At 43.7% G+C, this 72,089-nt stretch overlaps 1 protein-coding gene, 1 long non-coding RNA gene and 1 other non-coding gene across 11 annotated transcripts; 2 read left to right on the top strand and 1 right to left on the bottom strand.

Moving 5' to 3' along the window:
- Nucleotides 1-8,138: 8,138 nt before the first annotated feature.
- Nucleotides 8,139-12,585, top strand: LOC123051482 (uncharacterized). Of its 4 annotated transcripts, none has more exons than XR_006424182.1 (9): nucleotides 8,139-8,545; nucleotides 8,630-8,695; nucleotides 8,774-9,593; nucleotides 9,698-9,850; nucleotides 9,960-10,115; nucleotides 10,215-10,976; nucleotides 11,071-11,166; nucleotides 11,254-11,603; nucleotides 11,930-12,584. It is a non-coding gene; the product is annotated as an uncharacterized lncRNA (long non-coding RNA). The 4 variants fall into 4 exon arrangements; XR_006424180.1 differs by having other exon boundaries at nucleotides 8,139-8,695; nucleotides 8,774-8,942; nucleotides 9,302-9,593; nucleotides 11,930-12,582; XR_006424181.1 differs by having other exon boundaries at nucleotides 8,139-8,695; nucleotides 11,254-11,581; nucleotides 11,930-12,585.
- A 12,094-nt stretch (nucleotides 12,586-24,679) lies between these two features.
- On the bottom strand, nucleotides 24,680-24,752 carry TRNAE-CUC (transfer RNA glutamic acid (anticodon CUC)). Its single transcript has one exon. It is a non-coding gene; the product is annotated as a tRNA-Glu (tRNA).
- A 16,276-nt stretch (nucleotides 24,753-41,028) lies between these two features.
- Nucleotides 41,029-49,594, top strand: LOC123051481 (transcription factor MYB3R-2). 6 transcript variants are annotated; one of them, XR_006424176.1, is made up of 12 exons: nucleotides 41,029-43,829; nucleotides 44,087-44,190; nucleotides 44,269-44,331; nucleotides 44,402-44,493; nucleotides 44,578-44,678; nucleotides 44,989-45,062; nucleotides 45,780-45,859; nucleotides 45,997-46,079; nucleotides 46,238-46,363; nucleotides 46,510-46,580; nucleotides 46,678-46,746; nucleotides 46,930-47,395. XR_006424176.1 is itself a non-coding variant. In XM_044474363.1 (6 exons), exons 1-5 carry the CDS (start codon nucleotides 45,854-45,856, stop codon nucleotides 46,694-46,696), a joined length of 330 nt encoding a protein of 109 aa, XP_044330298.1. In that variant the 5' UTR covers nucleotides 45,069-45,853; the 3' UTR covers nucleotides 46,697-46,746; nucleotides 46,930-47,395. The 6 variants fall into 6 exon arrangements, 1 of the variants encoding a protein (XP_044330298.1); XR_006424177.1 differs by having other exon boundaries at nucleotides 41,030-43,829; nucleotides 44,273-44,331; nucleotides 46,510-46,561; XR_006424174.1 differs by having other exon boundaries at nucleotides 41,031-43,829; nucleotides 44,273-44,331.
- Nucleotides 49,595-72,089: the final 22,495 nt, after the last annotated feature.

The raw sequence follows: 72,089 nt of genomic DNA, 5'->3' as shown, positions 1-72,089 counted from the left end.
TACTTTGTTGCTAAACGCGTTAGCCATAGAAGTAGAAGTAATCGTTGGCGTGACGACTTCATGAAGACACAATGATGGAGATCATGATGATGGAGATCATGGTGTCATGCCGGTGACGAAGATGATCATGGTGCCCCGCAGATGGAGATCAAAGGAGCATAATGATATTGGCCATATCATGTCACTATTTGATTGCATGTGATGTTTATCATGTTTTTGCATCTTATTTGCTTAGAACGATGGTAGTAAGTAAGATGATCCCTTATGATAATTTCAAGAAAAGTGTTCCCCCTAACTGTGCACCGTTGCGAAGGTTCATTGTCTCGAAGCACCACGTGATGATTGGGTGTGATAGATTCTAACGTTCGAATACAACGGGTGTTGACGAGCCTAGCATGTACAGACATGGCCTCGGAACACACGCAATACACTTAGGTTGACTTGACGAGCCTAGCATGTACAGACATGGCCTCGGAACACGGAGGACTGAAAGGTCGAGCATGAGTCGTATAGAAGATACGATCAACATGGAGATGTTCACCGATCTTGACTAGTCCGTCTCACGTGATGATCGGACACGGCCTAGTTAAACTCGGATCATGTTTCACTTAGATGACTAGAGGGATGTCTATCTGAGTGGGAGTTCATTAAATAATTTGATTAGATGAACTTAATTATCATGAACTTAGTCTAAAATCTTTACACTATATATTGTAGATCATATGGCCAACGTTGTCCTCAATTTCAACGCGTTCCTAGAGAAAACCAAGCTGAAAGATGATGGCAGCAACTATACGGACTGGGTCCGGAACCTGAGGCTCATCCTCATAGTAGCCAAGAAAGATTATGTCTTAGAAGCACCGCTAGGTGATGCACCAATCCCTGAGAACCAAGACGTTATGAACGCTTGGCAATCACGTGCTGATGATTACTCCCTCGTTCAGTGCGGCATGCTTTACAGCTTAGAACCGGGTCTCCAAAAGCGTTTTGAGAAACATGGAGCATATGAGATGTTCGAGGAGCTGAAATTGGTTTTCCAAGCTCATGCCCGGGTCGAGAGATATGATGTCTCCGACAAGTTCTTCAGCTGTAAAATGGAGGAGAATAGTTCTGTTAGTGAGCACATACTCAGAATGTCTGGGTTGCACAACCGCTTGACTCAGCTGGGAGTTAATCTCCCGGATGACGCGGTCATTGACAGAATCCTTCAGTCGCTTCCACCAAGCTTCAAGAGCTTTGTGATGAACTACAATATGCAGGGGATGGAAAAGACCATTCCTGAGGTATATTCGATGCTGAAATTAGCGGAGGTGGAAATCAGAAAAGAACATCAAGTGTTGATGGTGAATAAAACCACTAAGTTCAAGAAGGGCAAGGGTAAGAAGAACTTCAAGAAGGACGGCAAGGGAGTTGCCGCATCCGGTAAACCAGTTACTGGGAAGAAGTCAAAGAATGGACCCAAGCCTGAGACAGAGTGCTTTTATTGCAAGGGAAGTGGTCACTGGAAGCGGAACTGCCCCAAATACTTAGTGGACAAGAAGAAGGCCGGCAACACCAAAGGTATATGTGATATACATGTAATTGATGTGTACCTTACCAGTACTCGTAGTAGCTCCTGGGTATTTGATACCGGTGCGGTTGCTCATATTTGTAACTCAAAACAGGAACTACGGAATAAACGGAGACTGGCGAAGGACGAGGTGACGATGCGCGTCGGGAATGGTTCCAAGGTCGATGTGATCGCCGTCGGCACGCTACCTCTGCATCTCCCTACGGGATTAGTTTTAAACCTCAATAATTGTTATTTAGTGCCAGCTTTGAGCATGAACATTGTATCTGGATCTCGTTTAATTCGAGATGGCTACTCATTTAAATCCGAGAATAATGGTTGTTCTATTTATTTGAGAGATATATGTTTTATGGTCATGCCCCGCTGGTCAATGGTTTATTTTTGATGAATCTCGAACGTGATGTTACACATGTTCATAGTGTGAATACCAAAAGATGTAAAGTTGATAACGATAGTCCCACATACTTGTGGCACTGCCGCCTTGGTCACATTGGTGTCAAGCGCATGAAGAAGCTCCATGCAGATGGACTTTTGGAGTCTCTTGATTACGAATCATTTGACACGTGCGAACCATGCCTCATGGGTAAGATGACCAAGACTCCGTTCTCCGGAACAATGGAGCGAGCAACCAACTTATTGGAAATCATACATACCGATGTGTGTGGTCCAATGAGTGTTGAGGCTCGCGGAGGATATCGTTATGTTCTCACTCTCACTGATGATTTAAGTAGATATGGGTATGTCTACCTAATGAAACACAAGTCTGAAACCTTTGAAAAGTTCAAGGAATTTCAGAGTGAAGTTGAGAATCAACGTGACAGAAAAATAAAATTCTTACGATCAGATCGTGGTGGAGAATATTTAAGTCACGAATTTGGTACACACTTAAGGAAATGTGGAATAGTTTCACAACTCGCGCCGCCTGGAACACCTCAGAGAAATGGTGTGTCCGAACGTCATAATCGCACTCTATTGGATATGGTGCGATCTATGATGTCTCTTACCGATTTACCGCTCTCATTTTGGGGCTATGCTTTAGAGACTGCCGCATTCACTTTAAATAGGGCTCCGTCGAAATCCGTTGAGACAACACCGTATGAATTATGGTTTGGGAAGAAACCTAAGCTGTCGTTTCTAAAAGTTTGGGGATGCGATGCTTATGTCAAGAAACTTCAACCTGAAAAGCTCGAACCCAAATCGGAAAAATGCGTCTTCATAGGATACCCTAAGGAAACCATTGGGTATACCTTCTACCTCAGATCCGAAGGCAAGATCTTCGTTGCCAAGAACGAGTCCTTTCTGGAGAAGGAGTTTCTCTCGAAAGAATTGAGTGGGAGGAAAGTGGAACTTGATGAGGTGATAGTCACCCCTTCCGAACCGGAAAGTAGCGCAGCGCGGGAAAATGTTCCTGTGGTGCCTACACCGACCGGGGAGCTAGTTAATTATGATGATCATGAAGCTTCAGATCAAGTTACTGAACTTCGTAGGTCCACAAGGACACGTTCCGCACCAGAGTGGTACGGCAACCCTGTCCTAGAAATCATGTTGTTAGACAACGGTGAACCTTCGAACTATGAAAAAGCGATGGCGGGCCCGGATTCCGACAAATGGCTAGAAGCCATGAAATCCGAGATAGAATCCATGTATGAAAACAAAGTATGGACTTTGACTGACTGGCCCGATGAGCGGCGAGCCATAGAAAACAAATGGATCTTTAAGAAGAAGACAGACGCAGATGGTAATGTGACCATCTACAAAGCTCGACTTGTCGCTAAGGGTTATCGACAAGTTCAAGGGGTTGACTACGATGAGACTTTCTCACCCGTAGCGAAGCTGAAGTCCGTCCGAATCATGTTAGCAATTGCCGCATACTATGATTATGAGACATGGCAGATGGACGTCAAAACGGCATTCCTTAATGGCTTCCTTAAGGAAGAGTTGTATATGATGCAGCCGGAAGGTTTTGTCGATCCGAAGAATGCTAACAAAGTATGCAAGCTCCAGCGCTCAATCTATGGGCTGGTGCAAGCATCTCGGAGTTGGAACATTCGCTTTGATGAGATGATCAAAGCGTTTGGGTTTACACAGACTTATGGAGAAGCCTGTGTTTACAACAAAGTGAGTGGGAGCTCTGTAGCATTTCTCATATAATATGTGGATGACATATTATTGATGGGAAATGATATAGAATTCTTGGAAAGTATAAAGGCCTATTTGAATAAGTGTTTTTCAATGAAGGACCTTGGAGAAGCTGCTTATATATTAGGCATCAAGATCTATAGAGATAGATCAAGACGCCTCATTAGTCTTTCACAGAGTACATACCTTGACAAGATATTGAAGAAGTTCAATATGGATCAGTCCAAGAAGGGGTTCTTGCCTGTATTGCAAGGTGTGCAATTGAGCACGGCTCAATGCCCGACCACGGCAGAAGATAGAGAAAAGATGAGTGTCATCCCCTATGCCTCGGCCATAGGGTCTATTATGTATGTCATGCTATGTACCAGACCTGATGTAAACCTTGCCGTAAGTTTGGTAGGAAGGTACCAAAGTAATCCCGGCACGGAACACTGGACAGCGGTCAAGAATATCCTGAAGTACCTGAAGAGGACTAAGGATGTGTTTCTCGTTTATGGAGGTGACGAAGAGCTCGTCGTAAAGGGTTACGTCGACGCTAGCTTCGACACAGATCTGGATGACTCGAAGTCACAGACCGGATACGTGTATATTTTGAATGGAGGAGCAGTAAGCTGGTGCAGTTGCAAGCAAAGCGTCGTGGCGGGATCTACATGTGAAGCGGAATACATGGCAGCCTCGGAGGCAGCACAGGAAGCAGTCTGGATGAAGGAGTTCATTACCGACCTAGGGGTGATTCCCAATGCGTCGGGCCCGATGACTCTCTTCTGTGACAACACTGGAGCCATTGCCCTTGCGAAGGAGCCCAGGTTTCACAGGAAGACCAGGCATATCAAGCGTCGCTTCAACTCCATTCGTGAAAGTGTTCAAAATGGAGACATAGATATTTGTAAAGTACATACGGACCTGAATGTAGCAGATCCGTTGACTAAACCTCTCCCTAGGGCAAAACATGATCAACACCAGGACGCAATGGGTGTTCGATTCATCACAATGTAACTAGATTATTGACTCTAGTGCAAGTGGGAGACTGTTGGAAATATGCCCTAGAGGCAATAATAAATGGTTATTATTATATTTCTTTGTTCATGGTAATTGTCTATTGTTCATGTTATAATTGTATTGTCCGGAAATCGTAATACATGTGTGAATGCATAGACCACAACGTGTCCCTAGTAAGCCTCTAGTTGACTAGCTCGTTGATCAACAGATAGTCAAGGTTTCCTGACTATGGACATTGGATGTCATTGATAATGGGATCACATCATTAGGAGAATGATGTGATGGACATGACCCAATCCTAAGCATAGCATAAAAGATCGTGTAGTTTCGTTTGCTAGAGCTTTTCCAATGTCAAGTATCTTTTCCTTAGACCATGAGATCGTGCAACTCCCGGTTACCGTAGGAGTGCTTTGGGTGTGCCAAACGTCACAACGTAACTGGGTGACTATAAAGGTGCACTACGGGTATCTCCGAAAGTGTCTGTTGGGTTGGCACGGATCGAGACTGGGATTTGTCACTCCGTGTGACGGAGAGGTATCTCTGGGCCCACTCGGTAATGCATCATCACAATGAGCTCTATGTGACTAAGGCGTTAGTCACGGGATCATGCATTGCGGTACGAGTAAAGAGACTTGCCGGTAACGAGATTGAACAAGGTATTGGGATACCGACGATCGAATCTCGGGCAAGTAACATACCGATTGACAAAGGGAATTGCATACGGGATTGATTGAATCCTCGACACCGTGGTTCATCCGATGAGATCATCGTGGAACATGTGGGAGCCAACATGGTATCCAGATCCCGCTGTTGGTTATTGACCGGAGAGGCGTCTCGGTCATGTCTGCATGTCTCCCGAACCCGTAGGGTCTACACACTTAAGGTTCGGTGACGCTAGGGTTGTACAGATATGTGTATGCGGAAACCCGAAAGTTGTTCGGAGTCCCGGATGAGATCCCGGACGTCACGAGAGGTTCCGGAATGGTCCGGAGGTGAAGAATTATATATAGGAAGTCAAGTTTCGGCCACCGGGAAAGTTTCGGGGATTACCGGTATTGTACCGGGACCACCGGAAGGGTCCCGGGGGTCCACCGGGTGGGGCCACCTATCCCGGAGGTCCCCATAGGCTGAAAGTGGAAGGGAACCAGCCCCTAGTGGGCTGGGCGCCCCCCATGGGCCTTTCCCCATGCGCCTAGGGTTGGGAACCCTAGGGTGGGGGGGGGCTTTCCCCTTGCCTTGGGGGGCAAGGCACCCCTTCCCCCCTTTGGCCGCCCCCCATGAGATCCCATCTCTAGGGCCGGCGCCCCCAGGGGGCCTATATAAAGGGGGGGAGGGCAGCAACCTACAGCCTTGGGCGCCTCCCTCCTCCCCTGCTACACCTCTCCGTCTCGCAGAAGCTCGGCGAAGCCCTGCCGAGACCCGCTACATCCACCACCACGCCGTCGTGCTGCTGGATCTCCATCAGCCTCTCCTTCCCCCTTGCTGGATCAAGAAGGAGGAGACGTCGCTGCACCGTACGTGTGTTGAACGCGGAGGTGCCGTCCGTTCGGCACTCGGTCATCGGTGATTTGGATCACGGCGAGTACGACTCCGTCATCCATGTTCATTGGAACGCTTCCGCTCGCGATCTACAAGGGTATGTAGATGCACTCCTTTCCCCTCGTTGCTAGTAGACTCCATAGATGCATCTTGGTGAGCGTAGGAAAATTTTAAATTATGCTACGATTCCCAACACCAAGCCAGTCAACCGGAACATTCAAAGGGAGATACCATGCTAATATCCCACATTACGATTCATTTTGAATGCCCATTGATATTTTAGATGACGCAATATAACTCTCTAATTAATAAAGACTTAGCATGGGAAAGCATAAATCGCCAAACTTTTATTGAGCCGGAGACAGGCTACTGCGAGGAGAGAGAGGCACTACTACGAGACTTGGCGGTGATGCGGTTGTGTGCCCACATGGTTTACCGACTGTGCTCCCGGGCAAGTCGGCGCTTTGCGAGGGATTTTTGTTGCATTGATTGGAGACAAGGAAGATGTTATCTGACTTCACTCCAATTGGCTAAGTGCTCAGGTCTCGCCTTAACTTTATATTAGTGTCCAACCAAGTACAAGAAGCTCATTTGGTCGAAAAGGTGAAGGTACAAACTCAAGCAAACATCTATAGCTGTTAAATAAAAAGTACAACAGTCCAATTACTGGTCTCCGTCCACCCGGTCAATGAGTTGTTATGGTATTTATTTATTTTCCAACCTCCCATCAAGTGTTCATGCATATATATTGTTCCCATCAATTGTGGTTCATAGTGATCACATAGTCATAAGCAGAGAAAGAAAAATACCCATCCGGTGTGCCTTCATCTCTGAGTGAGCTAGTCCTGATGGATAGTACCCAAGACAATTCCCTCATTTTACTTTGTTAAAGTCAGCTTTTTAGGCAATACAAAACACACGTTAGGCCACATGCACACACTACCACAAAAATGTTAATTAGATTTAGGAGACATTAGGAAATGATTAGCTTGAAGCTCTTGATTGTCCAGCAGGGCATGTACTATGCACCATTACTCCAAATCTATTGAAAAGGGCAGTGCCTAGAAGGCGCTTAGGCACGCTTAGGCGCTAGGCAATAGCCAAATGCCTAGGCCGCCTAGGCCAAATGCATCGTCTAAGGCATAAGCGGAAGTCTAGGCGGGGCAAGTAAGAAGTTATCTACCCAAGCGAGAAATCATGTCATATTGTACTGATATGTCAAAAAGACCCTATTCCAATGGTAGTAGCTGGTAGTTAACTTATTTATATGTCCTGAATTAATATAATACATATATAATAACCATAAATACACCCTGACAGTAAAAACTATACAACCGTCTGGGCCGCAATTAGGGGGCTTAAGCACCGCCTCACTTACTCCTAGTGTTTTTTCCAACCTATACATCATTACTCCACATTGCTACAAACAGTGGCAGAGGGCGATTTTTTTAGGTGGGGCGTAACCTAAAGCATAAAAAAATCAATGCCAAACTAGAGTAGTCGATACATACTAAAATGCACCCAAATAGTTTTTCCATGTAGAAGAGTTATACATATGCACGTAGAAATGTGTTCAATCAATAATAAATACTTAAATAGTTGGAAAGTCGCATGACACAATGTAAAATCGCCGTTAATTTTATGATATTAAGCCCAAAAACATTTTGGACAGATCTATTCTTTGCATACAAGAAAAAGCAAAACACTTTGCAAAGGTAAGAAAGAATGCACGCCGTTCCATACTAGCCCATGTTAGCACATCTCTACTCCTAATATCTCAGTTGATAGTTTCCGTTCCATAGTTAATTTTTGTTTGGTTTTTTCGTCCCACCTCCCACCATCCCTTCTGTACTGGTTTTCTTATCTCAATCGTTTCCGATTCGTTTTTTAGACTATACGAGTACCCCCGATTTTCCGGAGTTCTCGCAGCCAACCAGATCCGCGCCGCCGCCTCTGCTCCCGCTCCCGTCACCTCCTCGGCCTCTTCGTCCTGGCCGGCTGCGCCCCCTCTGCACGACGCCTCGCCGGACACCGATCTCGCCCCGCAGGACTCAACTCCGCCGGTCTCGTCATCCTCTCCATCACCGCAGTCGTCCACGTCGAAGGCACGGACATCGGAGGCGGTGAGGCGAGGGCTCGCGGCGAGGGAAGCACCTCGGATCCACTCGATCCCGCGCCTCCACCGACCGCAGCCACCTCCGTTCAATCCACCCCTCCACGGTCCCCGCAAGATCCCACGTCTTCACCGTCCGCCACTGCCCGACCCCTTACTCCCTCCGGCAATGCACAGAGCTACATGTCCTCCTTACTGCTTCCGGCTACCTCACAATTTTAATCTGGTCCATGGGACATGAAAAACTTATTTCCGTTCAATGGTGGCAGAGAGATATTCTTGTCCCGAACTCAGGAGCTGCTGGACATTTCCACCGTAATGGAGCGTATCAGCAGGTTAGTTAATCTTTGTTGCTATTATCCTTAGTGTGATTTCTACTAACTATTTCTCTGCTCTATTCTCTGGGCTTGAAGAGGTGGACGACAGTAATAGGAGAACTGGAACAAGCGCCGGAAGCAGCCGTGAACATAGATGCACAGTTCTGCGAGGAAGAAACCAGGGTGTACAAAGGAAGGGAGATCTCACCCCAGGTCTCCAAGCTATTGACTGGGAAGATGAACCCCAGGCAACCGGGTTGGATTGGTTTGCACATAACCCGTAAAACTTACCGATTTTAATTCGCTTGGTATAGGTCCTTAATGATTCAGTACGTTATATCGGTATTGAGTGTACTAGCAGTCTACAGATAGATTTGCGTCTGTATGCTGAGCTTGTTCTGAGGATAATAATTTTTTGATTGAATCCAATGCAAGGTAACTAATAGAAATACAGTTGTACTACTAATGACAGTCTCGCTTTTGGGAAGTTTTTTGATGGATATTTAGTCGTGGCAGCTATTTCTACCGTGGAATAACTGTAATTTAGCTATGTGACACCGATGAATTATATAAAGTTTAGAAATGCATGTATGTCGATTTAATTTAATGGACATGATCTTTTAGGTTGATTTCAGCTGAGCAATAGGAAACATGGGTGCAGAGTAAGGATTGCATCGGCGGCACCATGCCCTTCTCGGGCGACATCTCTTGAGAAAGCGATAAGGGCATTCGCTAACGATCCAATACATAATGTGATTGTACCAGTGCTGGGGACAAGTTCTGACTCTTTATGAGAGAGGCGTGTGGTTTTTACAATCTAATCATTTGGGAGAAAGGTTTTGGGATCAGATATTGGAAATGCAGGTCAAATGTTGAGAGGACAAAATGTAATTAGGAAATAGTGTGTCCATATGTGGTGAGTTTTATTTCATTGCGACATATTTCAGTTTTTGGACAGTGCGTGGATGTGTGTGAGTTGAGTTCTAAGAAGCATTTTTTTCTCATGTTGACAACATGCAGGGTAAAGCAGGTGTGTAGAACACACGATCTTGCCGATGTTAGTACCCTGCTCTAATAAATTGCTTAGATCAGAGCACAGGGGTTAAGAAGTACATGAGGCTGCAATTTGACAGTGAGTCTGAGGAGAACTATGTCGAGGAGATGACAAGAAATGTACGTTGATTTTTTATGAAAGAAATACATAGTTGCTGCTGTGAGCACATTCATTTTTATTAGTAGAACTATTGAGTTTTACTATGTGATTTGCATCTGATTGTTATAGGGGAGTCCGCTAATGAGAGCTAACCTGGCCACTGAATGGCATGCGATCAAAACATACACAAGCGCTATGTTTGATGAAAATTAGATCTTGTATGAGTGTGGACTGTGGAGCATACCAAAGTTGAAGAGATTGAGAAACACAAGTCATGTCCTGGAGGTATGATCTTGTGCGCTTTGCTCGCTGTTTATTTGTATGCAGCAGAATATATCAGGTTGTGTGAGAGAGTGAACTTACTTCAGTGATAAATAATGGCAGGTGCTGGACTTCATGCGTGTGAAGCGATGCTCACAACATAGGAACCATTGGCATATAATCTGTTCTCCTACATGCACTTCAGAATGTGCATAGAGCTTGTTCGGCTTGGGGACATAAATTTTGATGCGTACGATTGTCTGGTTTATTTGTTGAAGGCAAATTTGGTGGACATGAAACCTTTTGCCGAGGTGAGAGATGGGCTTGGTTTGGAAGACCGGCTTGCTGAAAATGGAGTAGTTGTCAAGCTGTTGAAAATACATACTATGTGTAGATCGCAAAACTCAAGAGCATCCAGCAAATGCTGGTAGTGGTGACAATGTTTCAGTAATATACCAGGAAGCAGGTTAGCATAACTATCAGTGCCAGGCTACCAGCTACAAGGAAAGAGATTGACTGGCCAATGACCAGCAGGGAGAAAGCCCCTTAGGAAGGATTGAGTAAGAGGACCAATTTCTGCAGCATTTTCTGCCGCCATGGTCACAAAAGGACTACATGGACAGACAGAGGTGATGCTCCGAAACATCTTGCAAACTGGGCAGGTGCAATAGCTATGGCGTCGAGGGACAGAAAAGGAACAATTTTACCAAGCCCATAGAATTTAGATTGCCAACGGAAACTAAAATGAGTGCAAATTATGAGACCCTTTTTTGGTTAGTAGTTAGTGTTACTTTCTCAATACTCGAGTCAAGATTCTTCCTAATGGTCACCATGGGATCGACAGAACTCTTTAGGTGGCGGAGAAGTTTGATATGAGCCTCTAAGGTACTCTTCGACCTAGCTGAAAATGATGTTCTTTTAGAGGGTATCCTGGCGGATCATAGGAATATTTACTTTGCTTTCTTTTCTATTTATGCAGGTTGAAGATTCTGAAGTTATTGGGTTTTTGCTTCCAACTGAAATGATTCCTTTATATCTGAGTACTATGGAGATGGGCTGTGAACTTACCAGAACAGTATGAACTCAACTCCTTCTCTGAATTTAATTCTTCTATGATGCTTTCCAAAGCCGACGATGACCACACTGTGGACCCACATGGCAGAGGAAGGGGATGCCCGAGACTGAGACGATGACGGTGGTCGCGACACACAGCTGCAGGAGTGGACAACAGAGACAAACACTCCCTTGGATTCGTCGTGATTCTGGAATGGGAGGCAGGTCACTGCCGCTACCGCCCATGAAGCTGACGATGATCACGTGGCCGTCATGCAGCGGCGAGGTGGCGGTTGTGGAGGGGAAGGGGGAGGTGAGGGGAGACGCGCGGGCGAAAACCCACACGGCGGAGGAAGGGGATGCCTCAGGTGGCGACGGTCATGACGGTCACTATATTGTGATATGTTATTTGCATATAAATGATTCAGGGGACCCCGGTTTGTCGTTTAGATTTCTCCAGTAAGTTGTTTAGATTTCTCCCCGCTCATGTCTGACTGGTCGGTTTAGTTCCTGAATTGTAGCTTCCCCGGTATGTTGGGTAATTCACAGTCCTACCCGTTTGATAGTGTATTGATGCCTGACAACTACGTAATGAGTGCATGTTGTTCAAGTGCTTATCTTTTTCTGTTAAACCATTTGTCACCTAGGAATTCTTCATTTTGTAATATAGAGTAGTAAACGAATTTGCTAGGGAATCATATGCACAATCTTTGTAGCTTGAATAATTCGCTATGTTCTAATTTGAAATTATGTTGGCAAATCGTTTGATGTGCTGTCTGTTGCAGATTGTTCGAAGATGGGGCCCATCTCTTTCTAAACTGCAAAGAAGTGAAGGAGCAATGGTATGCCTTGCTGCTGGAGGAAATCCGGATTAGAGTGTAATTCAGCGCATGACGTCATGAGAAAAATTCTGAGGTTGCGGAGAAGGATAAGTTGCTCACTATTTGAGTGTGGGCCGAGCAATTTTTGGAACGGACTGTCTGATACTCAAGCAGGCTGTGAGCTTTGAAGCGTATGGTCAAGTGCCGCTGGGTATTTTCTTATGTGATATCAAGTACCCACTACTATAAGCTACGTACTTTATTCATTGATTGAGGCTAGAGTGATTCATGCTCCAAGGGGATGTAACCAGCCATCTAATGTGCTGGCAGCTTTGGGTGCAGGGTTAGACAATGGTGATCATGTTGAATGGTTCTCAGACTACTTTGAGGTTGTAGCCCATGTTGTAACCGGCGATTTAGCCGTGTACTCCCTCCATTTCTAAATATAAGTCTTTTTAAAGGTTTCAAATGGACTACAACATACGGATGTATATAGACATATTTTAGAGTGTAGATTCACTCATTTTGCTCCGTATGTAGTCCCTTGTTGAAATCTCTAAAAAGACTTATATTTGGGAACAGAGGGAGTATTAAATTTCAACCATGAGGACAGTGATACGGGAGCTGGCCATCTAACCATGCCTGCATACATTTCAAAATGCATTTGAACAAAATGGATAAATTTCATGCAAACAAGCTGGAATTCACTAAGTTTAGATATAATAATTTACATAAATTTGATGATATTTCGTCCGTTCTACTAAAAACTGAAAAAGTTATAAAACCTTAGACTAACTTGTAGCGGCCGGTGTCCGGTGGCCTCGTAGGCGTGGCCAGGGCTGGATTTATGTTTAAGCACACTGGTGTCAGTTCACACCGACTACCTGCAGAAATACACTAGGGATAGTCATTGTACTCACTTAATAACACCGTCACATATCGTACTAAAGGTGCAAACATATTAATGACCCCAAACGACTCATTTTTCTAGCTCCGTCCCTAAGCGTGGCCACCCCGGCCGCACCTCCATCGTCGTCTGTGCCGTCGTCGTTGTCTTGGAAAGGCGCGGCAGGCCTGCCCGGCAACCGCTTGGCGCTTGGGGAGGATCCGCTGCCTGGCTGCGGCCTTGCCCCTTCCTTTTTTCATAGTTTAATCCTCTTTTGTGAATTACTTAAGTTCAATCACAAGCGAAAAATTTCAGTCTATTAGTTAACATGTCTATCCATGTTTCTTCTAAGTTATAGAAATTGACCTACTCTTATATCGTTCGTTAGACAATGCCTTAAGCAAAGGGAACGAGCCTCAATTAATGTATCTAGGTAGGCCAGGATCCTTTGTTTGGATAACTATTTGTGCAAGAGCAAGAAGCTTGGGTTTACAAATAAAAGCGACACTTGGGTTTCTAGGCTGTCTACACCTTTTGCTAGGGCCTTCATTATGGATGATGGTGTAAACTTGTTTCAAGGAGATACACAAAAGTGGATCAAAAGAGTATCATATTACAAAAGAGTGAATTGTTTTTTTAAGATAAGAAGAAAATGAGTGGATGTTTGCATTTTTCGCCTTTATGAGAGAAATGTCATATGCTTTTTTATATAGTGAAAAATATCACATACCATAACAAGTCATTTCTATAGAGCAACTACCAACAAGTGATTTACAGGTGAGCCTACAATTTATTAAACTGGGATGCGACTCACTCTACTAAAAAGCATGATGCCACTCACTCTGACTAAAAATGGTCACCTGCTCGCATTTAGCAACTGAACAATTAAGTATACGTGTTTATATGTTCACTTTAGATCTTTGGATGATGCTTTGAAAATGTTTATTGACAAAGCTTTATAATATACTGGACTGAAAACTCGTCGATTTTACAAAATGAGAAGAGATGCATACAAATAATTATTTTTCTGTATATATTTCTTGCACATGATAATACAAATGGTGTGTTTATATTATTATTTTGTAGAGTATGAGAGGGGTTGAGATGGACAAAGGAATCCATTAACAAGAATGTCAAGGCGACGTCGTTGCAAAGGACAAAAAAATCATCGAATTTTATACAACAATACATGTGCACACACATAATCAGAACAAAATTAAAGGCCATCAAGTAGATTTTAATAATTTGTAATATATTTTTAGTTGGATCATCGATTTATGTGTATACATCGTCAATTTGCTTTTTTGTTATCAGTTTACATTACAAGTGAAGTAGACTTCAATTATTATGCAATTGTGTCCATGCTATATTATCTCTTCCTGTGATATTTTACATGGATTATTTTATATACCTTCAGCAAAATATTTCAGAAGCCCATGGCAACGCACGAGCATACTACTAGTATACAGTAGTGAAAATGTTCTATACAGTGTTAAAAAAAGTACTAAATGTTGGCATACAACAAAAGGCAACTACAGAATTGTGCACTCAGTATCGCCGGGTCACAAACGAAGGAACTAGCACTGATCTAGCACATGGTTTCCTCAAAACTTTATATTAGTTCTTGTTTCACACGTGGCTCGATGCGTGACTTAAATAAGGCCCAATAAGGTGGGTCAGTGCTCACGGCCCAATAGAACGCTGGTTTTCTTCTCCCATGGTTTTTGGCGATCGATCTGTATACATAAAACCCAAATCGCTGAAATCAAGGTAGGGCGAGCGCCTCATCTCGCCCTACCGAGAGCTCTGCCTGTGGCTATGAAGCACGGTGTCAATCCCATGAACAACAAAATGTAGAATCAAGAGTAACAAGAGTCGCCTTGGCATTATGAACGCTCTTGGCATCAGGCGCCCTAATGCGAGATAGCAATGAGGGACTCTGTACGCATGAAGAAAATCTCGAGCTCCTCGTAGCAGACCTCAAATCAGTGAACCGCTCCTCACTTTTGTGAAACAAGAACTAATATAAAGTTTTGAGGAAACCATGTGTGAGAACAACTTGGAACTAAGTCAGGTGAACTAGATGATTGCATATCGTTATATGCATCGTGTTAAGACTTAATTAACACATGTCAATTAACCAAATCATTCTGAGCGGTCGCTCCGTTGCTTGCGATGACCCAATGCCATCGCCGATGCCGGCTCCGTAAAAAAAGAAAGAATTGATTGTGAAAGATAAGTGTTTCATTCCTCTCCCTAATCGTTGAAATTCGAACTATCCACTAGCTCCTCATTTCTTTGGATTCTAGCCCTTCCTTCCGGATTTAATATCCAAAGTAAATCTTTCATGGGCAGGAAGTCCTAAATTTTTTTGTTGCGTACTCCTTACCCTTTTCTCCCATGGTCCTACTTTCACTTCTACAGACCTTCTATCCATACGAGTTCGAGGATTGGTGAATCGATGTGGGAATAGATAAAACAATTGTTAACTACACATAACCGTGTAGCTCATCAAGAAGACCATCAATGACCGGTATCGGTTATTTATCTTTTATGTTTGCGCATTGAGTTACCTATAATCCATAGGCGCCGCCAGGCATGGGAGACTATGGTCACATGACACACTTGAAGAACACGACGACCCGAAAAAAGAAGGCTCGATGGATATTGTGATGGTGGTCAACCCGAGCCACCAATATGTGTTCGGTGGAATGCCAAGTAGGTAAGAAATTTGTTCGCTTGTTCCTTTTGATTTTCTTGGTTCAATTTAGAGAATGTGATTGTACATGTGGCCAAATTCAATCTCATGTAGTGATGTGACTTTCAATGTTGTGAGTTCGCATACGCCATCGGCCGCTGAGCATGATGATTGAGTTGGTTGGGTTTGCCGACTCAACGGATCTTGAGTGATCCAAAGATATGTGGAAATAGAGAATTGACGCCTCTTGCGTTTTTTGAGAGATACGAGCAAATAGAGAAAAATGCCTCTTGAGTATTTTTTTTACTTCCTAGAATTAGGTTGTTTTTGCATGGTACCTAGAATTAGGTTGGGGGCTGCCCTCTCGTCCATACTCTCGTATTATCTAGACACCATAGCTTGATCTCTTTCGCCTTCAGGTGTTTTCTCCGTGGGCAATGCATACCATGTGTTGTGCCGAACGCCCACCATTCCATGGACTGGTCCACTTTGGAAGGCCCCATTGCCCCTGAAGATCAAGATTTTCACGTGGCAATTGTTGAGGGGCCAGCTTCCCTCTAGGACGGATGTGCTTAAGAGGCATGGGCCGGGTGATGGCCTGTGCCCCCTCTATGAGGTCCCTGAGACCGGGTCTCACATCTTGTTCTCCTACACGACACCTCGAGTTCTCTGGGTTTTCGTCTGCGAGGCCTTGGGGCCTAATTGGGAGGCCTTGGATCTTGCGGGTTTTCTCGAAACCAAAGCCAACCAAACCAGCCGGCAGTGCCGCCTATTCTGGCTTGTGCTTGCAGCGATGTCTTGGACGCTATGGATGATGCGTAATAAAATGGTGATTGATTGGGTCTTCCCTCAACATGCCTCTGACTCGTTCTTCAAATTCCTTACTTTCTTGCAGCACTGGCATCCGTTATGTAGATAGCGGGACCGCGACTGTCTGGGACTCATTCTGGATGCGCTCCTGGCTAACGCCTGCCGTCTCGCCTCTTTGCAGGACCACTGAGCCGGCTGCCACTAGGTGGATTTTTTTCCCTATTTCTTTTGTGCTTTCTTGGGTGTGATTGTGTTGTCTCCCTAGCCATCTTTGTTGCTTCTGTGCTCGTGATGAACTGGTTGTATGGATGTTGGCTCTATTTATAAAGCAAATCGAAAGTCTATTTGAGGTAATTTTATACATTAATATCGTGTACAACTAGCAAAGCTAGTAAGGTTGACACCTTGCTAATGGGAACACAAGTGAAGTTACCCATATTGTAATACAATTTAACATTGGTGGTGAAACTCGTACCTTCAGGGATGGATATATTGGTTCTCATTCAGAAAAGTTTGATGCTTGCTACAATCTCTTACACTTGCAGTCCAACACTGTGCTACCTTTGTCCCAGGGGTCAATCAACAAACAACACCAACGATCACACACGAAGAATCACACTAGAAAGGAGCAAAGTCATACAAGATCGAAGCTGTGCATGGGTTATTGCTACCATGGAACTGAGTTTGTGCGATGTCAAGCCCAACAATAACACAAAGGTGACACCGGCAACCACTACACCAGCTCTAACGAATTAGTTTCAAGGAAATACTAAAATTGGGGCTAGGTCATTGAAATGGTACCACACTTCATTTTATTTGCAAGTCAGTACTAGGTTTGGGTCTAGCGGTCACAAAACGCCCTAATTCTCGTTTCAACCATTTTTAACAGCGGAACTGACCGGTGGGGCCCGCTCTTCATGATGAGAGACCACTGGGCGGAGCCGATGCAGGATGCCAGGGACAGCCGACATGGTGCTGGGCCTCTCTCTTCTCTAGATCCTTGCTGGGCTGCCCTAGAACCAGTACCAACTTATAAAAAAACATAAAGAGTGATACCAATTCGTTGGTCTAGCCTTAGTTGTGGTACTTTCTTGCAATTAACTCAGCTATAGCTGATCACTTGTTCCTTGTAACTGCCTGATGCAGCTTCATCAGCCCCCATATGTGCCACCAACAAGGGTCCTAGTCCACGCCTTCCTCTGCATTTGCATCCTAACATATACAAACTGCAAGCACGCATCCATCCATGAGGCGCTTGCAGTGGTTCTTTGCTAACGCCGACATGGTTGCTTTATCTATAAAGCCGGGCGAGAGCCTGTTTCTAGAGAACGCCAACGTGGTTGTGATGTTGTGTGGATTGATTCTTTTGCAGAACGTGGTTGCTTTTATGCTATTGCCAGTTTGCTACTGTACTATACTGGTATTTCTCGAGAGTTCCGGAAGGAAGTTTCTCGACTGGCTTTGGTATGAAAAAAAATGCATAGCTGGAAAAAGGGAAATGGACGCCCTTCATAAAATAGTTCAGGTAAAGTGCATTCTTATTCAGATAATGCATTGAATGTTCTGCGATCTGATTCAGCAAGCATACTGTAAATGCAGGCAGTGATTAAACTGCATTCAACTTGTAACAGTACGGTAGTAAGTTCATAGCACAGCTGATCGCAACGTATTATTACAAGAAACTGGAATCGAATAATCAGGTATCTATCGTAGCATCTAACAAGTGAAGTGAATCTAGTTCGCAACTCATCTGAAGAACCCGGAAACGAGCAAAAGGTTTTTTAGTTGAGCTGAAGAATGCATTTGATGCTGATGCTGTGACATTCTGAACTTCGACAGTAGTTAATGCACACCTACGGTAGATATGTTAAAATTAAAAGAATTACAGGCTGGGATTCCGGAGCAGGCAGGTCCACCGCGCGGAATCAAAGCAACTGCGGCGGCATGATGACTGGACGCTAACTTGGAGTTCTTGGCCACCGCAAATATAATTTCGGCATGAACAATTTATCTTTGTCTTGAGAGCCGACTACAGAATAACTAGTTGAATGCCCGTGCGTTGCCACGGGTCAACAAATGAATCTATGGCTAGCCCTGGGCTACAGCTCTTGGGTCATCACACTATCCTTTGGTATGTTGTCACCCTGCTCCGAATCTGCCATATTTTCTCCCAGTCCTGCAAACTACCGTTGCTATTCCCAGCCCCGCTAGAAAATTGCACGAGTTTTCTCCAAGTATGCCAGATTGCCAAAGTCATTCCCAATGTCACTAACTTCATATAGTTTGCAACAGCACACCACAACATTCGAGTAATTCAACTGATACCCAATTTTGTTTTTTGCAATGTTATACGTCAGAAATCCCAAAGGAGCCTATTTTTTTGGAAACGTTTGCCTCCGGACGACCGGCCGAGCGCTTGGCCGGTCTCCCCTCGCCCGCTGGCTCTTTTCACGCGGGAACATGCCTCATATGCTAGGTGGGCCTCAAGCGAGACGTCGCTTTCCTTATCTCTTTCTTATATTATCACATTTTTTTCCTATGCTTCTTCTTCCCCTCGCCTTGTCGCTTCTTTCTCTCACCTTATGCACAGTGAGCTCGCCAGCGCCCATGGCGCGACCTCCGGCTCCTTTTGCGAGTGCCTCCTTCCCCGCTGCAAGCATCTCCTCCCCCACACACCTCAAACTGCTGCCTCACCAATGCTACAACCGTAGAGATTTTTGGCTGGAACCGATGATAATTTTTGCTTGAATCAGCGTTGCTTTTTGCTTCGTGGGTGCTACAACCAGTTCTGTGCAACCACAAAGCTGCAAGCGGCATCCGAGAAAGCTACAACCGGCCATGAAAAAGCTTCAACCCGAGATGGCGCGGAAGCTGGGGCTGGCCGGTGCTACAACCGTTGACAGAAAAGCTTCTACTCTTAGATGAAAAAGCTTCAACCGGGCACTATGAAATAAAGAAATCGCAACATTGGACAGAAAAAGCTTCAACGTAGATGCAAAAAGCTTCATATCAAACATTGTGCAATGAATTTTTTGCTGGAAGTGGTTTCAGTTTTTGCTCGAACCGGCGGAATTTTTTTGCTTCAAACGGTGACGCTCACGGAATTTTTGCTGGAAACGGTCATTGGATTTGCTGGAAAGCAGTGCAAAATTTGTTGCAACCGGTGAGTACTGGTGAGGCTACAATCACAACACTGCGGCGACGGCGAGCGACAGCAATCTGCGGCGATGGCGAGTGACAGCGATCTGCTATGGAAGGCGAGGATGGTGGCCGGGGCAAGGTGCACGCGCTGTGCGTGGGGGTCAGAGACGTGTGCGTGCGATCTGAATCAGACGAGGGGGCAAGGCTACGGCGAGCGGCGGCGATCTGTCCGACGGTAAGCGGCGGAGATCTGCTACGGTAGGCCAGGATGGTGGCCGGGGGACAGTGCCCATGCTGCGCGTGGGGGCGGAGAAGGTGTGCGCAAGATCTGATTTCGGGGAGATGACAGGGAGAGACGGTTGACTTTCGAGCTGCAGATCCAACGGCCGCGCGGCGACCGACCCAACTTTCGGCCGGTCGACCGGCGCCTATCAGTCACCATTTTTTTTTTCTAAACATTGCATGAGAGCTCATAGTTCCACTTGTACAAACACTCCTACCTCGGGATTAAAATCACCCATATAAAAGAATAACCTAACACACAATTTATTATCCTAACAAAATAATTTATTGCTCTATCACTAAGTCTCTAACAAGGTCAAAGAACGCTCTAGTTACACCAAGGACATCTACACAGCTCATCTTGGCCCTCCCTTCTCCCTAGCACTTAATCCATTCTTTGGATGTCAGTGTGTTTGTGCCACAACAAAGGGTTGGATTTCGATTATGCATATAAAATGTTTATAAGAAGAAAGCTTTATCAAATATTATATGTGGTTGTTTGATCTATTAAGCAGGCCCCATTAGACCTAACAGAAGAACATACATGCACAGACCAAAATGATCACCTCCGGTTCATCCAGTGCACCTCCATTGCAGTCTGAAGTTCAACAATTCACCTATTTTTGTCAGGCTGTAAAAATGATAGCATGCTAATAAGATAATCTCGAGGAAATTACTGCAACACAACAGAGGTCAAGATTTTTAGTAAATTTTACGGTAATCAAGCCATATGGCGAGAATTGTCGACTTTGATCACTTCATTCCCATTTGGAGTATCACTACATCCGGCAATGGCGATAAACAATAGTTGATGAAATGCATATCACTGAACAAGACAAAAAATCACTTGCGTTAATCTGGCTAATCTTTAACTGGCTGTTGGTTTTCTTATGTTCTGGTTTACAAAGAGCAGTCAAAAATGCACGTGTGCTGAGAAGTTAAAGTTACTCTTTTGATATTCCCAAAAGAATGATATGATATTGTATCATAATTTTAACTGTCTATTCGAATTAAGGAATCATGCGCAGAACAACACCAACAAAACTATAAGCAAAGATGAAGTTTCTATTACAAAAAAGACATCAAGTATTACATAAGTCTTCCAATGAAGAAAATAAAACAGTCTAGCAGAAGGTACGACCTATGAATCAAGGAGATGTTGTTAACAATAATGGAAAAGAAAAAATAAATGGTATCAACTCAAACTAAACCAGTTCTCAGGAATAACACATGTCACTTCCATGGTGGAAAGTGTATTTTGTAAAATAGAAAAAAGGGAATATATTGAAATAGACACTTGTGATCTGGGAAGGAGGAGAATGTAATGTAAAACTAAACCTACAACAATTTGCATCACATTTATAAGACATGGTGTACCAAAGGGAGTAGAAAATTAATGCAAATAGTATTTTTCAGTATTCTTTTGATTAAATTAAAGTTCCAGAAGTTGCCCTTAGTGATGCTTGCAATGAATAAGAGTATACCCCGAAATTTGCATTCACTTCAAAGCAAGGGGGAAATATCACTTCTAAATTAACTGATTGCTACAGAATAAAGTTACTATAGCTCTTAACAAATTTTAGTAAATCAGAAGCCACTTCTTCTATTCAGTAGAACGAATGTAAGTTTCAATTGTAACCCATATCAACTGTTCGCGCACTTAAAATCCCAGGTAAAAAGTTACAGTGTGAACATAGTACGCAAAATATAAAATCATGGAACCACTTCGAAATATATAAATGAAGCCAAATTCTAGGATTAGATTACCACTATGCAGATTGTATTTTTGCTACTGATTTCCATTTAATTGTGCTCCAAGATGAGTGCCAACATGCATGAAAACGTGCAAGCAGTTTAGTGTACAATTTCTAAGGAACACTTCTTACAACTCCTTTTGGTCTCAAGTTTAGCATTGTTAAGTGCTGTCAGAGCACTAAAACCAGGCTAGAGATACCAAATAGCAGAAAGGGCCAACAAAAGTTAGCTGACCCAGGTTGCCACCCCACATGTGGTGAACCCGATTCAACCCCTTGAGCCCAGCAGTCCTCACGGTCATCTCAAACCAGTAGACTGCTCGGCGCATGGAAGCAGGGCAGTCGGCCAGCACGACTCCGTCATCATGGCCGTGGTTGTTGACGCCAAGGTACTGTACGGACAACTTGTCAATGAACACGCAAAAGGACTGAGCTATTGGCATTGTCGAGCTCGGATAGCATGGGCTCCAAGTACAACAATGTTGCGGCAGCCGCTGTCGCCAAGCTCATCGTGTCCACCGTCGTCGTCACTGGCACCGATTTTAACGTCGCCTCTTTCTGGTACCCCACCTCTCGCCAATCTAACATATGGCAAATAAACCATCAGAATAAAGTAACGAGGAAACGGAGATTTTTATGTTCCTCCAGCACAAAACACGGTACAAGCCGCCGAGCGAGTTCATCACCTTCATGCTCTTCCCCAAGTTGAACTTATTCTGGTGTTTTCCTGCTTGGTACTGCCATCAACATAACCAAAATATGATAGACTCAGTAGTAAAGATAATTGATGTTCACAGCAGCAACAGGTGAAAACATAATCAAATGAAATGCTTACAGCAGCAGCAGGAACATTCGGCGTCTTGTAGGCTCCGTGCGCCGGGACCAAGAGTATAAATAATTTTACACATACAACGAGCTTCCACAATAAAAAGCAGACTTGAGTGATTTCTACACAACCTATACATGAGATTACGACAATAAGTAAACATCAAAAACACAATACTATAAATCTACATTCATAAATTCAGTGCTATATATAAGTATTCATCTAGGTAAAAATAAACATCAAACCATAATACCTTTATGCCGCCATAGCCCTACCTGCTCCTCCCATAGCACTACCACCACCCGTCGTCCTTTACGCCTACATTCATAAATTCAGTGCTATAAGTATTCATCTAGGTAAAAAGCAAACATCAAACCATAATACCTTTATGCCGCCACATGCCAGATTTCCACAGGCAACCTCCTCCGTCTACCGGCTCCGCCCATAGCCCTACCACCACCCGTCGTCCTTTACGCCACCAGACGTATGTTGCCACTTGCTAGTCCCTGCCATAGTTACCGGATTCGTAGTCCACTGATTCGGGTTTGGGATTTGCGATTCGGTAGTGCCTACGAATCGAGTTCGGTGGGGTGAATTCGATGAGCAGTTCGTGAATTCGATGATTCTGATTCGTGAATAGTTTTTTCACAAAGAAAAGAAGTTAGTTCTCCAAAAAAAGAGAGAAGAAAGTTGAATAGTTAAAAGCAGGGAATGGACTTGGAGAATGCCAATGCATTGTTGACTCTTCGTCCATAGAAAGCTCTTCATCAGCACTCAAATCAATGGCACAAATATCAAAATCTGATTAGAAGATGAATGGAAGGAAAGTTCCCACCACAAATTTCGATTGGAGGCCCACATGACGTACTGATTAGTCTCATCCAAATCAAATTAATTCTTCTAAAAAAAATCCAAACAAGACCTATCGTCTTCTGAAGGAAGCCCGAGCTATTCCCCAACTCCAGCTCGTGCATTCTCCAAATCCCAGAGCTCCTAAATCCAGACTGCCAAAAGAGTACAGAGATACAGCGGTTTACCAGTGACCGAGGTGCTGTGCGCGCGGAAAAGAAGGTGATGCTTGACGGAGGCGATGCGGAAAAGCAGGGCGCTGTTGAACGGAGGCGAGTCGTCGGAGTCGATATCTTCATGGCCGTCACGCCAGGTCTTGTCAGCCGTTGCCGTTCTCCCGCCACCGCGTCCTGGTCGCGGTCGCTGTGCCGTGCATCAGCTACCACGCATGCGCCGCGTCGAGGTCGCTGCTGCTCAGCCACCAAGTCTGGGCCGCAGTTGCATATCCACTGATTGGCGTGAGAAGATGCGGTGGAGCGAGGGTAAGGAGATGGCATTACCTGGGCCATCGTTCATCGCTGCTATTGATGCGGCACTCCTGTTCGTCGCCCCTGCCACATCGAGCACCTCATGGACTCGGTGATGAAGAGAAGAGATGCGGATCCACCGCTCCAATCTAGGAGGAGGCCGGCGGCGGTGATTCCTCTCTGCAAGACACGGGATCGATAGCGAGGGGTCTGGTGGAAGGGGGTGGGAGGTGGGAGTTGGGACGTGCGTACGTGTGGGTTGTTTTATTTTCTTTTCTTTTTTTCTATCATGCACGGAGGGGTTGTGAGGAGGTCCGATTTTTCCTTCACGGGCACAAGTTACGTACGAGGCTGGAGAGGTCGAACCATCACGACGTTCGATCCCCTTTAATAATAGAGATTCTACACTTCTGCACCAAATCCTCACTCTACTCTACACTTACAAGTGCCCACCGGCAGAATAATTTTTGTATCAGTATGCAGTACTACTAGCATTTACTCTGTTCTGGATACATCTTCTATATCTAAAACAGTTCTTTCCATTGTCTAAATATCATACAGACAAATAGTAATATCTGAAACATTTCAGGTAGTACGGTAATGGAAGCCATGAAATCTCTCTCTCGGGTTAGGAAGGAAGGAGTAATCAGTCGGGTAGAAACTCACCAGAGGAGAGTTGGACAAAAGAAGCCACTCCCCACCCCGCCTTGCGCGCAATTCAAACAAAGCACGACGAACTAAATCGCAGCTTTGCTCGATTCAAACATGGCTTACAACAGCATGTTTGCTGGCCGTGGATCGGCAGCATCACATCTCTGGATCGGCATCATCACAAGGCTGACCCCCAGTTCAACTATTGGAATCGTCAACCATCTACAGTAAGCTAAGATAATTATCCCGAGCTGTTCAGGGCGATAGTCTCTGTCTCTACTATACAATGAGCATTGCCCGATGGATTTATCCTTCACCGAGAACAAAAAAGAAAATCCCAAAAAGGGAATTTCCGTCGCCGGGACTTGAACCCGGGTCTCTCGGGTGAGAGCCGAGTATCCTAACCACCTAGACTACAACGGAATTGTGAAACTTTAAAAACGGTAATAAATGTCTAGCATACTACGCAAAAGTAGTACTACATAGGGCCACAGGCAAGCGATGCTCTTGGCGTCAAAAAAAAAAAACACACACCAACGATAGAGCTGAATCGCAGATTTGGTTGATTCAGAAATGGCTAGAAAACATCGACAAATCGAAGCTTTGGTTGATCAATCACATATTTAAATTCCGCCATGCATGCAAACACATGGATTGTTCCAAATTCAGACACAGCGGATACTGAAATCCCAAGCCAACATATGATGTGTTGGTCTTGGGCAAAATTCCAGCAATCTGCTTGCCTCACTGAGATGAGCAACCATACCGCATATGCAGGTACACTAGTAGAAAAAGAGGCTTTCATATGCCACCATTAGTCCCCAAAATAATCGAACCGCGACCAAAGGGGTCTTTAGTCGCGGTTCGGAAGGAGACCCGCGACCAACTATTTGGGCCCAGCGCGCTCGGTCGACAACTGGCGGACGGGAGGGGCTTTAGTCCCGGTTGGCCTGGCCAACCGGGACTAAAGGTCCTCAGGCTGGCCCGAAGGCCTTTAGTCGCGGTTGGCCAGACCAACCGGGACTAAAGGTTAGTCCTTTAGTCGCGGTTGGCCAGACCAACCGGTACTAAAGGGCCCATCAAACTCTACCCCCCGGACCGCCTTTTCAGTTTTAGAAAAACCAAAAGAAAATGATGGAAATGTCAAAAAAATAAAATAAGTTTCTCATGTGATATGTGGTCTAGTTGTTGGGAAAATTAACAAATATGAATTTCGACTTTATTTGCAAAATCTCTCTGGAATTTCTTAAAATGGACATAACTTTTGCATACGAACTCGGATGAAAAAGTTTTTTATATGAAAAATCATCTACTCGAATTTACAAAAACATTTTCAAAATCCTCAAAAACCTAACAGAAAAAAGATACGGGGCTTTTAAGATCTGGAGAGGCAAAAAAATTCAAAAAATTTCAAATTGTGGTCAAACTGTGGCCTATTCTCTACCAGTGGTACGAAACTGATCAAATATTCAAATACCACCACGAACAAGTCATCAGCTCATCATTTGTCAAGTTTTGCTTGCATGGCTTTTGCTTTCACTGCAGAAAGATATCTCAAATTGTCTGTTGCTAACACATCATCCCACGGCCTTAAAACTACTGAAGATATCCAAATAAATGACCACAAAACTAATTATGTGACAAGCACTTTGTTGCTAACTACAGAAAGATATCGAAAATAACCCACACAACTTTTGTAGTACGAACTCTCACACAAGACACAAATTATGTGACAACTTATATATCCAAACAAATGACCAGAAAACTAATTAGATTGTCAGTCTAGACCTATAGCCCCTGGAGAAATTAATCAAGCATCTTTTGATTTATCTCAAAAGAACTCAACTTGAATGTTGAACAGTTGAAGTGCACATTATGTAAACTTGATGAATTTTATTTCTTACTTTTCTTCATAACAATGTTGATCGAATGATGGAAGGATTGAAAACCTTAAATTTTTAATTATATACTAAATAAGTTGTCTTCCATCTCAAGTTCAAGCGAAAGATCATTGAAAATTCAGATTAGAAAATGAAAAGGAATAAATTTAACATGATAAAGTACCTCAATACAATTTGAATATTATAATCATGTATGTCTCGATTCTCAGTTTCTCACATGAAATTCTTATGCAACACTAAGACCATTATGATTTTTCCCATTTTGAAAAATGATCTCTCTAAATGGTGATGCTTTCTAGCACGATTTCGTTAAAAAAGGGGGGTTGAGTTAGGAGGGAAACTCCATACCGGAGTAACAATCGGCTTAGAAACTGAGAATGATCTCTACAAATTTGTCATATTGTTTTTTTATTTGCAGCCATAGGCGGCAATGGTATCTCGCAAGTCTAAGATATGATTAAATATACAAATCCGGAGTTGAAAGCATCACAGTTGTACATTACTCAATGTTACATATTAACAAAATGCATATAAACTAAGAATGATAATCACACTCTTAATAGTTGTGCTTTAAAAGAAAGATGGAATTACTCAACATAAAAGGTAAAAGAATATGCTCTTCACAGAGGGAAGCAGAAATTGTCATGCGCTTATTAGTAGTATTGAAAAGGTGGTTCAACTCTTACTGCCAATGTGTTGGCTTCATGCTCAAGATTTGACCATAGGAAATACATACATTTTCCATTGCTGCTGGTAATGGTGCCAGGTATCACACACTCTATTTTAGATATCTTTAGTTTTAGAAGGATTTGTCATCCTTCCACTTTAGGAATTGAAAACCTTTTGTTAATTTAGTCAGACTTTTCCTGCATCTTTTATCCATCCAAAACCACCATTACGAGATCGTGGAAAATAAAATATGTTTAGGATCATCAATAGCTCAAACAATATGAAGCTTTTCTTTTGCGGGGAAACAATATGAAGCATTTAATAGTGTATTTAATTTTTGTTAATGCACCAATGGAAATTTACTTTTAATGATCTTTCTAAATCATACAAATAAGTAGGTACGGTGGAGTCTTATGGCAAAACCTTGCTCAAGGATTTGGCACAAGCAGAATTCATGGCTAGCATACATGAAGACTAGCAAAAGAGTGTGAAACGACCAACTAGTGAAACAGACATCATAATCATGCATTTTGAAAATGAAATCGTTAAGTGGCAATATGAACATGATACTACTCCAAAGTTGTAATACCACTGAGGCCGATTTAAACTACAGAAACTTTTCATAACAAGTATAACCATGTGCCAAGTCAATCAGCTGTAACATTCAAAGGGAGATACCATGCTAATATTCCAAATTATGATTCTTTTGAATTCCCATTGATATTTAAGAAGACATATTATAATTATTTAATTAATAAATACTTAGCATGGAAAAACAAAAAATCACTAAACTTTTATTATGCCGGAGAAGAGCTGCTTCGAGGAGAGAGAGGCACTACTGCAAGGCTTGGCGGCGATGCGGCTATGAACCCACATGGTCTCCCGGCTGTGCTGCCGAGCAAGTCAGCGTGCCATGAGGGATTTTTGCTGCATTGATTGGCGACAAGGAGGATGTGTTGTCTGGCTTCATTCCAATGGCTAAGCGCTCGGGTCAGATGGCTCACGAGCCAACTGTTTTGTTTCCCCTAAAATAGCTAACTGGCACCTAGCGCTCGCTTTAACTTTATCTTCATATCCAAGCAAGTATAAAACGCTCATTTGGTTGAAAAGGTAGAGGTACAAACCCAAGAAAACCTCTATAGTTGTTAAAGAAAAGTACAAGAAACCAATTACATGTCGCCATACACCCAGTCAATGAGTTGTTATGACATTTATTTATTTTCCAACCTCCCAGCAAGTCTTCATGCATATATATAGTTCCCATCAATCGTGGTCCACACTCCACAGTGATCACATAGCCATTAGTAGATAAAGAAAGATACACATCCGTTGTGCCAGCATATCCATCTCCGAGTGAGGTAGTCATGGTGGATAGTACCCAACACAATTCCCCTCATTTTACTTTGTTAAAGTCATGTTTTAAGGAAAATGCAAAACACACATTAGGTTGCGTGCGCACACCACAAACATGTTAATTAGATTTGGGAGACATTAGAAAATGATTAGCTTGAAGCTCACTTTGCTCCAGCGGCGCATGTACTATGCATCATTACTCCACCAGATGTATCTGGCCTTGTACCGCATTATACGTAATAAGAATAATACTCTTGCACATGTGCTCAGCTCTTCCCCGCCAGATGCATCATTAGGAGGGATTTGATTGGCCCCCGGCTTGTGTCATGGAAAAATCTTCTATCATATTTGGGATTCGATTAACTTGACATAAGGGTGGGGTGTGTTTCGCTGGAATCTCACTACATCTGAGTTTGTCATAGTTGACTCTATGTATCGTGCACTCTGCACTGAGAGATTTCGATGGATAATGAGAAGCTAATCCAAAAATAAAAAATGCTACTAAATGTTAAGATTTTCATGTGGTACCTTGGAGAGGATTTGTGTTAACTAAAAACAACTTTGCTCGCCATAACTAGCAAGGAAGCAAGAAATGTAGCTTTTGGACTCTTAATGAGACAATCAAATATCTATTCTTTCAATGCAAATTTGTGCGTTCCACATGGTCAGTCATCCAAATAGCATTCAATTTATGTCCGCCAAAAAAAATATTGCCAATATATATGGTCACTGACTTGACGGAATACCAAACATGTTTAGTACGCTAATACGAGTGGGCTCATATGCCTTACTGTGGTCGCTTTGGCTATGTATAAATGATTGTGTTTTTATGGCAAAATCTTTTCTTCTTTACAGGTTATTTATCGCTGTACGCTCTAGCTTCGTATGTGGTCTACGCGAACGTGGTCTACGCAAACGGAGTACCAATCGTTGTTCAAGATGGTGTGCGTGCGGTTGGAGCAGGTCTCGAGAAAGGTTTTTACCCAACATGAGTGGCATCATAATCTCCAGATTGGTTCACCTTCTCTGTCGGCATACGCATAGTTTCAGTCTCATATGGCTTTACTATTGCCACTTTGTCGTTTTTATATTATGAGTCGGATGATTCTTTTGTTGGTTGTGTGCATCTTAGTTATGCAAAGATGGGTGTTGTTCTTTATGCTTTGTATCCACTCGATGGTACATTTGGAGTTAATAAAAGCACCCTTTATCAGAAAAAATGCATCATTACTCCACATTGTTACAATGTACAATGCATCATTACTCTGTATTGTTATGAAGCACGCCGTCAATCTCATCAACAAGGGAATGTAGAATCAAGAGTATCAAGAGTAGCCTTGACTACATGGACCGTATTGGCATCATGAGCCCTAGTGTGGTAAAGCAAAGAGGGACTCCGTACGCATGAAGAAAATCTCGAGCTCCTCTTTGCGGACCTCAAATCAGTGAACATGAACGAATCTAAAGTTTGAGAAAACCATGTGTGAGAACAACTTGGAACCAAATCATACGAACTAGATGATTGCATGTCGTTGTATGCATCGTGTTAAGACTTAACACATGAAAAATAACCAAATCGTGCTGCGTGGTCACCCCAACGCTCGCGACGACCAACACCATCGACAATGTCAGCTCCATAAAAAGAAAAAGACTTGACAAGTGTTTCATTCCCCTCCCTAATAGCTGAAATCCGAACTATCTAGTAGGTTCTCATTTGTTTGGATTATTGCCCTTCCTTGTAGATTTAATATCCAAATTAAATATTTCCTGTTTCAAATGCGATACTATTTCTTCGTGGGAAGAAAGTCATAAATCTTTTTTTCTGGTACTCCTTTTTTCCTCCCATCATCCTACTTTCACTTCTACAGACCTTCTATCCATAACGAGTTCCAGGATTAGTGAATAGATGTGGGAATAGATAAACGATTGTTGAGTACACAATACACCCGTGTAGCTCACCCAAAAGACCATCAATGACCGGTATCGGGTATTTCTTTTTTACAATTTGCACATTGAGTTGCCTATAACCCATAGGCTCCGCTAGGCAGGGGAGGCTCTGGTCATGCGGCACACCTGAAGAAGAGGACAAGCCGAAAAAAGAAGAAGGCTTGATGGCCTTTGTGGTGGTGGTCAACCTAAGCCACCCACATGTGTTCGGTGCAATGCCAAGTAGTTAAGAAATTTGTTCGCTTGTTTCTTTTGATTTGTTTGGTTCAATTTAGAGAATGTGAATGTACATGTCACCGAATTCAATCTCATGTAGTGATGTGACTTTCAATGTTGTGACTTCACGGATGCTATTGGCCACGTATGTGACCATGATGATTGAGTCGGTTGGGCTTGAGGAATCAATATCGCTCCAGATGCCGCTTGAGTATTTTGAGAGATATGAGGAGATGAAGAAAGATGCCTTCTGAGTATTTTGCATTTATTCTGAAAATATAAAAATACTTCCTAGAACTTTATACATTAGTATCTTGTACAACCAACAAAGCTAGTAAAGTTGGCACCCTTGCTAGTCAGGACACAAGTAAAGTTATATACGTGATGTACAATTTATCACTGGCGGTGAAAGATCATCGTACCTCCACGGACGGATGGATACCTTCGCTCTCATTGAGGAATATTTGCTACTTGGTACAAACCCTTGCGCTTGTGGTCCAATACATTGTGTCCTAGGGGCAATCAACAACTAACACCAACAATCACACCCGAAGGATCACACCAGCAAATAGTAAAGTCATACAAGATCATAGCTACACATAGGCAGAGGAATAGGAAGAATAAAATTGAAGAATCAACACAATAATCACTGAAATACAACAGCAATCAGCGGCACCAACCATCTATTGACAAAAAATACTACGAGCTCGAGAAAGGTTCTTCAAATGCAACTTTCGACACCGCGAGTGCAGGACGCTGTGGCCAGAGGCAGGTTGTTGCGACGATGCTATGAACTCGCAAGTTTCCCGATGGTGTTGCCGGGTGGGTCGGTCTTTTGCGGGGGATTTCTGCATTTGTCGAAGACTAGGAGGATATTTTTCGCCTTCAATCTAATGGCCACCCGCTTGAGGCCGGGCGGTTGGTGAACCAACTGTTTTTTTTAAATCAATTGCTTTAACTTTATAGAAGTATCCAACCAAGTACAAGAAACTTACTTGGTTGTAAAAGTGGTTGTACAAACTCAAGCAAACCTTTATAGCTTTTGTTATGACATTTATTTTTTTCCCGGGCTCCTCAAATATAGTTCCGATCAACCGTGGTTCACGGTGATCACATAGCTAGAAGAAGAAAGAAGGATATCTATCTGGTGTGCCAACATATTTTATCTCCCAGTGAGATAGTCATGGTGGATAGTACTCAAGACAATTCACCTCATTTTACTTTGTTAAAGTCGGGGTTTTAGGCAACACGACACATATATTGGGCCATAGGTGCACACTACCACAAACATGTTAATTAGATTTGGGAGGCATTAGGAAAACAAGCAGTTGATTATCTGTCAAAGCTGGGTTTCACTCAAAAGATTGTTCATAAAGATATTTTTCTTGATCACCTCCACTCCCCAACTATCAAAGAGAATTCATTCAAAGAAGAGCCCCCACCACCGGTCCAAACACCAGTTCCTGCAGAAGTTGAGGTCCCATCAATAATTGATTTGGTACAAGAAGAGCGAGTTGTTACGCCCGAGTGGACTTTGCCCTACCTTGTCTATCTGTTACGACAAGAACTCCCAGAAGACAAAGTTGAAGCGAGACGGGCCGTTTGTCGATCAAAAGCATACACCATTATGGGAGGGCAGCTTTACAAAGAAAATGTCACCGGAGTACACCAGCGTTGCACTTTTGTGCAATAAGTATGCCCATCGCATGTGGTAGCTTTTACACAGTTATCCATATTGGGCGTGTTTGGTTGGGTGGCTTGCACCTGACCCGCACCCGATGTGCAAAATAGCCCATGTTTGATTGGCTGCATGCCCTTCTCAGCCTGGCCCAGTCGATGCGGCCGAGGGAATTTGCTAAAAAAAAGCCAGGCCGAGAGAAACGCAGGTTCCGAGCATTTCCTTCGTGTGCAGGCTCGTCCCGTCCTTTCCCCTGCATCCCGCACGCAATGCAATCCAACTGCCTTGATCTAAATCGTCTCATCGATCTCACTTCCGCTTCGCTCGCCCCATTGTCGATGCCGCCACCGACGCTCTACGTCAACCTCAACGCCACCGCACTCCGCCATCGACGTGTGCACCCAGGCATGTGCTCCTCGACCACCGCCGCCATGCATACCCACGCCTGCGCTCCTCGACTACCACAGCCGCGCGCACCCACGCCTGGGGACAAGCTCGCCGGAGCTCGGCCTGCCACCCCCCACCAGCCGAGAGGAAGAAGCGGGTTGGGGAGGAGGGAGCTCTTGCGCGCCACGAGCCGCAGTCGAATCTCTGTCGTTGGCATCTCCTCCCGGCAGCCCATCTCTACCACACTCATCTCGTCGCCCTCCACCTCTTCTTCCGGTTGGTCTCCGCCACGGCTATCTACTCCATCTCAGTGGAATGGGTTAGATTGGTGGAAAAGTTTTTTGATTTGTCTCAGAAATTCCTGGTAATTAAAATCGACACTTAGTTTTGGTTCAAATTTCAATATAAATTTGTTTTAGTTCTTCCCTTTGTCTATGGAATGGTTCTGGAATGATTAAAATTGGAAGAGAAGAGTTAACAGAATTGAGCCTATATTCAGCCTACCAAACAACATCTCTCGTGCATATCATCTATTGTGCACCCATATCACATAGTCCACCAAACACTCATCTCACCTCATCCTTTTTTTTTTTTGCAAAAACACCTCATCCTTGCATCCACTCAACCTGGCCGCACTCACCAAGGATCCCCCATGCAATGCAGGTTAGAGCCACCCAGACAACCAAACACACTCATCGTGTACGATGCACCCCATGTCGCACACCATAGCAAGACGACGATTCACATATGTCTATGTTCTTTTTAACCATGTGTGAGGACCTTGATTGCGCTAATGTTAGTATCCAACCAAGTACAAAAGGCTCGCTTGGTTGAAAAAGTGGTTGTACAAACGCAAGCAAACCTAAATGCAAAGTACAACAAACTAATTACTTGTCGCCATCCACCTCGTCAATGAGTTGTTATGCCATTTATTTTCCCGTTACCTCCCAATCAAGCGTTCATGCATATATAGTTCTCATCAGCCATGGTTCATAGTGATCACATAGCTAAGAAAGATACATGTCCGATGTGCCAACATACTTTATCTCAGAGTGAGCCGGTTGTGGTGAATAGTACCCAAGACAATCCCACTCCTTTTATTTAGTTAGAAAGTCGTGTTTTGGGCAATACAACACATACATTAGGCCACTCACGCATACTACCACAAAACATGTTAATTAGATTTGGGAGCCATTAGAAAATGATTAGCTTGTACCTGCGATGGACCTGGCGGTGCATCTACTCTGCATCATTGCTTCTCACCGTTGTGATGCATGTCTTTGGTGTCGTAATCAAGAGAATGTGCAATTAAGAGTAACCAAGGTCGCCTTGCCTGCCTGGTCTATCTTGTCTACCTGGCCGGTCTTGGCTTCAGAGGCCCTCGTGCGAGAAAACAAGGAGGGACTCCGTCGCCAGGTGCCTCAAGGCTGGCAAGTATGTGCAACGCGTCAGCGTCGGCGCCCCCGTATAGCTCGCCGCCATCTTTAATGCTATTGTGGTTCTTGTTTTAATTTGGTGCTTATGCAATGCTTGGACATATGCTACTGCAATTTGGACTATGTAATGGTGGTTGAACCTATGTAAATTGGGTATGTATGATAGATATGAAATATGTTGATTGTCTACTTTCAAATTCAAACTCTAGAGAATTTTAAATTGCAAAGATTAAATCATGGCCAAAAATAATTGTGTTGGTCATTACGTTGCACATGGTTTTAGAAAGCACAACATGTGCAATGTACCCCTACAACACACACGCACCTTTGTCACCAAACAAGTGTGATGATCGACGTATCACAAATGGTGAACTATTGTTGTTGTTGTTGTGTGTGTGTGTGTGTGTGTGTGTGTGTGTGTGTGTGTGTGATAGGCCCCCTTACCGCACACGCTAGCTTATACAAAGCATGTGTGACTGGTAGAACACCACACACGTTTTGTTGTTATTAAACACGTTTGATGTGTTCTGTATCCCAAACGGTGTGACATAGTATAAAGTGTGTTATAGACTCCTCATCGACACATTTTTGCCTCACAAATCGTCTTCGTCGTCAGCCCCATTGCAAATGTTGGATCATAACATATCGTGTGTGATAGGCCCCTCAATCCACACGTTCTTGATGGTCGAAATATCTGGGGCGTCGGATGCATCACAAATGATTTCTCATCGCTTCTTGTGTGCGATAGGTCGGCGCATTACATACGATTACTTTTACAGAATTGTCGGCATCGCAACACCCTATCGCACACGGTTATCTGTAGCATATGCAATGCATCCCCTATCGCACTCCATCGCAAGACAATGATTTGCTCCCGTCCGTGCAGCTACCACTGTCCCCATAGAGTCACGGGCGATCACGGCCCATGCGCCATGCAGGCTGCCTGGGGTGTAGGCGCCGTCAACATTGAATTTCAGCTCATCCAGTGGCGGCGGAGACTAACACTGAGGGTTCCCACTGGGTTTGGGCGATTTGCAAAAACACCCCTGGTATTCCGCAGCCATGCATGCAGCCCTAAACGCGAACTGGTCGAGGTCCATGGGATTCTCCCCTTCTCGCACCTTGTTCCTTTGGTTCCACCACTGCCACCACATTACAGTGACCTGCAGCCTTTCCTTCCCTGACAATTGCCACAGTAAGTCCAGGGTCTCACCAATGGAAGCACAATCTGAGAGTTGTTGTCTGACATGTTCGAGATCAAGCCTCCTCCACAACAGTTTGACCTCATTGCAATAAACAAATAGGTGTTTCCCTGACTCGTGCCTTGAGTTGCACATAAAGCATCTGTGTTCCTTAATATCCATTCCTCTTCTTGCCAGAATGTCCTTGGTGGCAATCGTGTTGTGTGCCATTCGCCAGACAAAATGTCTGACCTTCCCCCGGCAAGGTAGCTTCCATGTCCTTTTCCATCTCACATCGCCACCACCATTCAGATCGCCAACCGCCTGTGGTTCGCCTCCCTGGCCCTCAGCAAGGTGCTCGGAGAACACTCGTTGTAGCTTGTAGGCTTGTTTAACAGAGAACATGCCTTTGCTGTCAAAGTGCCAGGCGAGAAAATCCTCGGTCCCGTCCCGTAGTGGTAGCTGAAGGATTAAGGTGGCATCCTCCTCCCAAAACATGTCTCTGATGAGCTCCTCGTCCCACCTTCCGGTGGTTGGATCAATGAGTTTAGACACTCTGGTTAACAAGCTACCCCCTCTGGGTGTCACGACTTTCCTCGACCAAGCTCTAGGGATCCACGGGTCATCCCATATATGGATGTTCTGCCCATCCCCAACCCGCCAGATCACACCTTTCCTGATCAGGTCAATGCCAAGTTTAATACTCCTCCAAGCATATGACATGTTGGCGCTCAGACCCGCTTCCAACACATTACAGTTCGGGTAGTACTTGGCCTTCATGAGTTGTGCGCATAGACTATCTGGTTGCTAGATGAGCCTCCACACCTGGCGGGCCAACATGGCACTGTTGAAGTCGTGGATATCTCTGAAACCAAGTCCTCCCTTGCCCTTCGATTTTGTAAGCTTCGGCCAGCCAACCCAGTGTATTTTGTTTTCATTTTCCTGTTGGCTCCACCAATAATGGCCTATCATGGCGCTCAGCTCATCACAAAAGGTTTTGGTTAGATAGAACACGGACATGGCAAAGGTAGGGATCGCCTGTGCTACCCCCTTGACCAAAATTTCCTTCCCTTGCCAAGACAAGGTTCTCTCATTCCAACCTTGCATGTGATTCCAGATCGCGTCCCTCAAATAAGCAAAAGCCCGCCGTTTGGATCGCCCAATATACACTGGGAGCCCCAGGTACTTCTCATTGTACGCTTCGCTGGTGATGCCAAGAGTATCTTTCACATTATGCTTGGATTGCGCCGAGCTGTTTTTGCCGAACATAATAGCTGACTTCTCCTGATTAATGCATTGTCCCGAACATCTTTCATAAACCGTGAGGATTCGCCTCAGTTCTCTGGCCTCGTCATCCCTCGCTCTCATCAACATAACCGAGTCATCGGCAAAAAATAGATGAGAGATAGAGGGAGCCCCCGGATAGATTTGAATGCCATTCAGTGTCCCTCTCTGTTGCGCATCCTTGAGCATTGGTGAGAGCCCTTCCGCACAGATTACAAACAGGTATGGCGAGATTGGGTCACCCTGCCGGAGTCCTCTCGACGGGTCGAATTGCTGTGAGAGCTCTCCATTGACCTTGATCCGGTACCGCACCGACCGCACACATCTCATCACTAAATTCACCCAACTGCGCACGAATCCTAGCTTGATCATCATTGCTTCCAAGAAGTCCCATTCAACACGGTCATAGGCTTTACTCATGTCCACTTTGACAGCAACATATTCATCCTTGACAGCTCTCTTATTCATCAAGAAGTGCGAAACCTCATAGGCCATTAGAATATTGTCCATGATCAACCTCCCCGGCACGAAGGCACTCTGGTTGTCCGAGATTATTTGTGGGAGCACAAGCTTGAGCCAGTTAGCCAGAACCTTGGAGATGATTTTGTAAAGCATGTTGCATAGGCTAATGGGCCTTAGGTCCTTGATCCTTGAGGGGTTCTTCACCTTTGGAATAAGGACTACATTGGTATCGTTGCATCCCTCCGGGATCTCTCCTCCCTTCAGCACATTCATCACCTCATCCACAACATTCCGTCCCATCAGATGCCAATACTTCTTGAACACTAGCGCCGGCATGCCGTCCGGCCCGGGTGCCTTGAGGTCTCCAATGTGATCAAGTGCAGCTTTTATTTCCATTTCAGTGAAGTCAGCCGTGAGACAATCATTCATTGCACCGGTTACCTTCACCGGGACAACGCGGAGGAGCTCATCAAATTGTGTGTTGCCGTTCGATGCGAATAGATCCTGAAAATAAGACATAACATAGTTAGTAAGCTCCCTTCCTTCCTCCACCATCACTCCCTCCTCCCTCCCTAGCCTCTGAATCCTGTTAGCCTTTCCCCTAGCTGAGGCATATCTAAAAAAGAATGTAGTGTTCCTATCTCCTTCCTTCAGCCACCAAACATGTGCCCGTTGTCTCCATTTTATCTCAATGACCTGCTCCAGGTCATCAACCACACACCGAAGCCGCACTTCCTCTGCCACTTTCTCGGGTGAAATATCACGTTTACGGCACTCCTCTAACTCCTTCTTAGCCTCCTTCAACTTCTTCTCCATATCACCAATCACATCTCTACTCCACCTTGAAATATCTCTTGCCACTTCCTTCAGGCCAGCAGCTACATCAGACACATGGCCCTCTCGAACCCTTCTCCATGCTTCCTCAACGACCAGATCACACCCCTCCTCCTTGAGCCATCTAGCTTCGAACCTAAATGCTCCTCCTCCTCCTCTCTCTCCCTTCTTTCCCCCATGTCCTCTGTATCCACCACAACCGGCCGATGATATGAATGCCTCGGTAGTTCATTGCGAACACGAAACTCTGGGTAGGTGGAACACCATTCCATATTCGCTACTGCACGGTCCAGACGTCCACAAATATAACCCTCCGCATTGGTGCAATTATTCCACCACGTGATCATATCACCCTCGTAACCCAGATCGCTTAGCTTGCATTCTTCTAGAGCATCTCGAAACTGGTCCAGACAGCCCTGGGATCGGTTTACACCCCCTTTTTTCTCCTCATTCATTAGGATCTCATTAAAGTCTCCCATGCATAGCCATGGTCGACCCTCCTGATGTTACTGATTAAGAAGATGCAATGTCCTCCATGTTTCTTTCTTCCTTCTCGCCTGCGATTCACCATACACTCCTGTCATCCTCCACACCACCCCGTTCTCGTCCGTTATATCGACATCTATATGCCTTCTCTCAATGGACCTTAATGACAGGTTAACTCCCCTCCTCCACAAAATGGCCAAAGCCTCTACTTCTGCCATCCAGGTTTCTCACACACATATTGACTAGCCCTAGCTTCCACCTATATTGCTCCATTTCCTTCTCATACAATTTAGTCTCACATAAGAAAAGAACATCGGGATCCTCCGCCCTCTTGAGGTCCAAGAGCCCACGAACTGCCAAGCCATTCCCGAGTCCCCGGCAGTTCCAGCTTATGACATTTGTTTGTTCCGACCTACCCATCAAGTGTTCATGCATATATATAGTTTCCATCACCCGTGGTTGACGGTGATCACATAGCCAAAAGCAGACAAAGATATGATACTCATCAGTTGTACCAACATATTGTATCTCCGAGTATGCTAGTCACGATGGATAATACTCAAGACAATTCATCTGTTTTATTTCTGTTAAAGTTATGTTTAAAAATATACGAAATATATATTGGGCCACATGTGTAGACTAGCACAAATATGTTAATTAGATCTTGTAGGCATTAGGAAACGATTAGCTTGAAGAATCGGGCGCACCAGCGGTGCATCTACTCTGCATCATTATTCCACACCGCTACAATCAAACACAATAAGCTCTGGGATAAGAGAGCCTCCTCGCGATGTCCACATCGGCAGTTTGACTGTCACAGTTTTTTTACAACACTCCCGCAGTTACAGGGATTTACATCGGTCAAAAGAAAAGCAGCCCATGCACGCGTCCTCCCTCCCTCTCTCTCTCTCTCTCTCTCTCTCTCTCTCTCTCTCTCTCTCTCTCTCTTATTTCCTCTCCCCCAGCTCTAGGGTTCCCAGCCTCACTGCACCGCCGCGCAGCCCACACATTCTCTCTTGATCTATAAACTTGGTTAAAGTTTGCAAATTTTGACTTTCCAAAAGATCTATACGCACTACATTATGGAACAGAGGGAGTATTAGATAATATTCAAAATAAAATAACCAAAAAGGTGCTTCACCATAGTTAGTCTTCCATATAGTAGGACATACTGCAAGAAATTACTAAAGGAAGAACATTTAATTAAACAAATTAAAAAAATTGGTTCAAGGTATCCCGTCTGGACATTAGTTCAATCAATAGAAAAATGTTAGTTCATCCACAAAGTTTAGATGCGCTTTAGGACTTAGTTCATGAATTTTGCTAAAACTACTAAAACCCTCGAGTTTGTTTCAATCAGCCGTGTTGTAAGCTTCAGGACAAGGACTACAAGTCAGCTCGATGAAGTATGTATCAAAAACTCTACTCTATTGCAACGGAGTATGTAATTTGTGATGTCGTTAACAATGGCTTGTTTGCCCGATGATTGGTGTTTTGCAAAGCATCAAATTTTGTGTGTGCTATACTTACGAAGTAAATGATAGATGAACGAAAATCAATATGTACCAGTATTCTTTTTTCATAAAGAAACATAGACAACATTCTATGTTCAAGACACTATTTATTCACTTTCAGGTGTATGCTATTGTGACCTACGGACATGGATTTTCTGACATTGATCTCGCATGCTAACACAACCACACAACTACACCTCATTCTATGATAGGCTCAGCAAGAAACGGCGGATGGAAGGAGTGTCACCACCAAGAACAGCGAGGTCGCGCCGACGCCATAGCATTGTCTAAATACGTGTAGCGGGATGGAAAGCAGCGAGCAGCGATGCATCGTCCATGGAAGCGGCCGGCATAAGGCTAAGCCTGTCGTTCCTCCTCGCCAAGACCCGCGTTTAGCTCTTCCAGGTGGTCGGGGTGCGCACACACACAGAGGCGTGCGAGCGAGACGTCATGTGAAGTGGAGGACCCTACAAGCTACATGGCCGCGGATGTGGAGTAGGCGCAGTTCCAGCTGAACTGCGACGCGGTGTTAATGATTAGAGTCACTACTATTAGATTGCTCTGATTTCCCTATGATCAGAATTCAGAGTCAGTTTGTTGTCAGCAACAGTTGGCATGTATATATACTACCCATTATGTAAAAAATCAAATGCCTGGCACCGCACAGGAACACCCTCAAGAGGCGCATCAAAATGTGGTCCTTTTTGGGATACAGAGTGATTAAGGAGGCCGGGATTGAGGAAACGATCAAGAGAGAAGAAGAATAGAGGATTGATAGGGAGAAACAACCAGCGGCAGAGGCATGGGGGTGGCCAGCATGGGCCAGGAGCCTCCCCAACATGACGAGTTTGCTTGTATATACACACACACCCTCAATACTAGGACTTGAGAAATCTTGCCTCAGCCAGTGAAGAGAAACCAATTATGAGAGAAGGGATCAAAACAGAGGAGGGAGAGTAGTGTTGGAGCTCAGAGACAGACGAAGGATCAAATTGCAAGACGGAGGGGATCAACGGGGAGGGAAGAGCCGACACCATGCCGGTCGTCGGACTATCGCCGAAAGTCTTTCATTTGAACAAGTTCGACCTGAAGTTGATGCTAAAGAAATGAAAACATTGCGGATGCATGTCCTTTTGCATCAATTTTTTTTAAGATAAAACACGGCACACAACCTAACATGACCAAATGGGCCGGTCTGCTCCTGTGCGCCGGCCGGATAGCCCGTGTGCCCCACGCAACCGCCTCTGCCTCGACCGACCTAGCTAGAAATTTCCCGGTCCGCCTCGAGCACCCGACCCCAATCTGAGGCTCCCAACGGTAATATCTCCGCGCCGCGCCGCGTTGCCGACCGACCGAGACCGACCCCTCCTGTCCTGCCCACCCGGTCCGGATCCAGCCCCAACCCACCACCCCACCAGCTCCACTTCCCTCCGGTTTCCGCCGCCCGCCGAAGCCGTCTCCGGCAAGGACCCGACCGGCGCCACCGCCTCTTCCCCGGCGGCCCGCCCGCGGCCAGGCGCTCCCTTTCCTCCCTCCCCGCGCTCTGGCCGTGGCCGGTCTGCTCCTCCTCTCTTCGTCCGGGGCCCCGGGCCGTGCCTCTCGCCTCGCCTCCTCGCGTCCGGTTTGGATTTGCTCGTCCTCGATTCGTCGCCCGTCCAGGTTCAGAACCGCGCCTGATTTGGTTTTCGCTCGTGCTCGATTCGCCCGTTTGGAATTGCGCCTGGTTTGATCTTGCTCGTCCTCGCCGTCGTCCGTTTGGGGTCGCGTCCGGTTCGATTTTGCTCGTCGTCCTCTCGCCGCCGTCGTCCGTGTAGGGTCGCTTCTGGTTCGATTTCGCTCGCCCTCGCCGTCGTCGTCCGTTTAGGGTCGCGTCCGATTCGATTTTGCTCGTCCTCGCGTCGTCGTCCGTGTAGGGTCGCTTTCCATTCGATTTCGCTCGTCCTCGGCGTTGTCCCGATGCTCTCGCGTGTTCTTGGTCCGTCTCGTTTGAGAACTAGCAATTCTGTCTGCGTGCGCTTCTGTTATCCGAGAGGCACTCTGGTTCCTGGGTTTCGTGTTCGCGTCGGTTGCAGGAACGAACGGGTCTGGTTTCGAAATTAGATTACGGCCGGAGACGGGGAGCAGTGTTCGTTTATCGTGCTAGTTCAGATCAGTTCCTCCGTTCCGTCACCTACGTTGCTCTTGGTGATTTTTCAGAGCTCAAACGTATGCTCTCTTGTGATACTCTGTCAGTTCTTGGCCCTCTGTCAGTTCTTGTTGGCCCTCTGTCAATTCTTGAGTTCCAGGGTCTGTTAATTCCTGACTTCTTGTCGTACCGGCTAGGCGTGTGTGCGCTCTCATCCTAGATTCAGAGATGGGGTGATTTTCCTTACGCTTGATCTGATGGTGTATATTGTTTATGTTCTTTCCAGTTTGTTTCTTTTTATCATGCTTTGCTTGTGTGTTGAGCAGAAAAGTTTTACAAGAGTGCAAACCATGAGGCCTGCTGCTTGACTAATTGAACACCTGCTGTTGCTACTGTTGGACAAGGTCCCTTCTTTTCTTCCTGATGCTGCTATTTCCATTTAACTACTCATAGGAGTTCTAGATGAGCTGCTGCGAGTTAGTTCCCCTTAGACTACATTCTAGATTGCATAGCATAACTCCAGAATTTTGTGATTGCACACCACCTTGGCATATAATTCTGTTGTGAGCATAACTCTAGAATTTATTTATCCGCGAAAGCACGTTCATCACATGTTTTTTTATCAATGCTGCTAACTTCTGTCATGCCCCTTTCCTTTTGGACAACAATTTCAACGAACCTATAACGTGGACATGTCCTGCTTGTTTTCTTGTGATGATGGTGATCCAATTGAGTAGCTCAACTCTTATGCTCTGACATTTGTTAATCCCCAGTTAGTGTGCATGAAAAGTTATTGTTTGTCATGTTAAATTTTATGGCATCAACTCGGTATTGTGATTAATGACTTAGTATTTGTTTAGTGTAGACAGTTGACTTCTTTTCTCTTAATTATTTAGTGATATGCGTGTTTTGTTATGTCTTATGGGGATAACTAATGTCCAGTCAATGGAAAATGCTTTTCTTGCTTTCCCTAGACTTTGTGACAACTAACTTATAGTGCGATCATTGATCATTGAGCTTCTGACACCTTATTCCGTAAAATTCTGTTGTGATGTTTCCTGGATCATTGAGTAGTTAATATTGATTTTGAGTTTGTCGGATCATTAACTTCTGCGTGCGCTTCGGTTATCTGAGAGACACTCACGATCTTGTGTTTCGTATTCGTGGCGGAGCGATGAACGATTACGTTTCGTGTCCCTGTGTTTCGTGTTCACCCATCTGACTTTGAATTTGGATTACGGAGACGGGGAGAGGCCAAAGCAAGGTCAGTTTATCGTGTTCGCTCAGATCGGTTCCTCGGTTCCGTCGCTGCGTTGTTCGTCGGCGATTTCCAGACCTCAAATGCATGCGCTCTTGTGATACTCTGGTTTGGCTCGCTGGTCGTTATGGTTGTTCGTTACGGTTGTTCTTATGTTCTTGAATCACCCATCTTATAAGCAGAGATGGGGTGATACATTATGGTTGCTCTGATGGTTGCTTATTTAGTGTTCTTTCCAATTGGGTTCTTCTTGTCATGCTTTGCTTATGTTCCCAATGTCTGTCTTTCCATATATGGGGATGCGTTCAGGGGTGCAAACCGTGTAGGCCATGGTGTGTTTTATACTAGCTATGGTGTGTTTTATACTATCTGATGTGGAAGGTGGAAATATTGATATCACTTCTGTGCTAGTATACTTGATATGGTGTGTTTTATTTAAGTAATTAACCACATCTCTTACAAATTTTCCTTGAGATACATGTTTATATGGCAGGAGTGATTGTCTTGATGAATAATCATTTATGCTAACTTGGTATTGGTAGTCCCTGATCATAGGTAACAGACCAGTACTTGTTTAGTGCAGACAACTGACGGTTCTTTTTTTCTGAACTTTTTTGTAATATGTCTGTTATGTGGATATCATATTCTAATGCTTTTCTAAGTATTTAAGGTACAGACATGTGGATCTGGACATTTCACATTTGCTCTTTATTGTGTTGCTAAAGACACTGAACGGTTTGTCTGGCCACCGCACAGCCCAGCTAATCAGGTACACTTGATTTTATGTGTAGTTGATGTTCTCTGCCACATCATGCTTAACTTGTGTTTGCCAAATGGATCTCCTGGAACAAATTGTTTGTAATAAATGAACAAATTGCAGAACTTGTGGCAGTGCTATTTACCCACTTGCTTTTGCATATGATGCTAAGAAGAAGAAAAACATACGTCCTGTTATTTTAAAATGGTGTATTTACTGTTTTGATGCGCATAAACTGAGAATAGTATAACCTTGCTGACTATCTGCAGGTTGTAGTGATTAGGGAGAAGCTTGCAGAACTGTATGAATTTGAACAAAAATGGTCGAGAGCAGCACAAATGCTTAGTGGCATTGACTTGGACTCAGGAATCAGGTAGAAGCAAAGCTTTTGTCTCTCTTTACATGTCATTGGATATTCTAAGTCTGGGAAATCTGACCATCTTCTTAAAAGCCAGGATGCTTGATGACAAACAAATTATCCAAGTGCGTCCAGATTGCACGACTCTATTTGGAGGTTAGTCCCGTTTTTAGCCTCTGTCGTCATTGCATTTTCAGCTGGACTAATGTAGTTCTTCATTTTGTAGGATGATGATGCAGTGAATGTTGAAGCTTTTATCAACAAAGCCCATTTTTGGTCACAAACAGCAACCAGGAAGTTCTGAACTTGCAATACAAGGTTTGTTGGTTCAGGAACAGTTTAATAATCTATCTGTCTACAACTAAGGACAAAAATTTAGTCCCCTTCTTATATCTCTTGTAGGTATGCTATGCGAGAATTTTAGATCTAAAGCGTAAATTCTTGGAAGCTGCACTTCGATACTATGGTATCTGTCAAATTGAGCAATGCCAAATTGGGGATGAGTAAGGCTTACTCCATTCAGTTGTAGATTTTTTTCTCTCTTCTGCAATTTACTCATTTTTAATGTTCTGTCTTGTATGGTTCTTTATTGCCTTGCCGGTGTAGTGGTGCCTAATTTCTATTTTACACCCTTCAAATATTTCTCCCTTCAAATATTTCAATGTTTTTCTTACTGTATGTAATAAATTACCCTACTTGATACTCATATTTAAGTACTGCAGTGGTTATTAGCAAGTCATGTTTGCAACTGATATGGCCTCCATATTTTATTCTCAAAGATCTTGATGGAACATTGTTTCTGTATTTTCTCAGATAGATTGATGAAAATGCTCTTGAGCAAGCTCTTAGTGCTGCTGTAACATGCACAATATTGTAACTGATGAGAGGTAAACACTGTTGCCAACTTGAAATCAGTTTACTCATTCAAGTTCTGGAATTTCTTTATAGCTTTCTGAGTTTACTTCGGTCTTGCATGTATTAGGTTTCTCTTTGTGCCGCTACCTATGTCTGTTTCTTGTGTGCAAGCGCTCCATTCTGTGTGTGTGGCTCTGTGTGACTTGATGGTGAATATGTGTGTGGCTTGACTCTGTGTGTTTGTGGCTGTGTGACTTGATGGTGAATATGTGTGTGGCTTGACTCTGTGTGTTTGTGGCTTGATTGTGTGTGTGGCTTGACTCTCTCTGTGTGTGGCTGAACTGTGTGTGGTTTGATGGTGAATATGTGTGGCTTGACTCTGTGTGTGACTGTTTGTGGCTTGATGGTGAATATGTGTGGCTTGACTCTGTGTGTGACTGTTTGTGGCTTGATGGTGAATATGTGTCTGGCTTGACTTTGTGTGTGTGTGTGTGTGTGTGTGTGTGAGACTCTGTGTGAAAATTGCATTTGTTTGATGGTGTGGCTTGTATGCTTTGCTGAATGTTTGGTTGTATAAATTGTGTTTTATATTTCACGATTGATTGCTTTGCTGTTTGTTGAATGTGAACAGACCTAGCACTATTATTTTTTCTGAATTTTTTTGTGATTATGTCTTATGTGGATATCATGTTCTTTTTTTGTATTACTGCTGTCCAGTCACTGGAATAATGCTTTTCTAAGTATTTAAGGTACAGACATTGGATTTGGACATGTCACATTGGCTCTTTATTGTGTTGCTAAGGGATGGTTGGGTTTGCATACAATGCAGGTATATTTTTACATTTTGCGATGTTGATGTCAAAACGTTTATTTAGCCAAATTTTGCTACTTGTGGGTACTTTTGTTTTTAGATGTGTTGTATCCATAACTACCCATTGGCACCTGATATTTGTGCTCAAAATGCAGTATGGAGCAACAAATTGGTCTCATTGCAAGGTCACTATTGCAAGGTCACTACCTGGACGTATAGGCAAGCAATGTCAAGAGAGGTATTCTTTTGATTGTTTTATTTTCATGGTTTGCTTAAATGCATTTTCCCCTTTGTGCAAGACAAACAGGGGAATGTTTGCTAATTCAGAAACACACTGGTTACATAAAGAGTTGATTGGTTATGAAGCTGATTTCGAATTCATACATAACATCTTAGGTGGCATAATCATCTGAATCCAGACATACAGAGAGATGCTTGGACTACTGAGGAACATGCACTAAATAATGCCCATCGGATATATGGGAATAAATGGGTAGAAATAGCAAAATTTCTTCCTAGAAGGTAACTTCCTTGGTCCTCTTTGTTACCAGATTCCTAACATGAATGATGTAGCCCTTTATTGAACATTATACCGTGCATCCGACATCTGAATATTGCAGGAATGGGGTACTTCCATTTGTGTAACTTCTATTTGTATTACATCACAGGTCATCTTATGGTACCGTGCATCAGACTCATATGGTGCTTATTACATCACAGGTCATCTTAATCTTCTTTTGTAAGTATGACTGCTGGTGCTGCTGGTAATGTAAGCTACTTTTCTTGCTTCAATATAGAGTGGAAACTCACATTTTAAGTTGCTCATGTCATTTCAGGCTATCCATCGGCTTGTAACTCATGAGAGGCGACCATAGTTGCCAACTTGAAACATATTTTTTTTTTAGGTATGAATGGCTTACCTGAGCCAGAATTTCTATAAGAATGTTGCTCATGTTAGATGCCTTGCTTTCTCTAGTAAGTAGAATAAGAACACATTTAACTTTCTTTTCTGTCCATAGGCCTACAAACTTGTGGGTAGTCATGAAGATAATCATTTAATCAGCCTCTAACCAGCTTCCTGTTTTCAGGAACGAAGATCTGAATCACCCTCACTCCTCAAGAGAAATCGTTTAGTCATTCAGGTTCTGGAATTTCTTTATAGCTTTCTGAGTTTACTTCGGTCTTGCGTGTATTTGCTTTCTGTTTGTGCCCCTATCTATGTCTGTTTCTTGTTGTTTCTTGTGTGCAAGTGCTCCATTATGTGTCTGTCTGACTGTTTGTGGCTTGACTCTCTTGTGTGTGTGGCTTGACTGTCTGTGTGTGGGACTGTGTGTTTGCCTGTGTGTGCGTGTGACTGTGTGCAAATATTGCATTTGACTGTGATGTGTGACTCTATGTTTGACTGTGTGAATATTGTGCATTTGAGCGTGATGTGTGTGACTGTGAATATTGCATTTTGGCAATGACTGTGTGTGTGATTGTGTGTGGCTTGACTCTGTGTGTGTGTGTGTGGCTTGTATGCTTTGCTGAATGATTGGTTGGTATGGCCTAACACTGCCTTTGCCGGTCCCAAGCCCGGATGTGAAAATGTGGAGGGAGCTGCAGTTACCTCCTTTGTATTGTTTGCCTTGGAAGTGTGAATATTGCATTTTGACAATGACTGTGTGTGTGATTGTGTCTGGCCTGACTCTCTGAGTGTGTGTGCCTTGTATGCTTTGCTGAATGATTGGTTGGTGTGGCCTAACACTGCCTTTGCCGGTCCCAAGCCCGGATGCGAAACGTGGAGGGAGCCGCAGTTACCTCCTTTGTATTGTTTGCCTTAGAAGTCTGGATAGAAATTACTCTGTCCTAATTGAATAGTAAATCTTCACATAATGTCGTAGCATGTGATTCAAGCTCTGAAATGCATCCGTCCTTGCTATGAAAAATCTAGCAAGTGTAATTGTCATTAGAATTTGTCCCGTCCCCTAAATTAATCTCGATGGTTTCTTAAATCTTGTCAAAATGCTAATAATTAGGTTGAATTAGGTTGAATTTTGCGTTAGTCTGGTCATGCACGAATCTCGACGTCGCAGGTGTCCCTCATTTGTCTGTCACTCGCGAGTTTGTCGGGTTTATTTGTCGTTGGACTTTTTATTCAGGTTGTGGGCCGCCCACTCCTTGTTTGGACTCCGGCCCGTGTGGGTGTGTGTGTGTGTGAGAGAGAGAGAGAGAGAGAGAGAGAGAGAGAAGAGAGCTGACTTCCAATAAGGCACATTTTCGTGGAAGGTATGGAATTTATCGGCTGAAGGTCAGAAAGAAAGCAATCACCCCTCCTTTTCCATCAATAGGTACTCCCAAGGCGTCGACCACACGGCCTAACAACAGCTGAAGAACTCTCTTTGGGACAAGGGCATCATCAAAGCAAAGAAATCAGAAGAAGAAGCAGTCAGTAATGCAATGCGAGACAAGTGTCATGTCTATCTTTTTGATCAGAGGTTGAATCGATCATCAGAAGAAGAATTAGGCCAAAAATTAGGATACATTTTGGGAAAATGAAACTTCCATTGAAGAGAAGCAAATGAAACGCTTTCATAAAAATTCTCGTAGAATCGAGAATGAAGTTTTCATTCTGTACATGCCAGATCATGAATTAGTAACTGCATCCAATCTCCGAAAAGTCTCAAAAGAATTTCGTTTGTAGGATTCAGTCGTCCGTTTGTTTTGTTTTGAATTGACATAGAGAAATCTTTCTCGCGTGGGGCTTGTACTGGGCCTGATTACAACATTTTGCAACAGCTCCTCTACTATCCTTTCAATCTCTGTTTTCTGGGTGATAGCATTTCGCCGACAGATAACATGCCGTGGATCTGATGTGGCGCTAAAACTTCATGATAGATCAAATCCTGATTACGACTGGAGAGGGACATTGATGTTCCCTCATTCTTTTCCGTTTCCACGCTCTGAAATGAATCTTTCTAGAATCCTTTTCTCTTGAATATCAGTTTAAGAGAGTTTCGGATTGCCCAGTGGGAAGTCATGAGGCTAGCCCCCCTGAATGAAGAAGTAGTGGGGCCCCCTGCCCGCCCACGTATGCGCGGCTGTAGTAAATAGCTTACACGACTGATCAGGCTCATCAACCTATGGAACCTCACGCTATGTTGCTATGATTCTTTTATCACGTCCGACTCTAAGTGGAAAGTCTTTCTCATCTACCTCTTCCATCCAAAACCGTTTTTCCGCATTTTTTTCTGACCGACCCAGAGACTAATCTATCGTTGGCCCAAGCAAAGAGTGAGAAAAAGCAGCAAAAGGAGTAGCTTTCCCTTTCCATATGAAAAATGGAGAGGAAAAGCATGGGTGGACCAAGCGTTTTAACCGGAATCTAGTGACGGAGAAAGAAGAAAAGATTTTCGTTGCCAGCTAAATCAATCAATTTGACAAGATCCTGCATCAATCACCTCACAGCATAGCAACAGATAATTCCGAATCTACATAGGTCTAGTCCAGGGGACAAATCAATAGGGTGCAACTCTTTCTCTTTTGCCCTTTATGCCAGCCTGTTCCCTCCGCGTATGTCTAGAATCTTGTTAGGATTCGTCTATTCCAGGTCAGGAAAGAGCTTCTGTAAACTATCGTGATTAGCATAGAACACCGGTCTCCGCAGCACCAGGATAAAGACCTTCTTTTTACCCATAACCTTTCTCTTTCTCAATTCTCTATGGCGTCTAGTAGATAGAAACAAGAAAATCAGAAGAATCTTTCTCTCTATTCACTATCATTCCGCGTCTTTGACTTCTAGTTTAGAAGGAAGAGGAAGACCTAGGGGGCTTACGTCCTCATTTCACTCTTTTTGCTCTTGCGAGAAATCAATGTCTTACTTCATAGATTCGAGAGAATAGGAGAACAGTAGCCTGACAAACAGAGCTCCTCTCTTAAACCAAGGCATACTCTACTGGCTTTCCCGTGGAAGTTTTAGGTTCGTTTTTGCTTTATCGATAACTATCTCCTCTTGATGGAAGAACAGAAATCTCATTTGATTCGCTAGGTCAGAGAAAGGGTTGTTTAGTCAACAATCATGACCATGGGAACATTTGTTCGCTTTCTAGGTACCTGGATTGTTTGAAATAAGATTAGTACCAAAAGCTGCCTCTGATTTCAGAATCCAATTTGGAAAATTGGCGCACCCCGCCCAACCCAGAAGTACCCTCCATTTCGTTGTTGAAAAAGCAAATAAAGAATGTTCTGAGATCCTGTGGTACTTCGACCGCGAAGCCTCGCTTATGCACCGAGAAAGATCGTTAAACCCGTTGAAGTGCGCCTTCATGGTCTCGTCAGGCAAATTCCGGGTCGGGGCACAGCGTAACTAAGAGAGCCATTCCATTTAGGGCGAGACAGAATGGAGCTATCAGCAGGCCTTTAACTGAGTTGTTAAAGAAAGGTGTGGAGAAGAAGCCAGGGCTTATGCACTCCACTTGTAAACGAGCGTTAGAGCTTTTTGAGCGAGCGAGCGAAGCCTCGTGATTTCACGACTCATCGACCTTGTTCAGGAGTTGGTGTAGCTTTCCTGAAAGGGAGATCGGTCTCCTCTATCGTTCCCAATCTCATTTCATTAGCAAAAGATACCGCTATGCTCTAAATTGGGTATACCAAGAAGTTACAAAAGTTGTCCCTGTAAACCAACCCCCTAAAGCGAAATAAGCACAAGGAAAGAGCAATCCTACTCACAGTATGCTCTTAATGATCCCGGCTCATGATTTAATTGCCATGTATTTAGCTATTGAGCTTCAAAGTTTATGTTTTGGCTTTCACTTATGTTATGTATTCTCTCACAATCACTCCTAGCAATAAGTGAAAAGGCGGCTATCGATAATGTCCCAACACCTCCTCTTCTGTGTCTACTTCTCCGTTCTAATTTCTGACTGGTTCACGCCTGCTTGTGTATTGGTTATAACCTCTGTACTGTATTTTGTTTGGCTTAAATTGCCAAATGGCGACAATTCTCGCGGGAATCTCGGTCTTGTTTGGGCCGATTCCTTAACGAGAGCCTGCGTCAGGGATTCTAGCTCAAGATCAGGAAAGAGCTTCGTTCCCTCCCGCCTGCTGGCTAGAGTTATACCATCCACTCTTGCTGCTAACTGTGAAGTAGCGTAAAACCCTCTATCGCGTCTGTTTGTTTGCCGTTGCCCTCAAGTACAAGTAATTTTTGACAAACTTTCTTTCCCATGGTTCGGGTGGGCACGGATATGGATGGCAGGACAGGAGTGAAGATCCCTCAGCTAAGGGCTAGACCGGACGTTTCACTGTCTGCCAGGCCCATCGCAAGGAAAGTGAAAACCTAGATTTGCTTTATCGGGTATCAAACGGGAACTCCGAGCAAATACCAAGTCCGATTCATCTTTTTCCAATACTGCGAGCCAGACGAGAGCGGGGCCCTTTTGAAAATCAGAAATAAAAGGGGCAATCAACAAATTGACCAGTTGTAAGCAGAGGGAACTGGAGCAGAGCAATATGTAGCATACTTTTCCGTTTGAGACCCGTTCACAGAAAGAAGGGTTTACGAATAAAAAAAAAGCTGCTCATTAGGGTCTCTTTTCATATCCGGCTATGTGAAAACCCACGTACTCTTCTCTGAAACAGCCTACCTACCTTTTGCTTTTTCAGATAAGTAAATAAGCGGACGGGGAAGAATATCTTCTGTCGTAGAGGCCTCGTCGAGTGCTTCCGCTACGCCAGGAGAGGTCTTCTAAACCTTTGGTATAGGTTCAAATCCTATTGGACGTCCATTCTTGAGACTGGCCTGGCCACTACTTTGTTTGATTTCCTTGTCACTTTTTTTTGCAAAATTTCTGTAAATTTGAAGTTGAACTTAATTAAACAAGCCCTTTTCCATTGAAGTAGGGAAGGGGGTGATTGATCTTTTTTTGAATCAGGCCTTACTGACCAAGTGGTGGTATCAGGACCGAGTCATAGACTGTGCTAACTCCATGCGTAGCGTAGGAGATGGATGGGGGATCTTTCTCCAAGCTAAGTTTCTACCCCCGAGGGAACCGGCCATGATGACTATCTATGAAATTGATTGATGGATATGAGAGTGGTGCAAGACCGGGACAGAGGAGGTGCCGTGCGTTCGGTACTTGGATCGGTTGGATCGCGAAGACGTTCAACTACATCAACTTGCTATGCTTTGCTACCTCTTGAGCATGCATTGGTTTTTCCTTGAAGAGGAAAGGGTGATGCAGCAAAGTAGCATAAGTATTTCCCTCAGTTTTTGAGAACCAAGGTATCAATCCAGTAGGAGACTACACGCAATCTCCTAGTACGTGCACAAACAATTAAGAACCTTGCAACCAATGCGATAAAAGGGTTGTCAATCCCTTCACGGCCACTTGCAAAAGTAAGATCTGATAAAGATAATAAGATAAATATTTTTGGTATTTTTGTTGTATAGATTGGAAAGTAAAGATTGCAAAATAAATAGTAAACTAGAATTATATATCGGAAACGTATATGATGTAAAAGTAGACCCGGGGGCCATAGGTTTCACTAGTGGCTTCTCTCAACATAGCATATATTACGGTGGGTGAACAAATTACTGCCGAGCAATTCATAGAAAAACGCATAGTTATGAGAATATCTAGGCATGATCATGAACATAGGCATCACGTCCGTGTCAAGTAGACCGAAATGATTCTGCATCTACTACTATTACTCCACACATCGACCGCTATCCAGCATGCATCTAGAGTATTAAGTTCATAAGAACGGAGTAACACATTCGGCAAGATGACATGATGTAGAGGGATAAACTCAAGGAATATGATATAAACCCCATCTTTTTATCCTCGATGGCAACAATACAATACGTGTCGTTTCCCTTTTTGTCACTGGGATCGAGCACCGCAAGATTGAACCCAAGCACTTCTCCCATTGCAAGAAAGATCAATCTAGTAGGCCAAATCAAACTGATAATTCGAAGAGACTTGCAAAGATATTAAATCATGCATATAAGAGAACCCACAATTCATCGGATCTCGACAAACACACCGCAAAAAGAATTACATCGAATAGATCTCCAAGAAGATCGAGGAGAACTTTGTATTGAGATCCAAAGAGAGAGAAGAAGCCATCTAGCTAATAACTATGGACCCGAAGGTCTGTGGTAAACTACTCACACATTATCGGAGAGTCTATGGTGTTGATGTAGAAGCCCTCCGTGATCGATTCCCCCTCCGGTGGAGCACCGGAAAAGGCCCCAAGATGGGATCTCACGGGTACAGAAGGTTGCGGCGGTGGAAAAGTGGTTTCGTGGCTCCCCTGGATGTTTTCAGGGTATAAGAGTATATATAGGCGAAAGAAGTAGGTCGGTGGAGCTGCGAGGGACCCACGAGGGTGGGAGCGCGCCCTCCTGCCTCGTGGCTTCCTCCCTGCTTCCTTGACGTCCACTCCAAGTCTCCTGGATTGCGTTTGTTCCACAAACAATCCTCGCGAAGGTTTCATTCCGTTTGGATTCCGTTTGATATTCCTTTTTCTACGAAATACTGAAATAGGAAAAAAAAACAACAATTTGCACTGGGCCTTCGGTTAATAGGTTTAGTCCTAAAAATAATATAAAAAGGTATATTAAAGCCCATTAAACATCCAAAAGAGATAATATAATAGCATGGAACAATAAAAAATTATAGATACGTTGGAGACGTACCAAGCATCCCCAAGCTTAATTCCTGCTCGTCCTCGAGTAGGTAAATGATAAAAACAGAATTTTTGATGTGGAATACTAACTAACATAATTACTAATATAATTTTCTTTATTGTGGCATGAATGTTCAGATCCGAAAGATTCAAGATAAAAGTTTAATATTGACATAAAAAATAATAATACTTCAAGCATACTAACTAAGAAATTATGTCTTCTCAAAATCATATGGGCAAAGAAAGCTTATCCCTACAAAATCATATAATTTGGCTATGCTTCATTTTTGTCACACAAAAATGCTCTCATGATGCACAACCCCGATGACAAGCCAAGCAATTGTTTCATACTTTAGTATTTTCAAACTGTTTTCAACTTTCACGCAATACATGAGCGTGAGCCATGGACATAGCACTATGGGTGGAATAGAATATAATGATGGGGGTTGTGTGGAGAAGACAAAAAAGGAGAAAGTCTCACATTGACGCGGCTAATCAATGGGCTATGGAGATGCCCATCAATTGATGTTAATGCGAGGAGTAGGGATTGCCATGCAACGGATGCACTAGAGCTATAAATGTATGAAAGCTCAACAAAAGAAACTAAGTGGGTGTGCATCCAACTTGCATGCTCACGAAGACCTAGGGCATTTGAGGAAGCCCATTGTTGGAATATACAAGCCAAGTTCTATAATGAAAAATTCCCACTAGTATATGAAAGTGACAATATAAGAGACTCTCTATCATGAAGATCATGGTGCTACTTTGAAGCACAAGTATGGAAAAAGGATAGTAGCGTTGTCCCCCTTTTTTTCTTTTTTATTTGGCCTTTCTTTTTTATATATATTTATATTTCGCCTTTCTTTTTTTCTTTTTTTGGGACAATGCTCTATTAATGATGATCATCACACTTCTATTTATTTACAACTCAAAGATTACAACTCGATACTAGAATAAAGTATGACTCTATATGAATGGCTCCGGCGATGTACCGGGATGGGCAATGAAACAAGAGTGACATGTATGAAAATATGCATGGTGGCTTTGCCACAAATACGATGTCAACTACATGATCATGCAAGGCAATATGACAATGACGAAGCGTGTCATAATAAACGGAACGGTGAAAAGTTGCATGGCAATATATCTCGGAATGGCTATGAAAGTTGAACCCAAAGCTAAGCACTTCTCCCATTGCAAGAAAGATCAATCTAGTAGGGCAAACCAAACTGATAATTCGAAGAGACTTGCAAAAATATTAAATTATGCATATAAGAATTCAGAGAAAAAATCAAATATTGTTCATAGATAATCTTGATCATAAACCCACAATTCATTGGATCTCGACAAACACACCGCAAAAAGAATTACATCGAATAGATCTCCAAGAAGATCGAAGAGAACTTTGTATTGAGATCCAAAGAGAGAGAAGAAGCCATCTAGCTAATAACTATGGACCCGAAGGTCTGTGGTAAACTACTCGATCACACATCATCGGAGAGGCTATGGTGTTGATGTAGAAGCCCTCCGTGATCGATTCCCCCTCCGGCGGAGCGCCTGAAAAGGCCCCAAGATGGGATCTCACAGGTACAGAAGGTTGCGGCGGTGGAAAAGTGGTTTCGTGGCTCCCTGGATGTTTTCAGGGTATAAGAGTATATATAGGCGAAAGAAGTAGGTCGGTGGAGCTACGAGGGGCCCACGAGGGTGGGGGGCGCGCCTACCCCCCTGGGGCGTGCCCTCCTGCCTCGTGGCTTCCTCGCTGCTTCCTTGACGTCCACTCCAAGTCTCCTGGATTGCGTTTGTTCCAAAAACGATCCTCGCGAAGGTTTCATCCTGTTTGGATTCCGTTTGATATTCCTTTTCTGCGAAACGCTGAAATAGGCAAAAAAAAAAACATCAATTTGCACTGGGCCTTCGGTTAATAGGTTAGTCCCAAAAATAATATAAAAAGGTATATTAAAGCCCATTAAACATCCAAAACAGATAATATAATAGCATGGAACAATAAAAAATTATAGATACATTGGAGACGTATCATGCTCCTAGATAGATCTTGCGTGATCGTAGGCAATTTTTTTGAAATACTACGTTCCCCAACAGTGGCATCCGAGCCAGGTCTATGCGTAGATGTTATATGCATGAGTGGAACACAAAGAGTTGTGGGCGATAATAGTCATACTGCTTACCAGCATGTCATACTTTGATTTGGCGATATTGTTGGATGAAGCGGCCCAGACCGACATTACATGACCGCGTTCATGAGACTGGCTCTACCGCCGTGCTTCGCACACAGGTGGCTAGTGGGTGTCTGTTTCTCCAACTTTAGTTGAATTGAGTGTGACTACGCCCGGTCCTTGTTGAAGGTTAAAACAACACACTTGATGAAAAATCGTTGTGGTTTTGATGCGTAGGTAAGAACGGTTTTTGCTAGAAGCCCGTAGCAGCCACGTAAAACTTGCAACAACAAAGTAGAGGACGTCTAACTTGTTTTTGCAGGGCTTGCTGTGTTGTGATATGGTCAAGACGTGATGATATATAATTTGTTGTATGAGATGATCATGTTTTGTAACACAGTTATCGGCAACTGGCAGGAGCCATATGGTTGTCGCTTTATTGTATGAAATGCAATCGCCTTGTAATTGCTTTACTTTATCACTAAGCGATAGCGATAGTCGTAGAAGCAATAGTTGGCGAGACGACAACAATGGAGATCAAGGTGTCAAGACGGTGACGATGGTGATCATGACGGTGCTTTGGAGATGGAGATCAAATGCACAAGATGATGATGGCCATATCATATCACTTATTTTGATTACATGTCATGTTTATCTTTTATGCATCTTATTTTGCTTAGTACGGCGGTAGCACTACAGTAATCAGGAACTTTGCCGTCAGCCATGGCAGACGGCAAAGGCACACATGGAGGACGGCAAAGGCCTTTGCCGTCAGCCAGCTGACGGCAACACGTCCGACTGAACAGGCTACGACAAAGGCTTCTTTGCCATCTGCGGGCGGACGACAAAGATACAAAGGTCTTTGCCGTCCGCCAGCCGACGGCAAAGAGCCTGGACGGCGCACGTGTCAGCTTAGGTCCGTTAAGGGGTTAACGACGTTCATTGCCGTCGGCTGGCGGACGGCAAAGACCTTTGTATATTTGCCGTCAGCCAACAGACGACAAATAGCATTGAATCATTGTCGTCGGCCGGCGGACGGCCAAGCGTGCCACGTGGCAGCACCTGGGGTGCTGGCATATTTGGTAGCTTTGCCGTCAGCTGGCTGACGGCAAATAATCAACGTTCTTTATTCGTCCACCGGCGGACGGCAAATCAACAAAATAGGCAGCCTACTCCCCAAGTTGCACAGGTAGCTGACACGTGGCATGTTTGCCGTCCGCTAGCTGATGGTAAAGCTCTTTGCCGTCCGCCAACTGACGGCAAAGAGTCTATATAGCCCTTGTTTTTTCTGTTTTTTCTTGAATTCATTCAATTTGACAGAATTTCACATATATATATATACACACACATATGAAAATACTTTCGACAAGCATACCAACACATATACATACCAAATCATATCCCTGCCATATGGATATGATCATCCAACACATATACATAGCAAATGGTTTCATCCAACACATATACATAGCCAACATATCCAACAACAAGCATACAATGGTTTCATCCATACATACATATATAAGTAGCAAGTTTGACATTGTTCATCGTACAAAATCAAAACAAGAAGGAAGCATAAAGAGAAGAGTAGACTCCATCAACGCAAGCTTCCTCATCTAAGGCAAATCTGCAAATTGGGAAAGAAGCAAGTTAGAAGAAGAAGACTATCTAGAAGAAGAAGAAGAAGAAGAAGAAGAGGAAGAAGAAGATTTTTTTCTTCTCTTTCTTTTTCTCCTCTCCTCTATTTTATCTTCTTCTTCTAACTAAGGTAGGTAAAAATGCCATTTTATTGCTAAGCTAGATAAAAATGCTAAGTGTAGGTCATTTTAGAGCTAAGCTAGGTAAATAGGTCATTGTGGAGCTTACTAAGGTTATTATGTTATTTTCGAGGAAAGTAAGGTAAGTCTATATCATTTTGGAGGTAACAAAGATTATCATGACATTTTTGAGGAAAGAAAGCTAAGTATAGCTCATTTTTTTGTCTAAATTAGGTAGTTATGCCATTTAGGAGGAAAGTAAGCTAAGTATGCATTTGTTAAGCAAAACACTAGAGAAAACTTACCCTCATCACAACAAATGCGATGAAGATCGCAACTAAGGTAAAGATTGATCCAACGGCATAATGATACCAAGCCTCATTATCAATGGTATATTTTCTAATCTTAAGCTTCAGGCGCATTCCATCCATCTTCAAGCACATTGCATTCATCTTCATCTTGTGATCATCGACGACATCGGCAACATACAACTTCAATGTCATCTTCTCTTCTTCAATTCTTTTAATTTTTTCTTTCAAATACTCATTTTCCTTTTTAACTAAATTTAACTTCTCGACAAGAGGGTCGGTTTCAAATTCCGGTTTACATACCTCCTAGATTAAAATATCTCTATGTCAACTTGATGGCCATAATTGTCATAAATGAGAAATGCAACAAATAGTTATGAAGGAGAATTTACCACATCTGAATCATAAAGCGGGCGAGGGCCGACGAGAACGGAGATCAAGACCATGGCACTATGTATAAGAAACAATCATACAAAGTAAGAAAAAATATACAAGTAACTATATAAATCATACAATCATACAAGTAACTATATAAATCAAGTACAACATAAAAAATTGAATACCTAGTCATAATCTGGTTCAATAAATGCTTGGGATCAATAAATGCATCATCATCATCGATATCTGCAATGACATGCTCATCATCATCATTAATAAATGCATCATCATCATGTGGAAGGCCACCTCTACGTAATCTGTCAAGCATTGACAGGTCATCCGCAACAGTAACCTCTTCTAGTTCAGGCTCTTCTTGTTTCGGCTGAGGGGTGAAGTCGGGTTCACTGTTGCTGTCTACTTCAATGTTTTGGGTTGAAGTAGAGCGGTTCTTAAAACGTTTTTTCGAAGACGCGTTTCTTGGAAGAATTCTCCTTCATATGTGTCTAGGGTGCATAATCATCTTCATTGGGGGGAGGTGGTCTAACACGTGCCGACACTTCATAAATGACATCCCAACCTTTGAGATTAGGATCACTTTGACAGGCCCACGGTAGATAGAAAACTTGGGTTGCCTGTTGAGCCATAATATAGACATCGGGAACATCCAAATGGGTGCTTTGATTGATTTCCACTAGCCCTATATGTTCATGAGTCCTTCTAGTCTCCTTCGGTTGGAACCAATAACATTTGAAGACTACGACGTTTGGTGGGTTTGCACCATAGAATTGAAGTTCATAAATTGCTTCAACTCTTCCATAATACTCGGTATCTCCTTCGCCGATAGCAGAGACACAACAATTTGTAGACTTTCGGTCGGCCATAGATAGCTCTTTGCCATAGGTACGAAAGCGATACCCGTTGATGTCGTATTTGTCAAATGAACGGACCTTATAGTCAAAACCATTAGCGACTTGTCTCAATTCGGCGTCCATAAGCTCTGAATTAGCCTACAAGTTTAATACGAAAGGGATTATTGCATTAGCCACAAATTAGACGAAGAAATGAAATTGTCTACTGGAAATTATCGTTTGTTTGAACCAAGAGATGAAATCGGGATAGCCGCATCCATGCTTTGCCAGAAGCTCATACTCTTCGACGGAATCCTTTTGGATCACCGCTCCATACGAGAATATGGCGACGTATCGACTGTATCAAATTTATCCGGGAATAAGAGTAGTTCAAAGGAATTAGAAGTTGCGAAACAATGTACCGAGAACTTACTCGATGTACGGCCGCACTTCTGTTAGGTTGGTGAAGATATACAATGAAATGATCTGCCATTCTTAGAAATCCAACATTAAGGAATTAGAAGCACCCGCTGGTGCGAGAGCCCCTTTGAATAGGCTGAGGTTGGATCCACCTTTTTTAGGTTCGTCAGCATTGTACTGAGGCTTTGGATTATGCAAATGACGATTTTTGGCTTCGTAGTGTGCTGTCACGAAGTTTGCCGCCTCCTCAGTAATGAATGCCTCAGCCATCTATGCTTCAATTCTACGTTTATTTTTACATTTTGCTCGTAGCATCTTCTGGATCCTCTCAGTGGTGTAGCACCAACGATTTTGCACAGGCCCCCCAATCTTGCCTTGGTTGGGAGATGCAAAATCAAGTGCTGCATTGGATTAAAGAAGCTCAGCGGAAAGATCTTCTCTAACTTGCAGATCAACTCCGGCGCCAACTCTTCCATTTCTTGTAGCAGGCCAGGTGATAGTTCTTTCGCACAGAGAACACGGAAGAAATAGCTCAGCTCTACCAGTACTAGACATTCATCCTCAGCGATGAAGCCACACAACATCACCGGCATTACCCGCTCAATCCATATGTGCCAATCATGACTCTTGAGACCAAATATCTTCAATTTATCAAGACTCGCTCCCCTTTTTAGATTCGCTGCATACCCATCGGGGAACATCAACTGTTGTTGCACCCACTAGATAATTTCCCTCGTAGCTGGCCTTCCAAGATCGAACCATGCCTTTGGCTTTGTCCAGTTCTACTTTCCTTTCGGTTCATTCATGTTTTGTAACAGCCTATCACATAGCGCCTCCATATCAACTAGCCTTAGTATTATCCTTTGACTTCCCATCTATGCCAAACAATGTACCAAAAAGTGCCTCGGCGATATTCTTCTCAGTGTGCATCACGTCGATGTTGTGTGGGCAAAGGAGGTCTTTGAAGTAAGGCATGTCCCACAAGCATGTCTTGTGAGTCCAGGCGTGTTTTGAATTATACCCCTTGAAATACCCTAGACGCTCTGGATCTGGCTCGAGAGCGTTTAACTGATCTAGTGTCTCTTGGCCTGTCAACGCAGGTGGTGCAGAGTTTTTGACAACTCTACCTCTGATGAAGTTCTTCTCGTCTTTCGTGAACTTCTGGCTAGCATCCAGGAACTGTCTATGCATGTCGAAGCAAGAAAACTTGCGACCGGCCTGAAGCCAATGAAACTCAAGAGCTCCCTTGAATGTGGGGCATGGGAACCTTCCATGCACACACCAGCCAACGAATAGTGCATACGCCGGCAAGTCATGTATCGAGTACATGTACCAGACACGCATTATGAAGTTCCGTTTGCTAAAAGCGTCGTATGTCTTGAACCCATTATCCCAGGCTTCTTGCAATTCGTCCTTCAGCGGCTGCATGTACACATTCATATTCTTCCCTGGATAGGTGAGCCCTGGAATTATCAACGTCAGGAAAATGTTATTTCTTTGCATAATCTGTCCGGGGGGAGATTGAGTGGAAAGACAAATATGGGCCAACAACTGTATTGGGCTGCCGTCAGACCAAACACACTGAACCCATCCGTGCTAATGCCGACTCGAGGATGCCTCGGATCTGCTGCTTTGTCAGCATGTAATGCATCGAAGCTCTTCCATGCTTCACCGTCCGATGTGTGCACCATCATCAGCTTCCCATCTGCATCTAGTTGGGTTCTTTTGCCCGTTTTGTGCCATGTCATCTGTCTTGCCGTCTCTTCGACCATGAAAAGACGTTGAAGTCTTGTTACAATTGGCATATACCGAAGAACATTAACGGGGATTTTGGTCTGCGTATTCTCACCCATACCGTTGTCTACCACAACATACCTGGATGACTTGCAAATGGGACAATAGTTCAAGTCCGCATACTGAAGCCTAAATAAGACACATCCTTTCTCACAGACATGTATCTTCTCATAGGGCATCTTAAGAGCATGGAGAATTTTGTCTGACTGGTACAAGTTTGCAGGTAGTACATGGCCTTTGGGTAGAAAACATCCAAATATTGTCATAATTGCGTCATAGCATTCTCTGCCCAAGTTGAATTGAGCCTTCAGAGCCATTATTTGTGAGATGGCATCCAGCTGACAAAGCTCGGTGTGCTCGTGGAGAGGACGTTTTGAAGACTCCAACTTTTCATTGAAGGCCTTTGCAGGTTCCTCCATCTCATCGTCCGAGTCCCGAGCATCATCAAAGTCTTGCACCATGTCTTGCATCCCGGTACCATGCTCGTCGGTGCGACGATGAAGCACCTCAGCTCTGGCACGTTGGGCAGACTCGCCATGAAATGTCCACACCGTATAATCTGGCGTAAAACCCCACTTCTGCAGGTGTTTGCCCATTTCATCCTCTGTCCTCTTATGCCAATTGTTGCACCCGCCGCAGGGGAACCATGTTGTCCTCTAGCCATTTGCAAATGCGGCTCTTAGAAACCCCTTGGTTTTTGTTAACCATTCAGTGGTCATGTCTTTCTAAGTAGTGTGACCGGTGTACATCCACGCACGATCAGTCATCTTGCCTAGCTAATGGACACATAAGAAATATATATATATATATATATATATATCAACATGTATATATTCATCAGTTAATGGAGTTTGTCACTTTTATTACGTCCATGCAACCTAGATGCTAATAGGTAAAGATAGGTCCTAATCCCACCCGAGTATGTGTAGATTGGGTTTGTTTTCCCATGCTCTGCTCCGGATCCAATGAAAAATTTCGGCAGCACCTCCCCCGTTGTTCTCCTGATACACGTCTCGGCAATAAGCAGAGATGATGTGTACCCGGAGAACAACAGGGAGGCACTGACGAAATTCTGCATCGGATCCGGAGCAGAGCATATGGGAAAACGAACCCAATCTACACATACTCGGGCTGTCCATGGATAACGTTGGACAATTTGAAAGAATCACGGTTATAAATATGCAAATTCATGCATATTTATAGATGTAACCCTTTCGAACGGGAGACGCATAGTGGTCACGCATACTGATGATTGAAGACACCTATAGCTAGAAAGTTTCATCGGCACGAAGACCGGAACAGAGCAAATCAAGGGGGGCAGATGTCATTTGTGCTAATCCACGAACGCAGGGGCGGAGCTCGTCGAACACTAGACCCTCACAACGACGAAAAAACTGCACATTTAAATCGAAAAATGAGTTTCATAGCAATATTGTTTTTTTCGTCAACCTAACTAAATATTTACAACAAGACAAGCGGGTTAGGGGTTCCTCGGCGTCGATAGAACCCTAAATAGCAAGTACCATCGGTGCAAGATACATGAGGCGCTCGGCGTTGAACACTAGATCCACGTCCCACAAGTGACGCCGGCGCCCGGCGTCCCGCAACAATAGTTCTGGTGGCTGATGACGGTCGAACACCTTGGCAAATTTGTCTGGCAGCCTCTGCGATGAGGATTAAAGCCAATTTTTGAAATTTCAAACAACCAAACCGACTTGAGTCAGTTTGGGTGTTTCAAGTTTCAACACTTAGCTTTCAATCATCATCTCTGAGGCTGCCAGACAAATTCGCAATGGTGTTCGACCACCATCGATGCCGAGAACTATTGCTGCGGGACGCAGGACCCCTGTGTCACTTGTGGGACGTGGATGTAGTATTCGACACCGACGGCCACATGTATCTCGCACTGACGATACTTGCTATTTAGGGTACCATCGACATCGAGGAACCCCCTAACCCGCTCGTCCCCGGTTAAACTAAATTAGAATGCATTCAATAAGCAAAACTACATCATCTCTTGCGTCCGTACATCGTCGAATATTATCACTAATACATCTCGAATAGTATCATACATATAGCATCGCTAATACAGCTAGAACCGTAGCGAACGACGGGTGTCGGCGCGGGCGGTGTTCACCCAAAGAGAAGGAACCATCAGAAGATCATAGCTCCAATGAGATCCCTGAAGAACCTACCAGGTATTGTCGAACCTGCCCTCCAACGCAACCATGTAGCGACGGACGTGCTCGTCCTCCTCACTGACACGGTGATGTACCACCTCTGTGGTGTCCGAAAGCCTTGGCACCGTCACTGGCCCACACAACCGCCACCAAACAAGGTTTGGGTCAACGACGGGCTGACTCCTCACCAACCTGCGTCCCCCGGATGGTAGAACCTCCCAATACCAGCCCGGCGGAGCCCAGTCTCGGACATGGCCCCTCTGATCAAGCAGGCCTCCTCTGCCGAGTCGATGACGAGGATGCGGGATAGGCATCGTCGACGTCGAAGCGGGAATAAATGCTTGAACTAAAAAAATAACAACAAATTTCACATGTTCAAAATAAACCAGAAACTTAACCTAAAGTAAACTAAACTAAACCTAAACTAAACTAACTAAACTAAACCTAAACTAAACCAGAAACTTGACCTAAACTAAACTAAACCTAAAGTAAACTAACTAAACTAAACAAAACCTAAACTAAATTATACTAAACCTAATTAAACTAAATCTAAAAAAATAGAAAAAAATGAAAATGTCTCACCTCGGAGCGGCCGGGGTGGCGAGGCGGGGCGGCAGGGCGGAGCGGCCGGGGCGGTGCTACCTCTTGAGCATGCGTTGGTTTTCCCTTGAAGAGGAAAGAGTGATGCAGCAAATTAGCGTAAGTATTTCCCTCAGTTTTTGAGAACCAAGGTATCAATCCAGTAGGAGACTACATGCAAGTCCCTCGTACCTGCACAAACAAATAAGAGCCTTGCAACCAACGCGATAAAGGGGTTGTCAATCCCTTCACGGCCACTTGCAAAAGTGAGATTTGATAGAGATAATAAGATAAATATTTTTGGTATTTTTATGATATAGATCGGAAAATAAAGATTGCAAAATAAACAATGACAGAAATAGCTAGTTGGCGGGAGATTAATATGATGGAAGATAGACCCGAGGGCTATAGGTTTCACTAGTGGCTTCTCTCAAGATAGCAAGTTCTACGGTGGGTGAACAAATTACTGTTGAGCAATTGATAGAAAAGCGCATAGTTGTGAGAATATCTAGGCATGATCATGTATATAGGCATCACGTCCGCGACAAGTAGACCGAAATGATTCTGCATCTACTACTATTACTCCACACATCGACCGCTATCCAGCATGCATCTAGAGTATTAAGTTCATAAGAACAGAGTAACGCATTAGGCAAGATGACATGATGTAGAGGGATAAACTCAAGCAATATGATATAAACCCCATCTTTTTATCCTCGATGGCAACAATACAATACGTGCCTTGCTGCCCCTGCTGTCACTGGGAAAGGACACCATAAGATTGAACCCAAAGCTAAGCACTTCTCCCATTGCAAGAAAGATTAATCTAGTAGGCCAAACCAAACTGATAATTCGAAGAGTCTTGCAAAGATATCAAATCATACATATAAGAATTTAGAGAAGAACCAAATATTTTTCATAGATAATCTTGATCATAAACCCACAATTCATCGGATCTCGACAAACACACCGCAAAAAGAAGTACATCGAATAGATCTCCAAGAGAATTGAGGAGAACTTTGTATTGAGATCCAAAGAGAGAGAAGAAGCCATCTAGCTAATAACTATGGACCCGAAGGTCTGTCATAAACTACTCACACATCATCGGAGAGGCTATGGTGTTGATGTAGAAGCCCTCCGTGATCGATTCCCCCTTCGGCGGAGCGTCGGAAAAGACCTCAAGATGGGATCTCACGGGTATAGAAGGTTGCGGTGGTGGAAATAGGGTTTCGTGGTGCTCCTGGATGTTTTCGGGGTATATGAGTATATATAGGCGAAAGAAGTAGGTCGGTGGAGCCACGAGGGGTCCACGAGGGTGGGGGCGCGCCTCCCTACCTCGTGGCCGCCTCGTTGCTTGCTTGACGTCCACTCCAAGTCTCCTGGATTGCGTTTGTTCCAAAAATAACTCTCCTGAAGGTTTCATTCCGTTTGGATTCCGTTTGATATTCCTTTTCCGTGAAACACTGAAATAGGCAAAAAAAACAGCAATTTGCACTGGCCCTTCGGTTAGTAGGTTAGTCCCAAAAATAATATAAAAGTGCATAATAAAGCCCATTAAACATCCAAAACAGATAATATAATAGCATGGAACAATCAAAAATTAGAGATACGTTGGAGATGTATCAAGTATCCCCAAGCTTAATTCGTGCTCGTCCTCGAGTAGGTAAATGATAAAAACAGATTTTTTGATGTGGAATGCTACCTAGCATAATTCTCAATGTAATTTTCTTTATTGTGGCATGAATTTTCAGATCCGAAAGATTCAAGATAAAAGTTTAATATTGAGATAAAAATAATAATACTTCAAGCATACTAACAAAGAAATCATGTCTTCTCAAAATAACATGGCCAAAGAAAGTTATCCCTACAAAATCATATAGTCTGGCTATGCTCTATCTTCATCACACAAAATATTAAATCATGCACAACCCCGATGACAAGGCAAGCAATTGTTTCATACTTTTGATGTTCTCAAACTTTTTCAATCTTCACGCAATACATGAGCGTGAGCCATGGACATAGCACTATATGTGAAATAGAATGGTGGTTGTGGAGAAGACAAAAAGGAGAAGATAGTCTCACATCAGCTAGACGTATCAACGGGCTATGGAGATGCCCACCAATAGATATCAATGTGAGTGAGTAGGGATTGCCATGCAACGGATGCACTAGAGCTATTAGTGTATGAAAGCTCAACAAAATAAATTAAGTGGGTGTGCATCCAACTCGCTTGCTCACGAAGACCTAGGGCATTTTGAGGAAGCCCATCATTGGAATATACAAGCCAAGTTCTATAATGTAAAATTCCCACTAGTATATGAAAGTGACAACAAAGGAGACTTTCTATCATGAAGATCATGGTGCTACTTTGAAGCACAAGTGTGGTAAATGGATAGTAACATTGTCCCTTCTCTCTTTTTCTCTCATTTTTTATTTGGGCCTTTTTCTCTTCTTCTTTTTTATGGCCTCTTTTTTTTTCTTTTTTTTCGTCCGGAGTCTCATCCCGACTTGTGGGGGAATCATAGTCTCCATCATCCTTTCCTCACTTGGGACAATGCTCGAATAATGATGATCATCACACTTTTATTTACTTACAACTCAAAAGTTACAACTCAATACTTAGAACAAAATATGACTCTATGTGAATTCCTCCGACGGTGTACCGGGATATGCAATGAATCAAGAGTGACATGTATGAAAGAATTATAAAGGTGGCATTGCCACAAATACGATGTCAACTACATGATCATGCAAAGCAATATGACAATGGTGAAACATGTCATAACAAACGAAACGGTGGTAAGTTGCATGGCAATATATCTCGGAATGGCTATGGAAATGCCATAATAGGTAGGTATGGTGGCTATTTTGAGGAAGGTATATGGTGGATGTATGATACCGGCGAAAGGTGCGCGGTATTAGAGAGGCTAGCAATGGTGGAAGCGTGAGAGTGCGTATAATCCATGGACTCAACATTAGTCATAAAGAACTCACATACTTATTGCAAAAATCTATTAGTTATCGAAACTAAGTACTACGCGCATGCTCCTAGGGGGATAGATTGGTAGGAAAAGACCATCGCTCGTCCCCGACCGCCACTCATAAGGAAGACAATCAATAAATAAATCATGCTCCGACTTCATCACATAACGGTTCACCCTACGTGCAGGCTACGAGAATCACAAACTTTAGAACAAGTATTTCTCAAATTCACAACTACTCAACTAGCATGACTCTAATATCACCATCTTCATATCTCAAAACAATCATAAAGAATCAAACTTCTCATAGTATTCGATGCACTTTATATGATAGTTTTTATTATACCTATCTTGGATGTTCATCATATTAGGACTAATTTTATAGCCAAAGCAAATTACCATGCTGTTCTATAAGACTCCCAAAATAATATAAGTGAAGCATGAGAGATCAACAATTTCTATAAAATAAAACCACCACCGTGCTCTAAAAAGATATAAGCGAAGTACTAGAGCAAAATTATCTAGCTCAAAAGATATAAGTGAAGCACATAGAGTATTCTAATAAATTCTGATTCATGTGTGTCTCTCCAAAAGGTGTGTACAGCAAGGATGATTGTGGTAAACTAAAAAGCAAAGACTCAAATCATACAAGACGCTCCAAGAAAAACACATATCATGTGGTGAATAAAAATATAGCCTCAAGTAAAGTTATCGATGGACGAAGACGAACGAGGGGATGCCTTCCATGGCATCCCCAAGCTTAGGCTTTTGGTTGTCCTTGAATTTTACCTTGGGGTGCCTTGGGAATCCCCAAGCTTAGGTTCTTGCCTCTCCTTATTCCATAATCCATCAAATCTTTACCCAAAAACTTGAAAACGTCACAACACAAAACTTAACAGAAAATCTCATGAGCTCCGTTAGCGATATAAAACAAACCACCACAATAAGGTACTGTAATGAACTCATTCTTTATTTATATTGGTGTTAAACCTACTGTATTCCAACTTCTCTATGGTTCATACCCCCCCATACTAGCCATAGATTCATTAAAATAAGCAAAGAACACACGAAAAACAGAATCTGTCAAAAACAAAACAGTCTGTAGCAATCTGATTTGTTCGAATACTTCTGGAACTCCAGAAATTAGGAAAAACTAGGACAACCTGGAAAATTTGTATATTGATCTACTGCAAAAAGAATTGGCAATTCATCATGTTCTGGTGAATTTTAACAATTATTTTCGTGAGCCCAAAGTTTCTGTCTTTTTCAGCAAGATCAAACAATTATCACCCAAGAAGATCCTATTGGTTCTACTTGGCACAAACACTAATTTAAACATAAAACCACATCTAACCAGAGGCTAGATGAATTATTTATTACTAAACAGGAACAAAAAGCAAGGAACAAAAATAAAATTGGGTTGCCTCCCAACAAGCGCTATCGTTTAACGCCCCTAGCTAGGCATAAAAACAAGAATAGATCTAGGTATTGTCATCTTTGGTATGCAATCCATTAGTGGCTCTCATAATAGATTCATAAGGTAATTTAATTTTCTTCCTAGGAAAGTGTTCCATGCCATTCCTTGACGGAAATTGGAATCTAATATTTCCTTCTTTCATATCAATAATTGCACCAATCGTTCTAAGGAAAGGTCTACCAAGAATAATAGGACATGTAGGATTGCAATCTACATCAAGAAGCATTTTCTTTTTCCATACGCTGACAATGGAGTATATATATAACAAAAAATGAGGAACTTCCTTGCGTCCGGCCATGGACATGGTGGGCCCCTATTGTCATCCTCTCCACGTACAGTCCTGTGTCGATTCCTCTTGTTTGTTGACCATGTTAACAACGCGAGAGGGCGGCGCCGCGGTGAGCGCAGCAAAGCACGCGGAGGAAGACGGCGAGGCCTCAGAGCTCGGCGTTAATGATTTAGGAGACGGTGGGGCGGCGATGCGTGCGCTGGGGCGGCGATGCATGCACTAAGAGGCGGAAGCAGGCGGCCCCGCCGGCGCTGGTTTGGTTTTGACGGCTGGAGGAAGACACGACTAAAGAAACACGACAGACTATAAAAGCAGCAGGAGTACTTAACAACCTTAGCTGAAACCAGTAGGGGCACTTAACAACCATAGCTGAAAGCAGTATGAGTACTTATACAGGTTCAACCGTACAAAGCACGCCTCGAACAATGCTACTTTGCCTACAGTTAACCAAAGGGTGAGGCCGCCAAGCCCCCGGACAAGGCCCAGGCGCCACCCCACGCATCCACAACCTTTTGAAAGCGGCTTCATCTCGCAATGTGGTCAATAAACAGGATATTCGCTTTAGAGCCATGGAAAAGCAGGAACATAATCTTCTGTCCTATTCTCCAAGATGGATGGGCCTTCGTTATTTGAGACCACCCATGAATAAGCATCTTTTCACCTCCAAGGGGAATGGAGTAGGTCGACATAAACATCATGTTGTGACCAAGCGCAAATCTGACCCGACCATGGCCAGGCATCTGTATAGGAACAATAGACATGGGCAGTTCCTGTTTCAAGAAGATCACAGCTGTAAAACTATGCATAAGCAAGAGTTTATGAACAACATATATAATAGAAAACAGCTCGTACCATAAGTTTCTCAACATAGTTGGACTTGTTCAACGAGTGCAGCAGTGGCACACATATCCCACATGGCATTCCACCATTGAAACGCCCCACAAGGACCTCAAGACGATCAATAAAGTGTAGGAACTTGTGGATGTCGTCCAAGTCAACTTCAGTGCCATGAGTAACAGCCGAGTTCTTATAGAATAACAAACGAGTAGCCTGCTTAACTCTAAAAAAACCTACACGTGCCACCAATTATAAGAAAATATTAGTTAGAAGTAGCATCTTCGTGAGAGATTCGTTGCTACTTCTAAAGTTAAATTGTGATTAGTTAGACAGAATAGGTGGATTAAGAAGGAATCGAGGCAAGAAGCAAGAACCAGATACAAAACTAACATGGATGAACAATTGGAATGACGTCGGGGTGGAAGATCGCAGTGAAGATGAGACCAGGTTTTGCTATTTCCACCAACATTCGTGCGCCAACTTTCAGTCCGTAACTAGAAGATGAGACCAGGTTTTGCTACATCCAAATCTAGAAATAATTTCCTCCTTCACGTCAGTGTTGACCATGGTACTAGTACCTTTTATCCAAATATAGCAATCCAAATTTCCAAATTAGTCGATAGCATGTTCAGAAAACCTCACCCTCCCTGATAGAAAAGAGGATTCTAGGAACATACTATGGGTGTGTTAAAATCCTGTGTTAGGATGAGAAGGAACAAGTGTGGCGTCTTGCTGAGGGCGCAGAAACCTGTAGGGTCCTCGCACTTTGGGCACTGCAAATGAAACACACTAGATTCAGTAGGAAGAAAAATGCATCAACGGCGGCGGCTGCCATCCTAGGAGTACCCGTGACCAAGGGAGTTGGATTTGTCGGGGATGGATGAAGAATTCGTACCAGGTTCTCCATGAGAAAACCCAATGCAATCGCCGAGCAGGGGTTTTCTCTTAACAAGCAGACGAGGGAGAAGGGGATTCAGGCCCAGTGAAATATTGCCGCTTCGTCCGTCCAGCTTACTGCTAAAGCTGGAAAGGTGGGGGGGGGGGTTTGTGATTTGACGGCTCATTGGGCATTACTGTGGCGCAACGACTGAGGTGTGTCTACCGTGCAGTTGTGCACTCTAATTTGGTGCATATGGCACGTGGACCCCGTTGTCATATGCCCCACATATCAGCGAAAGGAAGTAGAAAGACAGGAGTAACTAGTTACACATAAATATATTTTTGACAGAGAGATACTCCTTCTGTAAAGAAATATAAAGATCTTTTATATCACAACTTTATACATAAGAAAAATCTAGGGGAATATATATAACATGCATAATTATAAAAAACAGAGTTTTTTTAACACGGTATAGACGAGTTGGTGATGATGGTGTGCCTGCCATCCTGCAATATAGGCCATCCGATTTATAGCCGACGGATAGGAAGGAAACTATGGCAATTTTGCAAAAAAGTACCTACAAACCTCTCCACATTGGCAAATAAGGCCTTCCCTCGTTCATCCTTTTCTCTCACAAGATAAAATACTCATGCAAATGCATGCTGATGTTACATGCAACGCACGGGCATTATGGGGGTTCAGCTGAGAAATACTGAGACAGGCACACGGTTCTGGACTTTGGGCCACAGGCCGGTGGGCCTGCATGTTTGGGGGCCCATGTGTTCTACCTCAGCGCTTGTCATATTGCAAGCGGTCGGTACAACGCTGGTTTTAGATGCTGTCGTAAGGCGAATGCACAAAATTGAATAAAGCACGGCGGCTGTTGGAATGAAATCAAACGACAGTTCCTAACAAGCAATCAGAGTTGCAATTCTATCAACGATACTGTCGTACTACTTATACACACAGGACACTTGTTTCACCATGCCAGAGTATTACATCAAAATCTCTCAGAGGATAGATCAGTTCGGCAATTGCGTGCTGCTACTAAAGAATTTCAAAGTTGATTTGGACCAGCTCTCCTTGCCGAGAAAGTTCGATTTTGACATGATCCCCTACCGCAAGATATGATTTAGATTTGAACCTTGAACATCCTTTAGCATCAATCATCATGCGACCATCCTTTGTACTTACGGTATATTGAGCAGGTTCATTCACACCAAGGCTGCGCATGGTAAGAGAAACTTGGCCACGGTCGCCCGGATTGTTGAACGACTCCCTCGTTGCTCTAGGAATTCTCTGTTTGCAAACAAGAAGACATACACAAACAGTTAGATCAACATAGTGAATCATGTGAAACAACATGGAAAGAAAAAAGAATGAAGCACTTGGGCGGCCAATGCTTACCAAGAAGGTGGACATGTCGGTTTTTGTAAGGACTTTGGTATATGAAGTGCGAATTGCAGCCCAGTCTGTTGCCGGTGCAACTGCTGGTTCCGTTGCCACTGCACGGGCCGGAGCAGATGCAAGTGGAAGTGTTGGTGCAGGTGTCGGTGTCAAAACCGGCAGATCTCGGGTAGGGGATCCCAAACTGTAGCGACCAGACCTCAAACAGTCTGATCTACCGTGCACCAGTGTCATCCCTGGATCAGTAATGCTGACACGCACAGTACTT

This window comes from Triticum aestivum, chromosome 2D (assembly GCF_018294505.1).
Source record: "Triticum aestivum cultivar Chinese Spring chromosome 2D, IWGSC CS RefSeq v2.1, whole genome shotgun sequence".
Taxonomy (NCBI): Eukaryota; Viridiplantae; Streptophyta; class Magnoliopsida; order Poales; family Poaceae; genus Triticum; species Triticum aestivum.
This window is presented reverse-complemented; position numbering and strand designations above follow the sequence as displayed.

What these genes read in the sequence shown, in the direction of transcription:
- LOC123051481 (XM_044474363.1), top strand. An exon ending in GGCAAGCAATGTCAAGAGAG is followed by an intron (nt 46,080 to 46,237) that starts GTATTCTTTTGA and finishes ATAACATCTTAG; the next exon opens with GTGGCATAATCATCTGAATC. An exon ending in GCAAAATTTCTTCCTAGAAG is followed by an intron (nt 46,364 to 46,509) that starts GTAACTTCCTTG and finishes ATTACATCACAG; the next exon opens with GTCATCTTATGGTACCGTGC.